Genomic DNA, 71,695 nt, shown 5'->3' with positions numbered 1-71,695 from the left:
AAGCAGAGCCTATGGCTTAGTCACTTTGGTCTCCCCAGCGCCCAGAGCAGATATTTGCACAGAAGAGGAGCTCAATAAATGTTTGTTTAATGAATGAATATATAATTCTAACCCAACGCCCTGCTTTCTTACGGTGACATTCAAGTCATCCTAGGCCAAAAAAAAAAATCCTATTTACCTTCCAAAATTACCTCTCATATTGGTCAAAATCAAAATAAACACTTGGCGGATTAAGACCTGGCCTGTCATACTGTTTCTGACACCATTAAGAACCAAGGTTGGGGTGCCTCACAGTTGACTTCCACTGATCTAAGATGTCAACAACAATGTCACCTGCCTGATAGGGTGACATCTGAGCTCCAAGGCATGCACTCCTGTCCTTTGGGTGCTCACCCCGGCTTCATATACCCTGTGCCCTGGGTCAGTGCCTGCCTCTCTGATTCAAGCCTTCTTCTGGACGACTGGGCCTTTGATTTTGGGTTATTTCCTGTTTTGCTTTCACTTTCCAGCTCTTATCTGCTAGGGTGCTTTGGGTGTAAGCAACAGGAAGTCCTGTGGCTAATGTAGGCATTAAGGAGTTTATTGGAAGCATGTAGCAGAGCCCATGGAACTGAATGGAAGGCAGAGAACTCACAGCAATTAGAATTGGGTTCACAAACAGGGTGGGGTGTGGGTCTCAGAAATAGGAGCTACTGATAAAAGAACTGTTTTTTTTTTTTTTTTTTTTTTTTTTTTTGAGACAGTCTCACTCTGTCACTCAGGCTGAAATGCAGTGGCATGATCTCAGCTCACTGCAACCTCCACTTCCCGGGTTCAAGCAATTCTCATGCCTCAGCCTCCTGAGTAGCTGGGATTACAGGTGTATGCCACCACACCTGGCTAATTTTTGTATTTTTAGTAGAGATGGGGAGCTTTGCCATGTTGGCCAGGCTGGTCTCAATCTCTTGGCCTCAAGTGATCCGCTTGCCTTGGCCTCCCAAAGTGCTCGGGAGGCTGAGGCAGGAGAATGGCGTGAACCCGGGAAGCGGAGCTTGCAGTGAGCCGAGATCGCTCCACTGCGCTCCAGCCTGGGCGACAGAGCAAGACTCCATCTCAAAAAAAAAAAAAAAAAATTGCTGGGATTACAGGTGTGAGGCACCACGCCTGGCCTGAAAAGACAGGTTCTTAAGGGGTTACCATTGATGCTCTTACTGCCAGTGCTGTGTCGACCATTTTGTCTTTTTGCCACTCTGCTCCAGGTTCAAACTCCAGGGAGAATCCAAGTGGGCCTAGCATGTGCTTCTGTTTCACCATCTGCTGCTCTATCCCTGTTATTCTTTCCTGGTTTTTGCCCATCCCTCACAGTCCCATCCATCACCCGATACCCACCCAGACATGCATAGAGCACCCCACAAGGGGTTTCCAGGGTTGCCCCCACGAGGGTGCTGGATTTCTGCCTAGCCCAGGTAACACATCCTTCCGAACGGTGATACAAGCAGCAGCAGGACAATTAGCTACCAAGGGAATTGTCCTCTGCTTACCCATCATTGTAGAAAGTAAGCGGTTCCCTTGCTTAGCTGAGATTACAGGTCTTTAGTGACCAATACATAAAGCAAATTTGGGTTGGGATTCAATAAGTGACTTTAAATCACAAACCTTATGTTTTCTTTCCCATGGCATGAAATGCATAGGTCAATTCTGAAAGCTCAGTGACTCGTTCTTATACTAGAAATGCAAACTTGAGGACGATTTACTCATAAGCTAATTACTTGTCCTTCCCAGGCATTAGCAATGGGATCTGCAGGCACAATAGACATATTCACATTGTTGATCCCGGTTGTTCCAAGACCCACATAAGCTTCCTGGGAAACGGATCTAAGCAGAAGTCAAAAACACAGTATTCTTCATTTCTACCCGTTGGACTTGTGGGTTCACTTAATGCTAGCTTTCTCCCTAATGAAAGGCAAGGGAAATATCAGCTAGAAATTTCATAATCAGAGTGTTTGCCTCATTTGCTATTTTTAAGCACCACAGACTTTGGAACTAAGGATATGCATTAGTCTGGCAAATGCTGCTGGTGGATGTGGACTGAAGCTCCTGTCTGCAAAGGTACAATTGAGAGGACAAAGAGCGGGCATAAATAATGGATTAAGAGTGGCTCCGATGAGAGCCTATTCGTCCAGCAGCCTCAAAATGAAAGCACGCAGCCGATGACTCATTGGATAATAGTAAATATGATGGGCTCATAAAACCACTGGTTCCCACGGGGGCCGTTCGGCAGCCTTTGTCTGGTCTTGAGCTTGTTATGTGCGGAAGCTACCAATTTAAGCTGCCCTTCCCCCAGCAAAGACGTGGCTCCTGGGCAGAGAGTTATTTGGGTGATTTGCAAAGTGTGAGTGGCACAGGGAGAGGCGGATTTTCCCCCAAGGGATGTTCCTCTGCTCCCCTGCATGTGCCCTGGCCTGATGCCAGTTCCAGGCAGGTCCCCATCTGGGGAGATCTGGATGCTATATGGACTTCATTAAGGGGAAGGCAGAGACCTCGGCCCCAGGGAGCCAGAAATGGAAAGGAGACATGGCCTTAACATAAAGTAAGGGTTCTGACTCCAACCTGGGAGACGAATAAAGAACATAAACATGTCTTTCCTCCACCACGCTAAGCAGTTCAAGCCAGAGTAGGACTGATAATAACAACAGAAAGAACCTACATTCTGTAGGGATATTGTTGCAGTGAAAGTGTTTGTCTTCAAATAGGGGGAGGCCATGTGGGCAGAGGCATTGAACTGGCTCTCTGAGGTCTCTCGACACCTCACTAGGACCCACGAGGAGAAGGCAGAAGCAGAATGAGCTGGGAACATTTTCTCAACGTTAATGTTATCTGAAAATGTCACAGTTTCCTAGCTCTGGAGGTGTGTGGGTATATACTTGTTCATTCACTGTGTAAGTTTCCAGCCACCTAACATCCCTTGATGCCCCAGGCATAGATTCGACATCAACCTGTGATAAGAAATAGAGGCACTGGGTGCTCACTTCTCCTTGCAATTGGGTCGGATGCCGTAAGAGGTAGGTTCTTAACCCAAATACCTCAGGTGCAGGAATAACTGATAAAGAGGGAATCAGCCTCAGCTCTGCCCGCAGACTGCACAGGCAAAGGGATGGAGGTGTGAAGATTAGAATGCATTGAGTTTATGAGGTATTGCAGGTATTGGGCTCGACACTCATTATAAGAACTCTGGACCAGGAGTTAGGGATTCAGTGAGTGTGTTACCTTGGGTGAGTCACTTACCCTCTCTGGTCTTCAGTTTCCTTAGCAGTCAAAGTGCTACTGGTGGAGGGTGTCCAGGTTCTTGGTGTCTTGAACAAAGAACTGGACAAAACTCATGAACAAAGCAAGGAAAGAATGAAGTAACAAAAGCAGAGATTTATTGAAAATGAAAGCACACTCCACAGTGTGGGAGTGGGCCTGAGCACAGGGGCTCAAGGGCCCCATGACAGATTTTTTTGGGGGTTTAAATAGCCTCTAGAGGTTTCCATTGGTTGTTTGGCGTACACCCTATGTAAATGGAGAGGATGAAGTAAAGTAACAAAGTCATTTACTCGGTGAATGCCCTATGTAAATGGAGAGGATATTTCCTGTCATAGCTGAAGTGTGAATCAGTCTTATGTTCCCTGCCTCCAGACCCTATTTTCTTGCCTCAAAATAGCAATAACACCTACCTTTACTCCCTCCAAAGGGCTGTGATGAAATGATGAATCAATGAATTAACCAAGTAACTAATTCATGTATCCATCCAACAAACACTTTTCCGTGGCACCTTGGTGGCAGGCATTGTGCTCAGTGCTGACAAAAAAAAGACAACTGGGACCAGGCTCACCTTCGAGTGGCCTGCAGCTTCACGTGGGAGGAATGTGCAAATAGGACATCCTATTTGTGGCAGGTGACATCCACTAAAGTGGAATGAGCGAGGACTCAGAGGACTCAGACCACGCAGGGCATGCTTCTGATGGAAGGTGGGAGAGGGTAGGAGACGCATTGCAGCTTTCTATGTCTGGGGGAGGTTGAAGAGAAGAGTAACTTTTAACATTATTGCCGTAAGAACAGACTTCAGAATGCAGAAGACCCCTGTAAATAGGAGACATATGTCCTGAATCTGTGCAAAGCCCCAGAGTCATGAATATCACCACAGCACTGACAAGGGCCTTTTTTCCTGGGTCATTTTCCAAAAGGAAGCAAACTCTGGATCACTTTCCGATGGTCATTGCCACTGATGAGGAGAGAACAAGAAATGGGAACCGAGAGGCACCTGAACCAGGCTCTTGCTATGCCTGCTCAATGGTCTTTTCCCCGACACCAGCTTTTCAGGGCCTGGGATTTAAATGCAGAACTGCAACTGATTACAGACCTTGGGATCTGGGGGTTGCTAGCAAACAGTCGAAACCAAAAATAGTAAATCTGCAAATAACAAGGGTCAATTATCCTCTAAGGATGCATCTGCCTATGCGACACACAATATTTACGTTGTAAATTCCTAGGGGGCCGGGTGGAGAGTTTTTTTCCCCCCATCTGGCTCCTGCTCATTGAACCTTACGCACTGTGGATACTTCGGAAATGCAGATGGTGTGATAAAACAATGGTTTTTCCTTTGCAGACAGACACCTAACTGGATAATTTGGTGGTCAATGACACTGGGGATTCTGGAGGTCAGCAAACCTGGGTAAAAATCCCAGTTCTGCACCTGACTAGCTGTGTGAACTTGGGCGAGAAATCTAATCTCTTTATGTCTCAGTTTGTTCATCTGCAAAATAAGTGTAACAACAACACTAACCTCATAGGTAAGGAATGAATGAGATAGTGCATGCACCCTGAGCCAACAGTGAGAGCTCAATAAATGGTTACCGGCAGCAGCATCTTATTGTCTCCATCTTCATCTTCACCACCATTATTCTTGACTCCTGAAGGCCAGGAGTAGAGGGGAGGCCAGGAGTAGAGGGGAGGATGGCTGAGGCCCCCATATGGTCTTCTGCATAGCTCCTCAGCTCCTGGACTCTCACCTTAGCACAGACACTGGCCACAGAACCAGTTTTCCTGTTAGTTCAGTGCCTCGCAAACTTGAGTGTGCAGCAGAATCAATGGAAGCACTTGTTAAAACACAGGTGCTGCGCCACTTGCCGGGTTTCTGATTTAGTAGTTCTGGGGTGGATCTGGTCTGATCATTTGCATTTCAAAGGACTCCTCAGGTGATGCTGCTGCTGCTCATCCAAGAATTACAGTTTGAGAACCGCTGTCCTAGTTTAGGCCCGGGGCCCTGCCCAAGTGTATCCAATCATCAGCTCCTCTGAATGCCATTTGCCCAACAGCTGAACTGGCTCTCAAAAGCTGGCTGTTCTTACCAATAGGGAAAAGCCAATTATCCCATGCATGTGGTCACTTCTGAAAATTTTCTTCTTTTTTACCTAAGATTATTAATCCAAATTCTTGAGCTCCCAAAACACTAAGTAATATGGTTTTGCTGTGTCTCCACCCAAATCTCATCTTGAATTGAAATCCCCATAATCCTCATATATCGAGGGAGGAACCTGGTAGGAGGTGATTGGATCATGGGGGCGGCCTCCTCCATGCTGTTCTCCTGATAGTGAGTGGGTTCTCACGAGGTTTTATAAACGGCAGTTTCCCCTGAGCTTTCCTCTCACTTTCCTGCCGCCTTGTGGAGAAGGTACTTGCTGCCTCTTCACCTTCCACCATGGTTGTGAGTTTCCTGAGGCCTCCCCAGCCATATGGAACTGTGAGTCAATTAAGCCTTTTTCTTTTATAAATTACCCAGTCTCGGGTAGTATCTTTATAGCAGTGTGAAAACAGACTAACACACTAAATAAGAGGTAGCTCAGGCTTCCTGGGTGACAAGGCCCATGAGGGCAGGGACTGGTGTGCCTGCTTCTCCACTGCCTCTCCAGGACGCGGGGCATTTTTTATCAAGTGAAATAAATTGTGGTGGCAGGTGCCTCAGCCAGAAGGGTTTGCTCGTGGTTGACGCCCATGTCTCTGATGCCAGAGGAGGCCTAAGGTACTTTATGGTGGAGTTGGTACACTTCCCTTTATTTGGTACCCTAGTGGATAGTCCAGCCCTGGAAGCTCTTCTAATATTTAATGCACTGGAAATTGCATGAGCAGCTTTTTATATCTGGAGCCTGTGCATGGTGCTGAGGGCCCCATGGTGGGTCCTACCATGAACATTACCCCATTGTCACAGCCTTCAGGAAGTCTTCCCTGAATGCCCCTCCCCTGTTGGGCATGGTGTTCTTTCTCAGTGCTTCAACGAGGGCCTGTGTGTCCTCCTTCACCATCTCACTTATCCCATTGTGTTACATGTTATCCTGTTTGCTTCACAGTCTCTCTTCTGAGAGTTTTTGAGGACAACAACTGTGTTTTATTGGCATTCAATGACTGTTTGTTGACTGACTGACTGACTGAATGAATATGGAATCAGCTGAAGTTACATGCCCAATAATCACATATTCAGCAAATGCTGCTGAAAGCTCACAAGCATCTCCTTATCCTCTCCCTGCCTGCAGCTCCCTCAGTCCCTCCTGGGATCCCCACAGGTGGCTCCTGTATGTAAGAGCTGTGAGCTCAGAGAGTGAAGGAGCCTTAAGAGGGTGGTGTTCTTATGACTCTAAAACCTGCCCCCATTCTGCAAGCGAAGCTTTGCCCCACTCACTCCCTCCAGGCTCCAGCCTCAAGGTCTGGCACCCTAGTGGCCCGTAGGGTGGGGTGAGGTCTTGAAGGAGCCCTCCATGGTAACTGGGGGCCGGCCCTGACCTTGTGCCTGAGACAGGGAGTGATGAAAAGAAGTGATCTGAAATATACCCCCTCCTCCTCAGACTGAGGGCTGCTTACCTACCTCTCTGAGACCCAGCTTCTCCTCTGTAAGATGGGAATAATAAAAGTACCAGCCCTGTAACATTGCTGTGAGGATTAAATGAGATATTTGTAAAGTCCTTGGAATACTGTCTGGCATATAGGAAGTGTTCAACAGGAAACGTTAGCTATTCTGTTGATGATGACCACGACGATGAAACATAGGACACTGTGTTACTCCCTTGTGTCCTGTCAACCTGTCTGGAACCTGAACTCAGAATCTGAGACCAGGGTTTGCCTGGCTCCCGAGACCTCCCCTGCAGGGATCACATCCTGCCTGGGGCCCACACCTGCTGTTTCACCTCCGCTATGCTGTCTTCTGGGATCTTAGCGTCCTACCTGCTCCCAGTACCCCTACCTGCTGGGACACTGCCCTGGCACCTACCTCCCTGACTCAACTGTGTATGTGTGACAAGCCGCTGCCACTTGCTGCCAGTCCGACCTGGGGTTCCACCTGCCTGGTTCACTGCGCCTTGTTACCAACATCTGATTTCATCCCCAAGCACTTACTCCTGGCTGACCTTGCCTCCACATCCCTCCCCAGACAAAAAACCTAACCAAATGTGGTATGCTGCTGCATTTTACTCCCCCAGACTTTATTTTGTCTTGGGAGGAGCTTCCAGGAGACCCTCCACACCCATACCCATCCTTACCTTCTCCTGGAAAGCGCCACGTGGAGTCCCTGACCTCCAGTGATGCTGGAGGGCCGATTGTTTGGTTCTTGTTCATTGCATGTACATTGCTATACAACAGTGAACACTGGAGAAGAGATGCAAATCCATCACTTTCTGGGTCCATCTAGGATCCCTTTCCACCAAATCCAGGGAAGAAGGGAGTCTGCAGAAAGTTTGATCTTAATCAATGGTTTTACAAAGCTCACCCCCAACCCCCACAGGGCTGGTTCAAAGACCATATGCCATGAGGCTGTTTAGGGAGCAGAGAAATACATTGTTGCTATTATGGATGAAGCAATTATTGCACAAATCTATTTTTAATCTCTTCTTCCTTTTAAAATAATCGAGGCTGTCTTTTCATAAGAGGAAGAATCCAGGCTTTGATATGAGGAAAGGTGCAAAAAGCTCCCCTTCTTTTAAGCTGAAAATGCTAATTGAGCAGCCACTTATTTTTTTTAACCTTCATTAACTGCATTAGCCTGCATTAACACCTTTTAAAACTTCTTTTAAATTGTGTTCAATTCACTTTCTTTAATCTCTGCTTTTCCAAGAGTGTGGAATCATTTTGATCCTCATCTTCATCTTTTCTTTGATGACAACTTTGGGTTTAATTTGTATCTGGGAATTGAAATGCCGATTTGCAATTACCCACCATCCCCTTCTCCTCATGCTCTGCTGGAGTGCTGGGAGGCACATTAATGCAGATGCTGTGTGTCCCTGGCCAGAGCACCCTTTCGGGCCTTCCCAGGTCCCATGGGTGGTTGGAGGAACAGTTTACTCTGCTCCTGTAGGTTCTGGGCACTTGAAACAAGTTGTATAAAGTGTTCAGTGCTCTATCTATACATTATAAGCCTTCACTTAGGGGTAGAAACTGTTTGCTTTTCAAACATTTTTAAGGAGATTCTCTCTTGTCTCCTGAACATCGTATTTCTTTGTCCTTTGCCAGACGGTCTCACAATAGTGGGGGAATGTTGTGGACATTTTCAAGAGAAGAAATATATAAAACCATATTGCTTGCTCATTAAGTTAAACATAGAGCTACCATATGATCCAGGAATCCACTCCTGGTGTATACTCAAAAGAACTGAAAGCAGGTGTTCAAAAATACCCTGTGCATGATGTGCATAGTAGCGCTATTCCCAACAGCCAAAAGGTGGAAACAGCCCAAATGTCTATCAACTGATGAATGGATAAACACATGTGGAATCTTCATGCAGTAGAATATTATTCAGCCTTCAAAAGGCAGGAAGTACTAGTACACACCATAACACGAACAAACCTCGAAAATGTTATTCTAAGTGAAAGAAGCCAGGCATGAAAGTCCACATGTTATGTGACTCCATTTGTATGAAACGCCCAGAGTGAGCAAATCCATAGAGACAGAAGGCAGATTCTGCTCCACCTCCAGCTGGTGAGACTTCACTCTGCCCCTGCTAGCACCTGATAACCTTGTTTTCCTTTTTAATCTACTAGGGAAGAGAATCTGAGTGGCCCAGATTGGGATATGTGTGTGTGTGTGTGTGTGTGTGTGTGTGTGGTGTGGTGTGTGTGTGATCCTTACCCAGGGCAGGGCTTAGGGCATCATCACGATTCTTGGCCCCAGCCCAGTATCCATCAAGGGCTGTTCCCAGAGAATGGGAGTCCCGGGGTAGTCACTCCACTGGTGCCCATGACACTGTCCCTCAGTGGCTGGTGCCAGGCAGGGATGAAATGAGCCAGGACATGCAGAGGACTGAAGGAGCAGCCCTGGGACCAAGCCTGACCATCCCCTGGCCAGCATCACCTTCTCTTCCTCTCCTCTGACTGGAAGCTGCAGCTTCAAGCATCTTGAGAGTGCAGCACTTTGGCCCACCTTGTTCTCCTTTCACTTTTCATCTCAATCTAAGACTGACAAAACTTCTCATGCTCAATTCTAATCTCACCTCATCCTTGAAGCCTTCCTTGGTTAGCCCCAATCTGAATTAAGTTTTACGTCCCTCCTCTGTGTTTCTCTTTCCCTGTATCATGCACATGGCTCTGAGCACAGATTCCCAATTGACACCTCTAGAGTGCAACTTCTCACTGTGTGTGTGTGTGTGTGTGATATGTGTGTTCTCTGCAATCGTGCTGTGTGGGCCACTCATTTGTAGCCTCTCTAGCACTAGCACAGTGCTTAGTGGTGTGGAAGGGTGATTAGGAGTCCATGGTGGCAACTCCCTAAAGGTCACAGGCAAGATCTGGATGGAAAGTGGATGGAAAAGAACCCTGCTGCCCAGTGAGTCCCCATCTGTCCTGGCCAAGGCCACAGAAAGTGGGTTGCCCTGCAGAGCTGTGGGCTCAGGCCACTGGGGGTCTATGTGCATGAAGACTAGAAGGACCTCATGGGAAGATCTCATTCTGAGCAGAAAAAGGCAGGGGGTGGGGGGGTGCACAAGCTTGACCCTTCTCAGAGCACAGGGGCAATTTTAAGTGTACTGCACGTTGTTCACTGCTCAGACTCAAAAGGAAAAGCCACTTCTTGACTCCACTGAGTTTAGGGTCCCCACTGGAGAGATAAGACTTCCATGAGGCAGCTTAACTGTGTTTGAATCTCAGATGTTCCATTGACTGGCTGAGAGCAAGCCTTTTAACCTCAGTTTTCTATTCAGCAAAATGGGCATGAAAGCGCCTATTTTGCGGGGTAGTTGAGATGATGAAAGAGAATGGATTCAAAGCACTTCACTGCACAGCAGATAATGACTGCTCAGCGAACAGAAGTGACTGATACAACTTAGGGCTAGAGGGCATGGTCGGGAACTCCTAGGGTTTAGAGGAGTCTGGAGGACCCCATGAGTAACTGGGAAGGCCTTCGGGCTCCGGGGCCCTGCCTGGCAGCTGACTTCTGTTGGCTCCTTTGGGTGTGGTGAACATCTCCCAGGAGGCAGGGGGAGCCCAAAAACCCTGTTTGCTCTGAGGTGATGGCACAGAGACGCATTTGCAGAAGGCAGCCTCCCCTGTGTCCCGCCTGGCTGGTCTGTCCAGGCATGAACAGAGGCTGGCAAGCGAGGAAAGGCAAACCTTCTCAGCAAGGGGACCTCTCCCGCTTGTGCCCACAAGCTGTCTGCTCCTATTCTGACCTGAGAAATGACAAAGACTCAGCCAGGCACGGTGGCTCACACCTATAATCCCGGCACTTTGGGAAGCCAAGGCAGACGGATCATTTGAGGTCAGGAGTTTGAGACCAGCCTGGCCAACACAGTGAAACCCTGTCTCTACTAAAAAACTACAAAAATTAGCTGGACATGGTGGCGGGCGCCTGTCATCCCAGCTACTCGGGAAGCTGTGGTAGGAGAATTGCTTGAACCTGGGAGACAGAGGTTGCAGTGAGCCAAGATCATGCCACTGCATTCCAGCCTGGGCAACAGAGACAGATTCTGTCTCAAAAAAAAAAAAAAAAAAAAAAAAGAAAAATAAATGATAAAGACTCGTGGTTGTTAAGATGCTTGTGGCTGGAGGCACGTCATCCTTGGGTGACTCCCCTGACCCTCAGTGCTCTTGAACCTCAGCAGTGGAGGGACAGGTAGGGTGTTTTTTCCTAGAAACTTTGAGGGGTGCAGGAGGGTTGGAAGTCAAGTGCACCGATTACAACTCTTGCAGACCTTTTAGCAGGAATGAGCGAACTGCAGGGGCCTAGTGTAAGGAACTCACATTCAGTGAAAGACACTAGGCTTAGAAAGGACCGGTTTAAGGTGCTAATTGGGGGCCTGGGGGTAGGGGGAGAAAGACAGACTGGAGTAAAAGTCCCTGGGAAGCTGTGAGGGAGGAGAGAAGTCTGTGTTGGAGAAAGGCTTGCGAGGGGGTGCCTAACCAGGAATGGAGGACGCATTCTCATTTTCACGCTTGCTCTGTTTCTGTCTCCTCTTCTCTGCCTCTTTTCGTCATGTCCTAGAGAAACTCCTCTATGAACCTGAAGTCATCAACTCCACCATGTGTGCCCCTGCCTGGGGCAGACTCCCCGGGCAGGGCTGGGGGAAGGGGGTTTGCTGGTAAAGCTGGTTCCCAGTTAGGGCAGTGCTGCAGACCAGACTTTCCAGGAAGCCTCTCCTCTCTGGCGTGTGTACACAGGCAAGTGCATGCTATGTGCCTGTGGGCATGCAGGGTGGGGTGGCAGGAGTGGGCACAGGTGGAAGCGTCTGGGTGGGAATCTGGGTGTGCTCCTGTGCTCATGCATTTGTGGGTGTGTGTGTGCATGCATGACTGTCCCCGAGTGCGTCTTTGTGAGTATGGGCGTGTGCACAGGTACACACCACAGGACACCTGGAATTCGATATGTTTTTCACGGATATGGCTAGGGACTTGGCCTTATTGCTCCAAGTCACACAGACTCAATGATTTTGCTGCTTCAGTTGTGTATGGCATCTCCTCTTTTTCAACTTACAGATGGAGAAGTTGCTGTCAGAGAGAAGACTAGATAGAGCAGGGAGTCCTCCGAGCATTCCACAGATCCCTTGGTGCAGGCCACCTGCTGGCAATGGAGCCTCTGCAGCTCTTGGCCTTTGGTGGCTTCCCTTGTCCTCCTGCTCCCACTTCCAGCCTGAGCTCACTCTAGGTGCTCTGAGGGTGGCCAAGATAGTCCGGCCTTGGAAAGGACTGTGAGGGGCCGGGGGTAAACAGAGTTGGAACCAAGAGAACTGCATGGAGTTTATCCAGTGTGGAAATTCAAGCTGTTTCACTCAAACAGAGGGCAGCTGTTAAAGGACACAGCATATTATTTTCCAGGTGAGGCTCACCAAAACCTCAACAAATGTGCAAACTGCATGACCAGCATCAGCACATTGCTTTACTGAGCATTTACCACTGAGTTGCAAATATGTGACTGGGGGTTGGATGAGTCCCACATTTTTTGGAGGGGTCAGCACATTTTAAAATTGTTGAATTCATTGCCCACTTTTGAAAATTCCATGTAAAACCCATATTTCTGGCTTCTCTTGAAAATTGAAAGATTTAGCAACATTGGTCCTGCACCCTTCTCATAAGGCAATAATTGGTCAAAACTGGGTGGAGAACCCTCTTTATTTATATTTATTTATTTTTGGAGACAGAATCTCGCTTTGTCACCCAGGCTGGAGTGCAGTGGCATGATCTCAGCTCACTGCAACCTCCGCCTCTCAGGCTTAAGTGATCCTCCCACCTCAGCCTCCGGAGTAGCTGAGACTACAGGCATGCACCACCATGCCCAGCTAAGTTTTGTGTGTATGTATATATATGTATATGTATATGTGTGTATATATATATATATATATTTTTTTTTTTTTTTGTAGTGATGGGGTTTTGCCATGTTGCCCAAGCTGGTCTTGAACTCCTGGGCTCAAGTGATCCACCTGCTTTGGCCTCCCAAAGTGCTGGGATTATAGGTGTGAGTCACCATGCCCAGCCTGTTTAAGTTCTTTATAATGAACTTATATTTTTAAAATAATATTTATACAGTGATTTTTTTTCTGTTTGTTTGTTTTAAAGTTGAAAACCCTGAAAACAACTACACCAAGGAGTTAACAGTGTTTAATTCTGGGTCTTGGGAATAGGATTCTTTCCTTTTTAAAAAATTTTTGTATTGCTGTTAAACTAGATATTTTTCAAGGCAGTATTTTTTCTGCATTTTTCAAATTTTTAGAAATGAAAACTTATAAATTTAATAAGATGACATAAATAAAGAGGAAGCAGCAGGCATTTTGCAGGAGGCACACTTAGAAGGGAAACAAGCTATCTTAATTCTTGGTGCTGACGGAGTCTTTGGAAGTGCTAGGTACAGAGCGGGACAGTGATGTAGAATCCACTGGGTGAGACTCGGAATTGAAAGTCCAACCTGTGAGCAGTCACAGACAGAGCCTGAGAATGCTTTGATGCAGAAAGGTGACCATTTCAGCAAAGATTAGCATGGGATTGTATATAAATAGTGTACTAGTCTGTTTTCACACTGCTGATAAAGACATACCCAAGACTGGGTAATTTACAAAGAAAAAGAGGCTTAATGGGCTCACAGTTCCACGTGGCTGGGGAGGCCTCAAAATCATGGTGGAAGGCAAAAGGCACATCTTACATGACGGCAGGCAAGACAGAATGAGAATCAAGCGAACGGAGAACTCCCTTATAAAATCATCAGATCTTGTGAGACTTACTCACTACCACAAGAAACCGCCCCCATGATTCAATTATCTCCCACTGGGTCCCTCCCACACCGCGTCGGAATTATGGAAGCTACAGTTCAAGATGGAATTTGAGTGGGGACATAGCCAAACCATATCAGATATAGATGATAGGTAGATACAGATGATAGGTAGACAGATATACATAGAGATAATAGGTAGATATAGATGACAGGTAGATACATAGATAAAGATAAGGAAGCTAGATGGATAGACAGAATGGGATCCAGAGGCAGATCCTGGATGAAAAGGAGACAGATGAAGAATAAGAGTGTGGACTGCAGCTGTTCTTCCCCTGGATACATTTGACAAAGGGATTCTCAATTTTCCATGTATTTAATGGAGTATCTGATAAGACACTGGATTATAAAATCAAGTTGGAGCTGGAAAACTGCCCTGGGGACCTGCAAACATTTGCAGCAATCTAGGATGGAGATTGGCATTCATCATTTTGGCAGTCCCACTTGGTGAGGTCTTTAAATCGAGGCAGTAGATACCTGTCCATTTTTTCTTGAGGAATCTCTGAAACGTCAATGAAGCGCGCCCTGGAAGCAGAGGCTGCAGCCTGCGGTGTTCAGTGTCTGTTTAGAATGTACCTAGTGTGTTAGCAGAGCCTGATCTTGTGGCATCAGAGTCCTGCTTACCTCCAACATCTAGATTCACAATAGTCCATGTTGGAAAATTACTGTTTGTCTGCTAGGCTGTTTTCATCCTCCTTTCTTGAATTTTCTCTGGGGAGATCTGAAGCCAAGACTGAACTAGGCCAAAAGGGGTGAGCGAGCTGCATTCTCTCTTCCTCTCAGTTGACTGTGCATGGGACCGGGCTTGGGCGGCCCCTGTACTTCCCTTATTCAATAGGGTGACCCCTAAAACCAGGAGTCATTTTGATCGTTGGGACTGGGTCCAGGTGGTCAGACCATACCTTGTGGAGGCCTAGGATTTCTCCTGAAGGAAAGGGATGTCCTGGGGCATGGAAGGAGGCAGGCCTTGCACTGGGGAGGGGAGGCTTTTCTTCTCCCTCTGGGGCCAAAAGAATGGATGGTGGAGTGTGGTGGCTCCTGGAGACAGAGCTGCTCCCCTCCATATGGAGCCTGCTGGGAGCTGGGCAAACATTCTGAGGTCAGGTTTTTCGACAGTGAGCTCTAAGACTAATAACTTCTAGCAGCAGTTGTAAATTAACCTCCATGTTGTACATAAATCACGCCTAAACCTTCAGTAAAATTGTGTTAATATACTGGTTCGGTCTTAGCTGGGTTTGAGGGTGGAGATACTGGCTCGCATCCAGGCCTGAGATGAAACAGTCAGGGAGTGATGCATGCAGTGGCCTGGAGAATCGAATTATGAGATGGCAGGAGGTGACCCCCATGCAGCGCAGGTGCAGCCTGGGACCAAATAGCCGGGGGTGGAGGTAATAAGGAACAATCAGTGTCCTGTTGGTCCTGTTGAACGTGTTCGGAGCTCACAAGGAGGCCCAGAAATCCCAGGGAACACTGGCCTCCCTGCTGCCATGTGAGATGGCTAATTAGAGGAAAGGTGACCCTTGAAATCCAGAGGGCTGGAGGCATTTGGGTTACTTGTATGAGCACTAAGGTAGAGAATGTATCCGTCAGTTCTCATTTCACAGGCAGTGCTCAGCCCTTCATACTTGATCATTTGGGGGGGCACTCTAAAACTCTGCATTTAAAGGCACTTTCTGTCATTGCTAGAGGGAGGGCCCTGTGCCAACTGCAGCCAATGACAAAGGCAGTCAAGGTTCCTGAGCAGGGGCTGGGTAATGAGGATCCCTTAGAGCGTAGGGCTGGGTGAAGTGTGCGCCCCCTTGCTCGCACAGGACCCGGCCAGGCTGCTGTCCCACCGCGGTTGCACTTCTCTGCCCCAACTAGACTTTCCTGGGTCAACCTTCTTTTTTGGACAAAGTAGACAGGAGTCGTACTGGAAGCTAATTTTCCCATTCTCCACTTTGTGCCCTGGAATGTAGTTTGTGGAAAATCGATTTTTTTCCCCTCATTCTTCGCCCCACCTGTCCCCACTCTGCACCTCTGTCATTTTGTTTTTCTGTTAAAAAAAAAAAAATGTTGTTTCTTTTTCTAGCATAACTAATATATGCCACTGATCCCTTTTAATTTGGGGGAGTACAAGCTTGCATTAGCCTGCCAGGTATCGCAATTGAGCTGCTTTGTCTTTGTGTGGCCCAACAAAGGCTCCCCGAACTGCTGTGTCCAAGAAAAATCTTCACAGTGGTGGAGCCACTATGCTGTGTGTGCCATTTACTTGGGGCCAGCAGAGCAGAGGTGTGGCCACTGCAGGGGGCGCTCAAGTCTCTGGGCTGCACTGACAGTGGTAGTGGCCTGACTTGGCAGGAAGAGGGTGCTGTAGAGCCAAGCATGGAGTACATAATTTTGGGTAGGGCCAGCCCTACCTTCAGGGATTCACCTGGGGCGACCCCCTGGTTTGCTGCCAACTCCCAAGGGCGCCCCACCAGCAAGTTCTTTTTAAAAATTTCAGCTATTATTTTGAATTCAGGGGTTACATGTGCAGATTTGTTACCCAAGTATATTGCATGTTGCCAAGGTTTGGGATATGAATGACCCTGTCACCCAGGTAATAAGCATAGTATCCAATAGGTAGTTTTTCAGGCCCTGCCCCTCTCCCTCTCTCCCAACTCTGGTGGTCCCCAGTGTCTGTTGTTCTCATCTTTATGTCCATGCGTTTATGGACATGTGTTTATGTGTCCATGTTTAGCTCTCACTTATAAGTGAGAACATGCAGTATTTGGTTTTCTATTTCTGCATTAATTTGCTTAAGATGATGGCCTTTGGCTGCATCTATGTTGCTGCAAAGGACATAATTTCATTCTTTTTTATGGCTTCATAGTGTTCCATGGTATATATGTACCACATTTTCTTTATCCAATCCACTGCTGATGGGCACCTGGGTTGATTTAATATCTTTGCTATTGTGAACAGTGCTGTGAGGCATACACGAGTACATGTGTCTTTTTGGCAGAACGATTTATATTCCTTTGGGTATATACCCACTAATGAGCTTGCTGGGTTGAATGGTAGTTCTATTTTCAGTTCTTTGAGAAATCTCCAAACTGCTTTTCACAGTGGCTGAACTAATTTACATTCCCACCAACAGTGTCTAAGTGTTCCTTTCTCTCCACAGCTTTGCCAGCATCTGTTATTTTTTGACTTTTAAATAATAGCCATTCTGACTGGTGTGAGATGGTGTCTCATTGTGGTTTTGATTTGCATTTCTTGGATGATTAGTGATATTGAACTTTTTTCATACGTTTGTCAGACACTTGTATGTCTTCTTTTGAGAAGTGTCCGTTCATGTCCTTTGCCCACTTTTTAACGCGGTTATTTGTTTTATTGCTTGTTTAATTGTTTAAGTTTCTTACAGATTCTGGATATTAGACCTTTGTTGGATGCATAGTTTGTGAATATTTTCTCCCATTCTGTAGGTTGTCTGTTTACCCAGTTGATAGTTTCTTTTGCTGTGCAGAAGCTTCTTAATTATGTCCCAGTTTTCAATTTTTGTTTTTGTTGTAATTGCTTTTGAGGACTTATTCATAAATTCTTTGCCAAGGCTGATGTCCAGAATGGTATTTCCCAGGTTTTCTTCTAGGATTTTTATAGTTTTAGGTCTTACATTTAAGTCTTTAATCCATCTTGAGTTAAGTTTTGTATATGGTGAAAAGTTGGGGTCCAGTTTAATTCTTCTGCATATAGCTAGCCAGTTATCCCAGCACCAAATATTTATTGAATAGGGATTTCTTTTCCTATTGCTTATTTTTGTTGACTTTGTCAAAGATCAAATGGTTGTAAGTGTTCCATATGAATTTTTTTCTAATTCTGTGAAAAATGATGTTGGTAGTTTGATAGGAATAGCATTAAATCTGTAGATTGCTTTGGGCAGTATGACCATTATAACAGTATTGATTCTTCCAATCCACGAGCATGGAACATTTTTCCATTTGTTTGTGTTATCTATGATTTCTTTCAGTATTTCAGTAGTGTTTTGTAGCATTCTGTTTAGAGATCTTTCACTTCCTTGATTGGATGTATTCCTAGGTATTTTTTTTTTTTTTTAGTGTGGCTACTGTAAATGGGATTGAGTTCTTGATGTGGCTCTCAGCTTGAATATTATTGGTTTATAAAAATGCTGCTGGTTTTTGTATATTGACTTTGTATCCTGAAACTTTACTGAAGTTGTTTATCAGTTCTAGGAGCCTTTTGGCAGAGTCTTTAGGGCTTTCTAGGTATAGAATCATATCGTCAGTGAAGAGAGATAATTTGACTTCTTTTCCTACTTGGAAGTTTTTGTTTCTTTGTCTTGCCTAATTGCTCTGGCTAGGACTTCCAGTACTATGTTGAATAGGAGTGGTGGGAGTGGGCATCCTTGTCTTATTCCTGTTCTTAAGGGGAATGCTTCCAGCTTTTGCCCATTATGTATGATATTGGCTGTGGGTTTGTTGTAGATGGCTCTTATTCTTTTGTAGTATGTTCTTTTGATGCCTAGTTTGTTGAGGGTTTTTTTTTTTTATCATAAAGGGATGTTGGATCTTATTGAAAGCTTTTTCTGCGTCTATTTCATGATCATATGATTTTTGCTTTTAAGTTTGTTTATGAGGGGTGAATAACATTTATTGATTTGTGTATGTTAAACCAACCTTGCATTCCAGGAATAAAGTCTACCTGATGGTGGTGAATTGACTTTTTGTGTGCTGTTGGATTTGGTTTGCTAGTATTTTGTTGAAGATTTTTGCATCTATGTTCATCAAGGATATTGGCCTATAGTTTTCTTTTTCCACTGTGTCTTTGCTAGATTTTGGTATCAGGATGGTGCCGACTTCATAGAATGAGTTAAGGAAGGGTCCTCCTTGATTTTTTTCTACCAGGAAATTCTACCATCTTTTGGACTGTCATTATGAGCAGGTCACTGAGCAGGACACTGGGTAGGGTGCCTTAAAAGCAGGATCACATTATATCTTCACATTAACCCTACAAGAGGGATGTTGTTATTTCTATTTTACAGGTGAGAGCAAACTGAGGCTTAGGAGGGATAAGGAACTTGTTCAAGATCAAGATTATCTAGCAAGCAAGGAGTGGAGTTGAGAATCTCAGCTCACACAACTAACCCCAAGGCTCAAGCCAGAGACCGCTCCTCTGTGCTGCTCCCAGAGCTGGGCTGGGGAAGCACCACACTTCCCATGGGGGAGGAGAGGGGGAAGGTTTAGTCACAGAACCTGGAAGCTCCCCAGCCCTGCCCACCTGTAGGTTGCTCAGGGACCTGTTATTTCGCAGTGTCACTCTGGTTCTGTCTGAGAGGCATGTGACTGGCTAGGATGTGGAGACTTATCTTCAGGTCACACCTGGCTGGGGATGTTGGTGTGCAGGGCATAGTGTGCAGCCTGTGGGGTACAACTGCTCACCCTGGATGTTCCTGGGCCTAAGCCAGTGACACCAGGGCTGTGAGTGCTGCTTGCTTACTCAGGGCTGCTCTAGGCATGGGTGCTCCTGGCTTGTGTGCCGGGTGGGGTGGGAGCTGTGCTGAGTCTTCACTGTAGAGGAAGGTGAAGCCTCACGTCCAGGAAGGCTCACTCACATGTACTTGGAGGATCCTCTGTCCAAAGCACAGCAACAAGAGACTGATTTGAAATGAAGATGTAGGGTTGGGGGTGCCCTATGAGGAAGCCCTGAGCAGGTCTTGTCAACCTGAGCTTCTTGGGATACCCCCATGGCCAACAGAACAACTTCTTAGAACTAGAAGTACAGACCAAATGAGCCAAAAGAGGAACTTGCAGATCACTTGGTCTGATGTCCTCATTTTATGGATGAGGAAACTGAGGCTTGAGGGAAGCTGTGACTCATCTAAAGTGACAAAACCAATGAGAGGTGGAGGCGAGCAATCTCCTGATTCCTTGCCACACCTGCAGGCCACTCAAGGCCTTCCCCGTAGTGATGAAATCTTTTTCATCTTATTATCAGCTAAGTCCATCCTCCTGTTGGACTTCCTACACCAGCTCCTCCTGGGCCAAACCAGACAGTCCCTTTCACTGCCCAAGCTGTTCATTCCTCTATCTAGGTGTTTGCCCACATTGTCACTCTGCCTGGACCTGCAGTGGCTGCTCATTTGTCACAGTGGCTTGCCTGCTGAACTCCTCCTTTCCTTTACAACTGGGATCAAAAACCTCTTCCAGGAAGCAGCCCCCTCTACTGTCCCCACTGGAAATGGTCCCTTCCTCCTCTTTTTTCCTGAACCCATTGTTTGGGCTTCTCTGTAGGATGAGTTATCTCCTTTCTTTTTATCACAACAGTTTACAACACGTGCACATGTTCCTCAGGACGCCGGAAGAAGAGAGGGGTGGGTATTGTAACCTCTGGCTTGGATGTGAGAAATCTGAGACTCAAGAATGTTAGATGACTAATGAGTGGTGGAGCAGACTCAGACACCCAGGCCTCCTGACTCCCACGCCATTTGGACAGGAGCCAGAATGCATCTCTGGGAATGGTTCCCCCAAAGTTGTGCAGTGCACAGCCTGTGAGGCTGTATTTGGCGGTTGCACCTCTGTGCCTGGTACAGTGCCCTAAATAAGGCAGATGCTCAATAAGTGTTGGTGGATTCAGTGGAACCACAATGCAGAGGCAGCTCCCTTTTCTCTTCTTCTTTCCCTGTTTCCTTCTCGAATCTGTTTTTTTCTCCCCTCTTTAACTCCCTGCATTTTCCACTGAATTTTTCATTGGGAAGAAGCACATTTAGAGATGTGAAGCACACACTTTGCTGGGCTTCAGCTTTGATGAATCTTTGATGCTGACACTGGGGAGGCAGATGCTGCAGCAGATTGGGGGTGGGGAGGGAGGGCTTGGGGAGGGGCCTCTAAGGGCATGATTTCCCCCTCCCCTGCCCCTTCCAGAGGGAGCTCAAATCTGCCACTTGCCTTGCCCAACTGTGCTCTGCAGCATGAATTGTGTGTGAGTGCTGGGGCATGAGGTGGGTGAGAGAGTGCATGCTGGAAGTGGGAGGGGCCAGATGAGGGGGAGGGCAGTTGCAAGTCAGCAGTATCTCTGACACCACCCACTCTAACCTTAGCTCCCTCCACTTCCCCTCACTTCTGCATGAATGTGGAGGTCATATCAATTTCTAGCTGTGTGACTTGGTGAGTCACTTAATCTTTTTGAGTCTTAGTTACTCAATAGTCCATTGGAGATGCTAATACCTTCCTCCTAAGGCCACTGTGAGTAAACAAGACACCCTATTTGCTGTGCCTGACTCATACTACATGGTAAATATTTATTTATTCATTCCATTCACCTGTCCCTCTGTTGAAATTCACTTTTAAGAGCCTGGTGAGGCAAGGTTTGTTCAATGCAAGTGGTTATCTGTGAGGCCCTGGGTGAGCCCTTCCTTGGAGAGCTGTTACTCGTCTTTTCCTTTTCTTTTCTTCTCTCTTTTTTTTTTTTTTGAGACAGGGTCTCATCTTGACACCTAGGCTGGAGTGCAGTGGCACAATCACAGCTCACTGCAACCTCAACCTCCCAGGCTCAGTAGACCCTCCCACCTCAGCCTCCCGAGTTGCTGGGACTACAGGTGTGTGCCACCACACCCTGCTAATTTTTTGTGTGTGCCTGTATTTTTTGTAGAGTGGGGTTTCTCCTTGTTGCCCAGGCTGGACTTGAACTCCTGGGCTCAAGTGATTCACCCACCTTGGCCTCCCAAAGTGTTGGGATTGCAGGCGTGAGCCACTGAACCCGGCCTGATACTTGTCTTTGCACAGTCTACACAACAGTAGTGGATAACGGACAGATGGAGACCCATCCCGGCATGGAGGTTCTGAGCTTCAGTTCTCACCTGACCTCGTGGTTGGACATGTGGCTCCACTGACCCCTTCTGGGGGAGAGACTCTGCTGGAGTCACACTGGGTGCCCCTCGGTGCCGAGCACAAGTATCTGGCCCAGAGCACTGCTGGGCAACAGATCAAGGAGGATGGTGCTGGAGGACATTTGGGTGTGGTGAGAGGCTATCCCTTCCACCCAATTTGCTGCTCTATACCGCCTCCATCAGGGTTGTAGGACCCTTACCAGGCAGGCAGAGATGGTCGTTGTTTTGTGGTCGTTCCCTTGTAATTTGCTTCATATCATCTTTGCATGATTTGTAACTGTCCATCAAGTTCATCTTGCCTGCTGTCCAGACAGAGCCAATTTATCAAGATGGGGAACTGCAATAGAGAAAGAGTTCAATTCATGTAGAGCCGGCTGTACGGGAGACTGGAGTTTTATTATTACTTAAATCAGTCTCCCTGAAAATTCGGGGATCAGTGTTTTTAAGAATAATTTAGTGGGTAGGAGGCCAGTGAGTCGGGAGTGCTGATTGGTTGGCTTGGGGATGAAATCATAAGGAGTCAAAGCTGTCCTCGTACGCTGAGGCAGTTCCTGGGTGGGGGCAACAGAAGTGGTTGGCAGGTCCAGGTGGGGCCATCAGGTTGCCAGACATGCAAAAAACTGAAAAGTTATCTCAAAAGGCCAATGTTAGGTTCTACAACAGTGATGTTATCTTCAAGAGTAATTGGAGAAGTTGTAAATCTTATGACCTCCAGAACAATAGCTGATAATATTTAGAATTCAAGCCCCTCTCATCCTAACTTGGTGGCCTTTTATTTGTTTTACGAGAACGGGTCAGCTTTGGGAAAAGCTGTTATTTAAACTTTAAATGTCTCCCAAAGTTAGCTTGGCCCAAGCCCAGGAATGAGCAAAGAGAGCCAACCCGTGAGGCTTGAGACAAGATGGAGTCAGCCCTGTCAGGTTTCTCTCACTGTCATAATTTCCTTAGTTATGATTTTTGCAAAGGTGGTTTCAGATTTGCCTTTTACTAAAACACACAGGCTTGCACTTCATCTTGAGTGAGTGTGTGTGCGTCTCTGGCTGGTCCTCCAGAGCTGGGTCCAGCAGGCCAATCCCTGTGCCCCTCTGGAGTTTCTCCAAGGCCACCCTGGGCATTTCCAGTAGGATATTGTTGCTCCACATCAGGGCTCCTGCCAGCAGCATAGCTGTGCTCCACACAGAAGTCCCTCAGCTGGTGACCACAGAATAATGAATGCCAATCTGGATGTTAGTTTGCACACATTTGCATACCCCAGGGGTCTGCCTGGCCTGTGAGGTCTTTCTGACTCTGAGCAGCTATGATGCTGTGATTAACCTCACAAATGCATAATGGATCTTGAGGTCTTTTCCCGGCAGAGATGTTGGGGAACTAATGCAACCCCCTGCCTTTTCTCTTTAGCTGCCTTCAGGGCTGATATCATGGGTTGGTCAACTGCCTGAGATTTCTTCCTCTATCTGGGGTTAGCAAGACACCTAAAAGGCAATCCTCCCCACCTCTCCCCACCCCCATAGTGCTATTAGTCAGCTACACCTGAGTGTGAATTACTTTAGTCAGATTTCTTTCCCATTAATATCCTCAAGGGAAGGGGATTTTAATAGAAGTAGAGTGAGTGCCTAAATTACTCATGGAGCCCTGGGCAGGTTCTGCCTTTCAGCATGATTCATCTTTGTGTGGTCTGCACAAACAGCCAAGTATAAAGGATAAGAAGAGAGCTGCCCCTGGCACCAGAAGCCTTTGTCTGGGCAGATGGAAGGGTTATGGGGAGGGAAGGCCCCAGAAGAATGGGGGAAGGGGTATCCCTCATGGACTTTGCTCTCACATGGGGTGTAGTTGGCCATTCAATCACCTCTGGTCTGCCGCCCACTGCCCGTCTTGCTGTCTGGATGTCTAAGACAGCCCTAAGATGCCTAGATGTCAGAGCCTGCGGTGCAAACATCTGGCTGCCAGCAAGGGTCACTGTTCTGGTTTTCAAGGCCAAATCAGAGTGGGTTTTTCTGGGGTTTGGGAGCAGCTGGAGCTAGAAGGTGAAGGCTGACACCTTGTTAGGGGTGGGTGGTATTCACTCCCACCAGGAATTCTTTTGCAGCCAAATAACAGACAAGCTTCAGGCTTGAATTTGGCCCACAAATCTGAGCCCTCATAATGGAGGTGTGGGAGTCCCTAAGCCCCCGTGTTGGGGTGCCTGTGGGGGTGCCCCTCAGATGCCCCCATGCTGCAGGTGGGCAGATGGACCCAGCAGGCTGCTTCCCTCTGCAGTCTCAGCTCCTCCCCTTGGGCACCTGCGGGGCACCACGTGCAGCTGAAATGTCGGGGCCTGGGACTGCCTCGCCAGGGGGCGCTGGGCAGCTCATGCTCCCTCGTCTGTGCAGTGAGAGGTTCCCTGAGGAACATTCTGGAGCTGGCGTCTTAGCTCCGCCCCTCCTACCCCGAGGTTCAGGTGCTGGCTTTGGGGGAGGAGCTCCTGCAGGTCACACGGGACGTTGGGTTCTGCTGAGCCCAGAGCCTCTCAGGAGCTGGCCGAGTGTGCAGCTGGTGGAGGAAGCTCAGTGCTTCCTGTCCCCAGGCGCTCCCTTGATGACTGCCAGGAACCTTGAGGTTAGAGGGTGCTGATCTGGCTTTCAGGAGATTCCCCCACCCCCACATTGACACAGCCCTGGGAAGAAGCAGCACTTCAGCTGCCGTCAGTGACACTGGGATTACAAAGAAGAAAGGCCTCAGGACACAACGTGGCATTCATGGGAACCAGACGGGGTGGAGAGGGGAGGCCACGTCAAAGACACTTTCCTCCCTGGTCCTGATGTCCTCCCTCTACATGCAGAGCTTCACTGATTCCACCTGGAGCTCACAGTCACTTTGGAGAGGGGTGTTGCTGGCATAAGGCTCGTCTCCTGTCTCACAGATGGGAACACTGAGGCTCATGGTGACTTGCCCAAGACCACAGAGCTGAGATTCAGCAGAGCCAGGCCTTGTGGCTGTGAGTAAGGCACAGCTGGGCCCGGGGCCCCAAGTAGACCCGGGGCAATTTAGGGGAAGTCTTGCAAGTTTTGGGAACCACATGGCCACTTCAGGGTCAGCCCCTATCCCAGCTGTCTTGGAGGCAGTGTTCCCTGCTGGGGTTCAAGGCTTTAGGGGATGGGCTTTTGGTGCTGAGGGAAGAAACCCTGAGAGCTGCAGGCTGGGCCCAGCTGTGAGGTTTCAGAAATAGAAGTGTGTTTTCAAAGGTCGACAAGGACAACTCCACCCTCTGTTTACAGCAGAAGCAACTGAGGCCCAGAGGAGCAAAGGCCCCCAAGCAAGTTCTCCAGCAGGCTGGGAGCACGGTGGAAACGGAGCCCGCTCCCCTGTCTTCCCCTGCCTGTTTAAGAGAAGAGCGGCCGCGAGGCCCTGGGCTGGGCTCTGGGATGAGCTCCGCTGTGGATACCTGCCATGGCTTGTCTTCCCCACCCACAGATAAATCAACCTTTCTCTTCTATGCTGTCCCCGGGCGGCTGCGTTTGTACCCCTCTCTTTATTCTCTGCCCTCCCACTTCACTGACTGCTTCAACATTTGTTCCTTCATGCATTCATTCATTCAGCTGTTTATGGGTGTCTCCTTGTGCCAGGCTCTGTGCTGGGCAGAGGAGACCGGGTCCCTGCACACTCTAGAAAAGGGACAGAAGCTTCACCTGGTTAACCCCTCCTGTGTAGAATGACAGGCTGTGATTTGTGGCGTGAAGAAAAGGGACAGGGTGTGAGGAAAGGGTGTGACCAAGTCCTGGCCCCAGGCCAGGGAGCCAGGGGACTCCTGGAGGAAGCTTCTTGCAGGAAGCGACATTATTCTAACCCCCTCCTTCACACCATCACCTCCCCTGAGACAGGAGCCTCAGCATCCAGCACTCTGCTGTCTGCAGAGAGCACAGAGGGCGCACAGTGAGCACTCTGCATAGCTTGGGGGGCGGTTTGGGGAGTGGAAGCGGCTTACTTTCTGGCCTGTGGTGGTCTTGCTGCATGAAACATGGAGTGACTTCAGTTCTTTAACCTCCTTGGGCCTCAGTTTCTCCATTTGAATACTGAGGATGTAAAGGCCCACTCTGAAAGTGGTGACAAATAGAAGGCCCCTTCTCTCCTTCCATGTGACACTGTGAGAATCGGTGTCTCAAGTTTTCTCGCCTATTACTTTTGACTAGTTTCTTTTTCACCTTGTGATGTAAATATGTAAATGAATGTCAGAAAGACTGACACGAGTATGGCTGATATGCAGTGGTTGTTATTGTTGGCAAGGGGGCTGGCTTTGGACTCAGAAGACCAGGGTTCAAGTGCTGCTTCTACACAAGTAGCTGTGTGGACCTGGACAAGTTGTTTTCCGGACCTTATTTTCCTCATCTGTTAAATGGACCTACCTATCTCTCAGATGCTAGAGGTGGCAGGTGCCAGTGCCTGTCATTATTGAGCATTGAGACCTCTCTAGAAGGTTCTTCTGCCCAGAAAAAAATGCTAAGTGGAGGAGGCAGTAGGTGGAGGGACAGGACTGGTGTGGGCACGGGTGGGATGGGGGTATGACCAGCTTGCCATGAGAACCTGGCCGGGCACCCCAGCCCTGGCCATTAGCCGTCAGTGAGGCCCATGGCTCTTACACTGTGAACTTCAGTTGAAACAAACAAGCATGGTATGGATGGAGGGGGTGGCAGCAGGGAGGGAGGGCCCAGCTGGTTGCCAGATGCAGCATAGCTACTGCAGGAGGGGACCCAGGGGGTCTCATTACCGGCTCTGCCTCCACTGCTCTGGGAAGCACCGTCCTTCCTGTGGGGCCATCAGACATTCAGGGCAGAAGATGGCAGAGCTGCCGGGAAAGAGAGAGCAGCCCCTCTTGGCATCCAGGTTGGCCAGCCCCTCGTAAGGTTGGTGTGGGTGCTGGTGCATGGGGACCCTGGAAGCCCCCTCCACTTCAATCCCTTTCCCTTTCTAGACACTCTTTTGCTTGCTTACTGGTTTTTCTTCTTTTTCCTTTTTCCATGCACTTCCATCAAGACTTGCTCTTCCCACGTCAGTGGCCTGCTCTTCCCATCACTCATTCAGCAACTGAACTGACCACCTCCTCCTGACTCGGTCCAGGGTCTAGGCAGATGTCCAGGGCAGTTGGTGGAGTGGTGGTTTTGCAAGAGCTGATTTTGTCTCAAGGGAGAACATCCATGGGGCCCCAATACCATATCAAACAGACCAGAGAGAGCTGTGCCATCTCAGCCTTGCCCTCCTGGGCCCGTGGGTGTGGAGGTGTCACCAAGTAGCACAATTTGAAATCTACAGCTCTGGTCCAACCTTCTTGTTTTATTCAAAGAGGAGCTGGACCCAAAGCGGAGATGTGGCTCAGACGGGGCTGGCGCCCACGGGCCCTGACTCCTGGTCTGGGGCCTCCTCTTCCCCGACTACCCAGGTCCTTTCTGGTGTGCATTGTCACTTCTCATACAAGCCCATCTTCGTTTCTGCACAGAGAGCTGAACCTTTCCTGCAGCCAGGAGGCTTGTGCTGGGACATTTCATGGGCTTTCTGCAGGTGAATTGAGGCCAAGAGATGACCCAAGATGCAGGTGACATTGAGGTAAAATGGACATTGAAGACAGGGCAGCCATGAAAGGGGAAGCAGCCCCTGGAGGGTAGCAACTGTGGGCACTGGGGGAGGAAGTAGACGGGCAGCCCAACCCCTCCCCCTTGATCAGAAGTGTTACTATAATAATAGATTCCAGATGATCTCAAACAATACCTCAGGCACATTCATTATTATTTAATCCATGTTGACAACACGGCAGGTAGTTTTATTGTCCCTATTTTTCCGAAGAGGAAACTAAGGCTCAGAGAGGTTAAGTGACTTGCTTGAGGTCACACAGCCCGTGGCAGAGCTGGGATCTGAAACCAATCTGGCTCCAGAGCCAGGTTTGGGTGACTCTGGGCTATTTATATGTGGGAGCCTCGTGCTTTTGAAGCACCAACAAGTGATGAGGCTCCTTCTCCTCCTTCTGCCCAATCCCCACCCTACCACCCCTAGACACCATACACCACCAGACCTGAGGAGTCTGTGGGAGCGCGACTACTCTGACTGGCCAGTCCAGGTGAGGGGGTGGGTTCTAGGCATAGAAGGCAGGCATGTGGGTGCCTGGGCATCCTCTCAGCGGGAGACGATGGGTGCCTCTATTCGCCTGCTTCCCCCACACACTGCAACCCTGCTACCCACCCCACCACCCCCACAAGGAACTGTGCCTTACAAGTTTTTATAAAGGGCTGTTTGTCTAATCATGGAAGCCACATCTACGTGGGCAGATTCAGGCTTTTTTTTTTTTTTAAATTTCAATAGAGATAGTGTCTGGCTGTGTTGCCCAGGCTGGTCTCGAACTCCTAGGCTCAAGCGATCCTCCCACCTTAGCCTCCCAAAGTGCTAGGATTACAGGGGGTGAGCCACTGTGCCCGGGAAGATTCAGGCTTTTTGATGCACATTGTCAAGACATTTGGCCTGAGGAACGGTCGCAGGGCCAGTCAGAGGAGGCTGCTGGTACCTCTGACGTCTGGGGACTCCAAGTCTTTATACACATGTCCGTGTCCTTTTCCTTGAAATGGGGATGGTGTCTACCCATTTCCTGATAGAATTCCTCTGTACATTTGGCTTTTCATATCCTGGATATTCCTAAAGCCTATAAGTGCATTTCGGTGTGAGCTCTACTGTAGGATAATTCAAGATATGCCCACCTCCATGCCTGGCATCAGTGAAGACAAAGGACTCATGTTTTGCTTCGGTGGGCCTGGGGGTGGTGGGACCAGGGAATATCTGCTTTTTCCACCCACACACCCACCAGAGAGTAGCAGCGAATGTTTTCCTCCGGGGCTGGATTCATTAAGCCCAGGAACTTGGAGGTGAGAGAGAGAATTTCCTCGTTTCATAAAAATTTAAGTAATGTGCGAAGGCAGCTGGGCCTACCTAGTTATTTCCTGCCTCCTACCCAGAAATATTTAGTTATCTCCTTTCTTGGTGAGGGAGAGGGGTACCAAAAAAAAAATCGGAAGCAGCTGATGGAATGATTTGCTCTGTCTGGTGGTGGGGGGCGGTGTTAGCTTCCAGTGAACTCATGTGAGGAACTAGCATTAGCCGAGCACCAGCTACATGCCAGACTCTTCGTGTATTCTTTATCTTATTTCGTTTATACGAATCTAAAATAAAGATTCTTGTCCAAATATCACAGGTGGAAAGCTGACATTCAGAGAATTGAAGTTGTTTTCCTTCAGTTACAGAGCTGGGGGCTGTTGGAGCTGGGACACAGGCCTGGGTCCCGGTGGCACTAAGGCTTGGTCTGTGAGCACAGTGCTGTGTGGCTCCTGCAGGAGCAGCAGGCGCTGATGGCCTCTGGGTGACAGGGCCAGGTTTAGAACATGCTGGCTCCTGGCTTCCTGGCTTGGGGATTTTAATTTCCTCCCTTGGATATGGATGGGAACCTATTCGAGGGTGGATGAAATGGAGCTTGTCTAGGGAGGAGCTGAAAAACAAGATTCCAGCCCACAAGAACCAGCTCCTTGAATTTGCACTTTGGGGGATGAAAGCATTAGGGCTCTGGAATCAGGCCTGGGGGCTTTGGATCGTGAGGGTTCGCTAACTTGTGGTGGGCCATGTAACTTACATTCTGTACAGCTCAGTGTCCTCGTTTGCAAAATGGAGCAAGTGGCAGCTCCTCCCTGTAAGGATCGGCGTGAGGGTCAGCCAGAAAATAATGTCTGCAAACAGCCTTAGCCCAGGGCCTGGCATGCAGGAGGCTCTCGTGACACACACATCTTTATCCCCTCTTTATGTTTCCTATCCAGAGGGCACTCCCCTGAATTCTCCGCCTCTCGATTTGCTGTAATGATCTTCTGTGCCCACTGCAGTTCTGTGGAAGGGAAGGGGCCTGTCTGCCATTGTTGGGGCAGGGACAGGGTCTTCCTTGGCCACCATGAGGCCTCTGCTGTGCCCAGGAAGAGCCCACACCACTTTATCAGATGTGTGCATGTCAGCGATGGAAGGGGCCTCCACACCCCAGGGTGCTAATGATTCTGGGGGCTCCCTGGCTCAAAGTCTCCGGCGGCTTCAGCTTCCCCTACAAATACTAAAAGGAAGATACCCTTCTGAGGCCTGTCTGAGGAAGAGACATCACTAAGAATTTGACCAGGTTGCAGAGGTGTCACTGAGCCCAGTGCAGGTGTATGGAGCTCAGGACCTCTTGGGATCATGCCCTGTGCTCTCCTCCACTTAGGAAAGACATGTTTCAGCCTTGGAAGAGTTGATGCATTATCCAAGGGGTGTGCAGAGATAACCTCTGCTCTAACCAGAGCTTTGCAACAAGAGGTTGCCCACATCATGGAGGACTGGACCAAAGACCAGTGGAAGACCCCACTGGGAGAGGACATTCAGGCAGATGGATGATCAGTATTGGGAAAGTCCTCAAACAAGAGGTGGGACACAGTCATAGCAGGGTGGGGAAGAATTTCCAGGCCCTCTAGAATTGATTTATCATCTATTTTTCACCCCAACTTTGAGTCAAAGATTATTTCCATCTTACAAGTGGGGAAATAGAGGCCCAGAGAGGGCACATTATGACCCAAAGTCACACAGCTAGGAGCCAAACTGTGGAGGAGAACCGAGATCTATTTGGTTTTGAGGCCTGCATTATTTTCCCTGCTCCATGGAGTCCTGGGCATGTGGCTCTCCTGGTTGTGCTTGCTAATGGAGTTGCCAGTTACTGTTATCTCTCCATCATGAGCATAGAAAAGCCAAGTGACAATTCAATAAACCCCAGGCAGACAAAGGCAACTACCACGTGGAGCTCACGGGGAAAAGACCACCATGAGGGCTGGCTTCCCTGAGGTCCCTTTTGGCCTTAGCTGTTCAGGATTCTCTGGGGCAGAATTTGGGGCTGCATTTCAGACCAGAGCATGTCGCTGTGCATGTTCACCTGATCTGCCTGGAGCTCCGCCGGGCTTCCCTGTCAACTCCCCCTTGGGAGCTGGTGCCAGCACCACTGAGTCCCTCCTCTTCTCTGATTCCACCCCCACCCTGACTGCCCTCTGGAACCCAGATGGATGGGTGGTTCCTATGTTTTCAAGCCAGGCTGTATCGGGCAGGTTAAAATGTTTTATTTATTTGGACAAACAAGCAACGTGGGCCAGACACCGTGCATTAGTGAATCAGAGCCCTCCAGGAGCTCACCGTCCAGCACAGGCATGAGGCAAACGACCAGGCCATTGCAGTGGGGCCTATGAATGGACAAGGAAGGGTGCATGGAACCTGGCCTGAGAAATCAGAGCTTCCTGGGGGAAGGGACGTTTGAAGTGAGCCAGTTGGAGATAGGAGGCCCTAGTTCCCCATGGGCAGCAAGGGGGCCAGATGCCCAAAGCCCCCTTCCCCATACAGTCAGACCTTCAGTGAATCACCGAACTGCCATGTCGCTGATGGCTTAGATGCCAGCTTGGGGATTTCGATGGCTCAGCAGCTGTTGATGGCTTCACATCAGAAATGGCTTGTTAAAGCCAGGCAGGGCAGGGCTTCAGCCTGGCCCTGCAGAATTGGAATCTGGAGGGTTGGTGGCAAGTCAAGGACTCTGTTTTAAACCAGTGGATTGTCCACAGAGTGCACTTGGTGTAACGCCACTTTAGCGGGGAAGCATGCTCCCCTAGGACTTAGCCCGTGCCTCATACAATGCAAGCATTCAGTAAATAAGCAGCAAGAGCAAGGAAGAAAAGAAAAAGAAAAGGGAAGATGTGTATTTTGCCTTCTGCTGTGAGTTTGTAATCTTTCTAGGTAGATAAATTACCCACACAGAAAAGGTTCCTGCCCTTGCCCATCCTGAGATAACCCACAAACACTCCGCCCCATTAGGCACCAGCAAGCTTTCACTACCCAGATTAGACAGGCAGGGCTGAGGGGATTCCTGGGAGGAGGACTGGGTTGGCATGTGAGGCAGGGGACAGGACAAGAAAGCTCTCTGCACTCAGTCAAATCCAGTTCAGCCAGCATTTATTGAGTGCCTACTGTATGCCGGGCTCTGGGCTAGCTGCGGAGGCTATGGGATAAAGTAAAGGCCCTTGCCATCTAGGAAACAACTATGTATAAAGGAAGACAGATATGTACACAATAAATTACAGCTTGGGCCAATAGAGTGAGAGAAGACAGCTGCCACGTCACAGCACAATGATTAAAATCTGGGCTCTGGAATTAGACAAGCCAGGTTCAGATCTTGGTCCCATCATGGCCCAGCTAGGGGACCCGGAGCAAGTTCTCAAGGCCATTTAGTGTCACATCCTTATCTGTAAAATGGGTATCAATTTAGAAGGTAATGCAGGGTTATAAGGATGATGCATGTAATGAACTTGGTGCTAGGCCGGGCCTGGGAACTGCTCAGCAATGTTGACTCTGTTGATCATAATGTACAGAAGAGAAAGTGATGAGCTCTGTCAAGGTAGGGGTTGAGGGCAGTGATGCCAGGACAGCGTTTTGAAGGATGAAATGAGTTCACCAGGCAGGTAAGGGTGGAAGGGCTTTGAAGACAGCAGGAACAAAGGCCACTCCAAAGCATGTCCATATTGCCTTTAGGGCTATTACCAGAAAACAACAAACAGCTGGATGTGGCTGGAGCTTAAAGGGCTAGAGGTGAGAGGGATGGAGAGGAGGGGGAGATGAAGCTGTGGTGCTGTTGGGGCGGGTCTGAAGTGTCATACTATGGCGCTAACAGGGATGGCTAATAAGCTGCAGTCGTGCCACCACCTTGATGCTGCAACCGAGGAGACATTGCTAATCAATGATAGAATATGTCTTTGCTGAGCCAGGATGTGACTTTGGCATCATTCTCAGCAGCCACTACCAACTGATTGGCATTGACATGTAAGTTGAAGGCTGTTTGCCTCCTCTGGGTGAGAACTAGACGTTGGTCCTTCTTGAAACCAGACATACATCCTTGCACCCAGCTGGGAGTCCTATCGAACCCTTCCTGTCTTTGCCACAGTGTGGTCTGGCTTCAGTTGGCTGACAAGACATAGTGTTTTGTTTTTCTTATGCTGGCCTTCTCTGGATCTGTCCTAACCATGGTCGGGGAGGCAGCCGGAGCAGCCTGCCATTTGAGGTTTGGCTGAGCCTGGGCTGTTCCACCCTGCCTTCCCCACAGCAAGGGCAGTGGCACACCCATTCCTGGCCAGCACTGGACTGCTTGGGTGGGCAGATCCCTCTACAGGAGCAGGTTTGGCGTGGCCCAGCATGGTTTACTCTCCACCTGTAGAAGCTGCAGCTGGGGCCACCACATTAGGCCCAGTGACCACTTTCAAAGCTCTCCCTAAGAAGCTTCCAGTTTGGGCAGAGCCTATGGGCAGGGTGGGGACCATCCCAAGACAGGCCACTACAATAGCCCAGAGAAATACCACGTAGTACAAGCATGCTCCATTTTAAGCAAACCCTGTATTTGGAGCGGCATAAACTTGAAGTGAAGAGCACAGATTTGGTTTCCAGATGGCCTGGGCTCAAATCCTGGCTCTGCCACTTACCAGCTCTACTACTTATCTTTTTCTGTGTGCCAGTTTTCTCATCTGTAAAGTGGAAATAATAATGGTTATTCCTCTTGGTTTTGTTACAAGAGTGAACCGAATGATTCTAAGGGAAGCGTTGGCACTTAGTAAACGCTAGATAAAGACTGTTACAAGGAAGGGCAGAATGGGCACACAAGGGCTTGTGAGTAGGAAGGAATGGGTCTGAGCATACCTTCACGTGAAGGCAAAGCTATGTAGGGGGGCTGTGATGTAGTACGCTGGGTTGTTGAAAGCTCAGAGCTTCCCTTCCAGCTATCAGGGCAGACAGGAGGGGCCTGGACCCAGCAACCCATTCAGCCCCGTCATGATACCCTGGGGATTCTTGCTTCTCCCCCATTGAAACTGGTCTCCCTGCTCTCCAGAGGCAGAGAACTCCAGTGAACTCCCTGCAGGCGACTCCCTCCAACCTGGTGAGGTGGGAAATTAATCTCCCTTGAATCCTATACTTAACATACAGGACTCCGTTCCCCAGCGAGACAATGAAATTAATCTGCCACTAATTTTCTGTTTGCCAACCCTGGGTTGCAGCATTTCTAACTCTGCTTTTCCAACTGTCTTGAGTCGGGGGAAACAAAGACCTAATCTCTTCTCTGGACTTGTTTATTCTGTCTTCAGAAAATGAATCATGCTGGCATTTTGCTTTACTGGTTTGGGGAAGGAGGGTGGAATGAGGTTTCCCTATCTCCCCCGGAGGCCATGGATTCCAGGCCTGTCTCTCTAGCCTCTCCCCAGCTTTCTGGGTGTGAGGGGATTAGGGGCCCCTGTGATCTGTTTGCTTACTCTGAATCTGAATGTATCAGTCACAGGGTGACTAACAGGCCGCCTCCTTGGGAACTGGGCGGGAAGGGGAGGCCCCTAAGTTTGAATGCCAAGTTCTTGAGCGAGGCTAGGACCTGGGTCCCTTCCTCCCAGGGGATGTTGTGGGGGAAGGTGGGAGAATCATGACCTGGCCCCACCTGCCTGCCTTTCTAACCTCTATTCCCAGCACCTAAGCCTCCAGCCACACCAACTGCCTGTCATTTCCTGAGCATGGTACCTTCTAAGCCATTCCCTCTGCTTGGCCTCCTTGTCCCCTGCACAGGGTAGGGCTTGACCTCTCTGTGCCTCAGTAAAACAGGAATAATAATAGTACCTGCCACAGGGGTGGAAGTGAGGACTAAATGAGAATCTCCCCTAAAGACTTAGAAGTGCGTGACATTAGCAAGTTCTCAATAAATGAGAACCAGGATTGGTTCTCAATCACCTGACTCGCGTGTCCCCACCTCTGGGACACCTTCCCAATCCCCCAGCAGAAAGAAATATCCTTTCCTCTAGAGGCCCCAAGGCTCCCCCTGAGCCTCTGTGGAATCCTCATTCTGCTGCTTACAGTGGAGCCAGGGAGCATAACCTCTCTGCATTTCATTTTCCTGCCACTGCGGAATAGAAATAATGATAGTGATGACCTCATCCCGGGTTGTCAGGAGGATTAAATGAGATAATGCTCATTAAGGGCTTAACATAGGGCATGACCTCAAGCAGTAAATCAATGTTCTGATGTGTGGTTATGATGGTTAATAATTCATGAGCATAAGCATGCATTGTGAAGTCTGTCTTCCCCCAGCAGAAACTCCCTGAAGGTAGGAGAGGTCCTCAGTCTTCCGTGGGACTCTTGGTGCCCACCTGTTGGGTGGGAACAAGGACCTGATTCCTGAGCGTGGTGTGGGAGGCTGGCTGGTGGAGGGTGCCCACCTGTCCTGAGCGCAGGCCACTCTCACTGTTCAGCATCGTGTCCTTGGAGATACCTCCTGGGCCCTGCCTGAGCGAGCTGGGGCCCCAGCGCGGGCCACCACTGGCTTTGCTGTCTTCACTGCTGCCGATGAGCTGCATCATGCACCTGGTAATGGTCATGACCACATCCCTCTCACTGTTCCCATCACCCTGAGCAGTGTCACTATCCTATCAGCACCAAGCCCCTGTCCTAGCGTGTCACCGCTGAGGGAGACCTTGGAAACCATCTGCTCCCATATCCCAGACTTATGCTTGAAAACCAAAGATGAGAGTGGTGCTCCAACTGGCCTAACAGCACACAGCAAGTTGGAGGCAGTGCCAGGTTTGGATCCAAAGCCTCTTGACTCCCACTGCAGGGCTCTTCCCAACACTTTGCTGCCTGTCACTGCTTCACCAGAACCCTTGTCATCGTGCTGCAGAAGAAGGACACTCATATTTATTGAGCATCTACTATGTGCTAGATACTGTGTAGGTTTGTGTATTGGCTCAGTTACTCCTCCCAACACAGCTGGATGGGGGGATGTTATGCTCCCCATTTTACAGATGAAGAAACTGAAATCACTTGATCAGGATCACAGTAAGGCAATGAGGTAGCTGGAGTTGAAACCCAGATCTATCTAACTCTATATCCAGTGCTCTTTCCATTCTCCTTGAAGCTTCCTTTGGAAAGACTGGCACGGCTGGGCCCCAGCCCTGGGTGGATGGGTGGGAGCTGCCAGCCCAGCATCTTCATTCCTTGCTCCGCTGTGGACAGACGCGGAGGACCTGCGGACAACCAAATTACAGACAGTGACGGGACTGATGAACAGCCAGGCCTGCTTTTCCTGCTGGGGGGTTTCCACTGCCTGGGTGACCCAGCCTGTGGCCTGTCCACCTGGACAGACAGAGTCCTGCCCTGCCCCGCCTGTGGGTGGGTGGGGTGGTAGTGGACTGGGGGTGGGCTGGGGCCAGTGGAGTAGCAGAGACTAGGGCCATGCAGCTGCCACAAGCCTCAGGCCAGTGGTGCCAGGAAAGAGGCAGGAAGTGGTTTGTGGGGAGTGGTGGCAGGGCTCGGGCTGTGCGATGTGGCTCTGCCTGAGGTTTCTGCTCTGGAAACCTGACTCATGTGGACAAAGACCAGGCTGCCCCACTTCCCTAGGGGGCAGTTAGAGCAATTACAGGCCCTGGCACAGTGAGGCCAGGGGGGTGTGCTCTCAGGGGGAGGCTGAATTGGGACCCGGGAACCCAAGGCTGCCCCAGGGGTCAGTGATTTCACCACTGGCCGGGTGGGTGGAGGGTGTGTGGGAGGACGCGTCCACGCAGGCAGGCACTGGGCTGAGCAGCAGGGAGGAAGCCGGTGGCCATGTGCTTGGCCTGTGGGGAGGGTCTCGTGGAGTCTGGAGTTTGGGCCCCAAGCCCCAGCTTGGTTCTGACTTGGGGTTCTTGAGCCCCAGCTTGTGAACTTGGGCAAGGACGTTTCTTTCTCTGAGCCTCACTTTCTTTATCTCTAAAATGAGGTTTCCACCAGCTCTAAGAATTAGATGACTCTGCCCTGCCCCCACCCAATCAAAGGAGCCTACAGACCACAAGGGAGCAAAATAACAACACGGAAAACCACAGCCAAGAAGTCATAACTGCTGGAGACGGGCTAGGCCCTGCTCTGAGCCTCTGCATGTTTCCCACAGCCTTCCAGCAGCCCCGGTATGCCCCTCTCACAGAATAGGAAACAGACCAGAGTATTTCTGGGGATCCATGATGGGAGCCCTGGCCTACGTATTACAGATCGGGGACCTCTTCCAGGTGTAAACCGAGGATGCTGGCAGGCCCCACCTCCTCCCAGGGGTCCCCCAGGGGCCCCCTCCCCTTACCTGGGGGCACTGGGGGCCTTGTCACCTCCTTCCCGTCCTGCCCCTGCAGCCTTTAGAGTCACGCCAAATGAGTATGGAATTTCTTCTCCTGATTGTTTTGGAAAACAGGAACTCTGGACTCTGCCCTACAGCAGATATTCTTTTTTTTTTTCCTAAGTTGTCCCTTACCTTACCAGAACCCCTATGTTCCCCACTGCCCTCCTCCGAACCCCTGTCTCCGGTCATACACCAGGAGGACATGACGGAATCAAGGGAGACTTCATAGACCAAACCAGGAGGCTTTGGAGAGTTCTAGGGAGCGTCTTCAGAGAGCAAGTGGCTGGCAGGGGCCAAGCGCCCAACTCTGGAACCCTGGCTGCTCCTCTACCACTCCCATGGGGGCCTGTGTGTTCCACTTGCAGCTTTATGCGAAGAAATTGTTGTCCCACAAAACACATTGCAATATCCCTGATTGAGTTCAACGTTCCCATTTATGGAATGGTGGAACTTAGGCCCAGGGAAGGAAATGATCTGCCCAAGACCCTACAGCTGCTCCATGGCACAGCTGGGACTGGAACTCAGGGGTCCTGATGGCCGGCTCTGTGCCTTCCTGAGCCCTGCCCAGGCAGATGGTGGGGCTCGGAGTCAGACCGGATGCTGCCTGCCTTGAGCGGGAACTGCGGCTCCTCTTGGCTGTCAGAATGTCCAAGAGAGACCTTTTGGATTGTGCTAACCAGGGCAAGGCTACTAAGTCGGGTGAAGCCAGCTCGTGTTTTTCTCTTGGTGAAAGTGGAGCAGTTCTGGCCGGAAACAGCAGATCTTCTAGATGAGATAATGCTAGCAAAGCATTTAGCAAGAGTTTCTGCATGAAGTAGGTGCTTAGAACGGTGAACTGAGGCAGAGAAACAGCTGTGGTTGCCTACACAGAATCACCTTCTCACTGTGTGACTCATGGAGCAGTATCTGAGAGGGAGGACTTGGGTTGAGGACAGGAGGGAAGGCCAGAATTTCCTTCAGACGCTGGGTCCACGGTGGCCATTCTCCCCTCCCCTCCTCTCTGCACCTTTCACAACCCACGGCTGAATGAATACGTGGGAACATTGGTTTGTGGGTGCAAAGATTCCTGAATCCAGACCAGTGGTCCTGAGCCCTATCTAAATGTGTCACCAGGTCTTCCCTCTGGGTCTCACTTTCCTCCTCTGTGACACAGACACTTTGGACCAGATGGTCGTTCTCAACCCTGGCTGCCCGGAGAATCACGGGGGTGACTTTTAAACAATTCTGAGGCCCGAGCCTCACCTTAGGTCAAGGGAACCTCTGTGGGTGCTTCTGAGCCTCTGTGGTTTTGATTCTGATACCCAGTGAAGGGCAAGAAGCACTGAACTGGATGGCTCTGGGCTCCCTGATGGTTGGCACAGGACAGCAACATGGGAGCTCACCAGATTGCGGTGAGCTGGGCTGTGCTTCTCTCGGCATGTGTGTGGGTGAGCGACAGAGCTGATGGAGCGTCCTCCTCAGCTGGAAGCTGTCTCCCAGCATGGTGGACATTTCTTTCCCATCAGGTCATAGGCGAGGGCCAGCGGCGGGTCCCTGGGTGCTGTAGGAAGGAGGGCACACCAGGGATCGGTCTCTAGGGCTGAGACCACAGAAATCTTGTTCTTCTCCCTGCTGGGGAGTCTGGCCCCCACTGATGACGGCATGGCCCCCAGGGAATGCCCAGCTCTGAGGCTGACTCCTCCAGAAGGGGTCAGGCCATCCTCAGCCTTGGGACTTCTGAGCCCTGGGTCCATATCCTGGTGGGCAGCTGGGGCTGGGGATGCAGCAGGAGCCCATGTGGGGCCAGCATCCAAAGCCAGACCCTCAGGATCCAGTTCAGGTTCTGCAACCTCTGGGCCTCAGTGATCTCATCTGTAAAATGGGGCAATAATCCACACCTAATGTGGTGTTAGGGATTCTGATAGATCTTCAGAGAGAGGGTCAGTGAGCCCAAGCCTCAGGGACGGTGACAGGAGGGGGCATAGAGGCTCAGGGAGGAGGGGTCAGATGACATGGAGCTGGGAAAGCTGAAATCAAGGAGTCTTTATGTAGAGAGCAGAGCATCCCTCACACATCTATCTGCGGTTTTCACATGTACATGGGTGGATATTTTCACCAGTGGATCCCTTTAAAAAAGATAATTTGACAAGGGGCCCCAGTTTATTAAGTATGGATAAGTGAAACTTGGATGGTTGGAGTGGGACCTGTCCCTCAGCTCCCCACCCCTACAGTGGCCTAACTGGGGAACAAATCTGAAACCACTGGCCTAGAGCAGGAGGACGTGCATTCTCCATCTCCTTCTGAGGTTCGGCCCCGAGGAGATGGGTATAAAGTGCAGCAGAAACAGGGGTTGGATAGCAGGGAGCACTTCCCAGCAGTGGGATTGGTAAGTGCTGAGCGTCTGGGGCCGCTGGTATCTTAGTGCTCCCCAGGCAGGAAGGGGTGAGCCATAGCCCCTTGAGGGCCTCAGCCTCCTGCTTCCAGGGATGGCAGACAGGACCCCATTCCTGCTCTGGCACCGGGTTCTGGGGAGAAGTGGAGAGAGCTTCTCCCAGGAAAGTGGGACCTGGGCCATGTGGCTGGATCCTCTGAGGGGCATGGAGGCCTTGAGCTGGGGAAAGAAAGAACAAAGTGACTCTTTCTCCTTCCCTTTGCTAACTCAGAGTGCAATGAGGTGAGGAGAACACAGGGGAGATGAAAGAGAGGGGAAGTCAGAGCTGGGGCTGGGAACCCAGCAGGTGTTTGAGGGGCAGAACTGGGAAGGACCAACACCAGAGATTCAAAAAGAGCTGCAAGGGAAGGCGGCATTCCGGCCAGCTCCACCTTCGGGTTGGATCCAGAATCCACTCCTTCCCCCCCACCTCCGCCAGGCAACCATGCACAAACCACTATCCCATAGGCACCCTGGCATCCCTCCCTAACCAGCTGAACCCCCCATGTCCCCACTTCCCCCCTCAGCTTATTCCTCACATGTTTGTCAGAATAATCCTCAAGAAAACACTCATCCCACTCAAGGCCTGCAGTGACTCCCACCTTCCCATATGGGTCTCTTGCTTCATCTCCCACCTCTCTCCCCACGTGGCAGGCCTTCAGGCCCTTCCTGCACCCCTCTGGCCTGGCTGCCCCTCTCTCCCATTCCCCAGTGGCATCTGGTCTAGGGTTGGCTGATAAAATAGAGGATCCTCAGTTCAACTTGAACTTCAAGGTAAAGCGCACTTAAGCATAAGTGGATCCCAAGTGGTGCAGGTGTTACTCACCTGCGATTCACATGTGGCTGAGCATCCTGTATGGTCATTTGCTAACCTGGCAGCCCTAGTCTAGTCCATTCCCTCTGGACCTAGAATCTCTAAGGTCAAGGATCTTGTGCTTCTGGGCTATTGATTGAGAGAAGGGGGAAAACTGTCTTCCATGTATTTTATTTTAAATAAGTTTATCTATTTTAAGTAAATTTATTTTTTTTGGAAAAATCCACTTGTTTTAAGTGGGGTGTCCTGGGAACCATGTTCCCTCATCTCTTTCTTGCCCCTTAGTGACCAGAGGGTGGGGATGTTAGGAAAATTGGAAGGGATGGTATTTTAAGTCAGAAAATTCTAGGTTTGAGTGTAGCATCTGTCACTGATTCTGTGACATCTCACAGCGTTGCTTTCACTGCTCTGGCTTCAGTTTGCTTCTCTCTAGATGGGGGCTAGGACTTCATCTGCCTCCCAGGTGGCTATGGGATTCATGATGCATGAGTTATGCTCATCATGGACATATGTGCTAGCCATGTGAGGGGTTAGGTTAATAAGGCCCCATTGCCTGTGGTTCCAGAGTCACCTGGGCTGAAGGGCAGGTAGATGTGGCCTAATCCATAAGCTCCATGCTGGTCAGAAGTTTGCTGGGCAAGTGAGTGAGTGCCAGGTCTCTTAACTTCTTGGGCCTGCCTGGTTGGCCATGCAGTTCAAGGTTCTGGTCACCAGGGGTCAGGCTTGCACGTGGATGGCTAAGTTCTGTCTTTCATGGTGCTCCAGGGAGCCTCCAGTCTGTGAGCCAAAGGGACGGTGAGGATGGGGGGTGGCACATTTTAAAAAATGTGGATCTTGGAGCTGTAGGTCTGTGACCTGCAGATCTGGGAGGTCAAACATTATTCTCTCTCATATGTACATCTTGCTTGGTACCTTCTGGAGAGATCTTCATCTCTTTGGCCCTTCACCAGGAGACTCCATGAAGGAATTGGGTTAGGTGGCCGGGGTTTGGAGAGAACGCTGGGCAGGGGTTTTGAAGAGCATTTGGGTCTTAGCTCCAAGTCTGCCCCTTACTAGTGTCCTTGTTGGGCTCCATTACCTCCTGGGCCTAAGTGTCTTCTTCAGTGGAATAGGGTAAAAATACCTCCTCTGCAGAGATGTGTCAAGATCAGTGAGTAGAGGTGGGGCAGGGATAACTTCTTGAGGCTAGCCCAGCCCCTGTCTAGAATGGCTTATGATGAAAGTGGAGAAATAAGATAGAAACACAGGGAAAGAGCAAGTGTTGTCACGGAGCATCATATAATCCTTTGCTAAGTTGCAGAAGTGAGCACCAGGGTTCGGAAGAGGGAGAGGGCAGTCCAAAGAGGGGAATTTGCTGGCTTGAGCTCACATAGCCAGAGGGACAAGCGCAGGGTCCACTGGGCAGGTGGCTGAGCTGGGCGTTGGAAATAAACAGTAGATCAGGCACCCAAGGCAGGTGTGCCCAGCTGATCCAGGCCACAGCATGCAGGCTGCTGGGCCCCTGGAATTTCAGATTCAGTTCTGTGTGTCTCCTGGGCACCTGCTCTGGCAGTGGGAATGCATTCTCTCCAGGCAGCTGCGTGTGCTTCCCATGTAGTGCAGTGAGCAGCAATGTTGCTTCAATCTTTGGTCCAGGCACGGACCCAGCACCCAGAGAAAGTGATTTTTCTGCTTGTGGTTTCCTGGCCTCCTCCAAGAACCTCACACGTCCATGTTGCTCACAGAGAAAGATCGATCACTCTGGGGGTTCCTGGAAGAGTTGCTGCCTTTGAACAGGCCCTCTCTTGCCAAGACCCCTGCCTTCCTCCCGGCCCCCAGGCTACTGCCTCTCCGCGGGAGGACAGCATGTCCTGGGCCTCTGCTCTCTGGCCTCAGTCATGGTGTGGCTGGGTTGCTCTGGGGACCCTGAGGGTTCTCGGTCGCGGCCTGTCTCAGGGTAGGTCCCCATGGATTGCCCTCCCACTCCTGGCCGGGTTGCTGTGGTTTCCCCATCAGTAGAAATGACTCCTCACCCACAATTGCATCAGTCCCTCCACAGACGCAGTGAATCATGTTGCAAGATGTGGTTATGGACTTCGCCCTGTGCTCTGGTTAGGGGCTGGTTGGGCCAGGCCAGGGGTGAGGGAAGTGTGGGGGGTTGACCATGTTTTGACTTGAACTTGGGAGAGGAAAGAAAAACCCAGGAGAGGGCCTCTAGGGGTGGGGTGGGGTGGGGTAGGTGTGAGTTGACACTGAACTCATCACCCATGGGACTGAAGCAAGTATCCAGCAACCTAAACCGAGACCACACTGGGGAACCTTCTGGCTTACTCACCCCCTGTCCCTACCGCTACCACCAAGAGAAAAAGAAGTGAAGAGAACGAGCTGGTTCATCCTCTAGTGCATTGCAGTGGCGTGGGGGAAACCAGGGAGGTGGGTTGGTTTGCTTTCTTCCTCTTTCTGTGTCTGAACTCCCTGGCTTGCTTCCCTTCAGCTGACACATGGTGGCCATGGGCTGAGAATGTCCAACCTCAAGACGAATTTCTTCCCTCTGTCCACTTCACAGGCCAGGCTCATAGCTGCCCCTGGGTAGGAACTATCTGCAGGGAGGTAAAGACTCCAGCTGCTTGGAGTTCTATGACCCTTCCCAGAGGCAGATCTACCCATTTTTCAGCGGAGAAGATGAGGCCCAAAGGGAAGTTGCCGGACACTTTGCTTCCGCCTCTCTCTCCCACGCCCTCCTGTGCAGCTGAGCTCATGGCATCAGAATCTCAGGATCCTTCAACACTTTCCAGCTGGGCAAGGTGGGAGTGAGTGGGCTGTGTCTTCTTGTTAATTGTCCATGCCTTTATTTACTTATTTAATTTTAATTTTTAAATTGACACATAATAATTGTACATATTTATGGAGTACAGTGTGATGTTTTTATACACGTATACATTCTGTAATGATCAAATCAGAGTATTTGGTACATCTATCACCTCATACATTATCATTTCTTTGTGGTGAGAACATTCACAATCCTCTCTTCTAGCTACTCTAAAATATACAATACAATATTGTTAACCATAGTCACCCTCCTGTGTAATAGAACAGCAGAACTTATTCCTGATACCTGATTGTAGCTTTGTACCTATTGACCAACCTCTCACCGTGCCCCGTCGCCTTCTCCTCTCCAGTCTTGAGTAACCACCATTCTGCTCTCTACTTCTATGCGATCAATTTTTTTAGATTCCGCATATGAGTGAGGTCATGTGGTATGTATCTTTCTGGGCCTGACTTATTTCACTTAACTTAATGTCCTCCAGGTTCATCCACATTGCTTCAAATGATAGGATTCCATTTTTTTTATGGCTAAATGGAATTCCATTGTGTGTGTGTATATAGATAGATAGATAGATAGATAGATAGATAGATAGATAGATAAAGATGTCATGGTATCTTTATCTAATTATCCATTGTGAGACACTTGGGTTGATTCCGTACCTCTTCTCTACAGGGGGCAAGGCTGTGCAATGGCTCAGAGATAGCCCAGCAAACGCTCTGTAATGAGCGTAATGAGGCTTGGAGTTTCAACCTCACTGTCTTGAGCAGAAGAGAAATGGGCAACATGACATCTGGAGGTGCCACTGAGACAAAACACCCCCAAATCTTGAGTCAACACAGTGGGGGCTAGCACTCTGGAGTCCCCACTGGAACTGCAGTGGGTTTGTCTGAATGACGAATACACCTGTGTAAGTCACTGAAATGTGGAGGGCTGTTTGTTACTGCAGCATAGTCTACCTACCCTGACTTTGCAATGCCGAGCTAAGGAGATTGGCCTTGATTCTGAAGGTCATGGGAAGAGATTCAAGTCTTGGGAAAGGATGGCGGGGTCTAGATCCAACACTTGGGTTAAAAAGGTGGTTTTTCTTCCTTTTAGACTGTGAGCTTCCTAGGTGCAGCAATGTATCTGGGGTTGTTTTTCACCACTGAGTATACCTGGGGCCTAGAACAGTGCATGATACATGATAGGTGCTTGTTCAGAATTTGTCTTCTCTCCTTCTGCCTTTAGTTTCCTCCTTTTCCAATTTATTCTTCCTCTCTTCATCTTTCATTATTTAATCCTTCCTTCATGCCTTAATTTCCTCCACAAATATTTAGGAAGTGCCTCCCATGCCCCGGGCACTGTGTTTTACATATGTTATCTCTCTTTTATGCCGGTCTTGACAGAGAGGTCCTCACTCTCACTTTACAGAGGAGGAGTGTGGGCCCTGTAGTCTTTGCCCGCTCCCTGGCATTTTCATAATTTCTTTACTCTCTTCATCTTTGTTTGGGACCCACTGGGAGGACTCCCTAGCAGTGCTAGGGACAGGTAGAGGGATGCATCTAAACATGAAAAGGCATGGTTCTGCCCTCAGGGGACCTCAGGCTGTTGGGGGTCACTGTCACAGCAGTGCACAGCTGCCATCCAGCGTGGCACCCCACCAGAAATACACATAGGGTGCAATGAGCATGTGGAGAACCCTTGAGCTGACACTTATGCAGGGTCTCCAGGAGTCTGAGGTTGGTCTCAGGGTGGGGAGTGGAATGGGATGGAGAGGGCAACATGAGCAAGGGCAAAGAGGGGTCAGAGAACCTGGTTTAATTAGGGAATGACAGCTAATTCAATGTGACTGGAAGATAAAATAAGTGAGGAATACCTCTGGGAGTTAAGGTGGGGAGAGCAGATGGGACCTAAATTACAACATTTATAGACACTTAGAAGGCTAAAGATGGCAAAAACATTTTACCTTAAAAGCCAACTGTGTTGGACTGGTGGTGACTGCTTGAAGCACTGTGTTAAGAAAGATTCTGAGGCTGCATCTGGTCTTAGGAAAAAGTGTTGTGATCCATGGGTGATATCTTCCACGGGACTGGGAGTTGGGAGCGACAACCTGCATGTCACGCATTTTCCAGTTTTGCTTTGCTTCGAGAGCTGCAGAGCCACGGGAAGAATTGAAGCAGGAAAATGATGGGGCCTGGACTACTGATCAGAGAGATCATTCATTCCTTGACCAACATAAAGGAACTAAGTGGAAGAAACATGATTGGAACCCAGGTCAGCCCAGTAACAAAGCCTGCATTCTTAAAACTCCCCTGCCTTCTGAGACAAGTTTTTTCCTTGGCCAGGGAAAGCGTATTTCAGTGTGGAAGCTTCCAGTTAGGCTTGTCAATGATCTTTCTTTTTGCTGCTTCTTCCTTTCTCTTCTTATCAGCCGCTCCTCCCTGGTGCACCTCCTCCTTTTGTTATATCCCTAGGCCATCTGCTCAAGCAGGGATTTCCAGCCAGAGGGCTGTGGCTCACTCATGTGCCACGGACCCTTCTCAGCTGTGAGAAATCAAACCTCAATCAATGGGTAAAGCTTATTTACTTGTTCATTTTTGTGCAGCTATGAGGGAGATGTCTGCAGGAAGAACACTGAGCTGGATGTGGGCTACTATAGAAGAATAGCAAGGCAGTCCCAAAGCATGAGGCCAGCAGGCTCTGCTCATCACAGTCACTGAGGCTCAGGCTGAGAGAGTAGTCATCGCCTTGACCCTCACCAGTCTCCACACCAGAGGGAAAACAGAGTCTGGAGGGTCTCGCACCTGCAATTAAATGCTGTGTCTGCAAGTGACTTCCGTGAGTTCTGCTCTGCTCACAACTCACAGGCCAGAACTAGTCACACGGCCCCACCAGCTAGAGGGGACTAGAAGGTGTGAGTTCACCATGTACCTGGAACATGGAGAGCCAGAGGATCTGGTGAGCAGCTCTGTCAGGCACCAGCATATACCTTGTGCCCGGCAGAGTAGGGGAGGAGCAAATTTTTGATGAAGATGGTGTCAGCCTGAGCATTCTTCCAGAACAGCTCTTGCTCAGGCCCCAGTGATCTGCATGTTACTCCATCTGGTAGACACTTTTTAGTCCTCATTTTCCTTAACCTTGCTTCTCACACTGCACTGTCCTTCTTAATACGTGTTTCTTGGCTCAAGCACCCATCATTTAACTGACTTCCTTTCTACCTCTTGCTTTACTGCTTCCCTGGCTCCTTTGCAACTTTTCCCCTCTTCTACCTGCCCTTGCATTTTGGAGATTCTCAGGGCATGGACCTCTTTCCTCAGCAGATCTCATCCACTGCCTTGCCTTGAACGATCCCCTTCACCTAGATGACTTGACTTGCTTTGGAGCTCCACGTTCATGTGTTTTGCTGTCTACTTGACATCTTCTCAAGAATACTTCAATGTTATCTCCAATTTATTATGCTTAAAACCAAAGTCATGACCTTTTCCCCTCCACCCCTGGTCCCTTTCAGGGTTCCGCATCTCACTGAATAGCAACACCATCCATCTGGTCATAGGATCCAGAAACCCAAGAGTCACGCTTGACCCTTTCTTCTCTCTGCCACACCCTTCCATTTTAAGTCCCTTACCAACCCCTATTAATTTAGTCTCCAATCCATCCACCCTTCTCCAGCTCCATTGCCATCTCCATCACTGGTCCACGTGGCTACTGTGTCCCACCTGATTGCTGTGAGGCACCCCATGCCCTCCCTCCTTGTTCAGTTCCACCCATTTGTTCTTTATGCTACAGCCAAGGAAATAATGCACACTTGATCACACAGCCTTCCTTCCCACGATGCTTTAAAGGCTGCCAGTCCGGGCGCGGTGGCTCACTCCTGTAATCCCAGCACTTTGGGAGGCTGAGGCGGGCGGATCACCTGAGGTCAGGAGTTCGAGACCAGCTTGGCTAACATGGCAAAACCCTGTCTCTACTAAAAATACAAAAATTAGCTGGGCATGGTGGCAGGCACCTGTAATCCTAGCTACTCAGGAGGCTGAGGGGGGAGAATCGGTTGAACCTGGGAGGCAGAGATTGCAGTGAGCCGAGATTGCGCCATTGCACTCCAGACTGGGCGACAAGAGTGCAACTCTGTCTCAAAAAAAAAAAGAAAAGAAAAAAGAAGACTGGACACGGTGGCTCATGCTTGTAATCCCAGCACTTTGGGAGGCTGAGGCGGGCAAATCACCTGAGGCCAGGAGTTCGAGACCAGCCTGGCTAACATGGTGAAACCCTGTCTCTACTAAAAATACAAAAATTAGCTGGGCGTAGTGGCGGGTGCCTGTAATCCCAGCTACTCGGGAGGCTGAGGCGGAAGAATCGCTTGAACCTGGGAGGCGGAGGTTGCAGTGAGTCGAGATTGCACTATTGCACTCCAGCCTGGGCAACAGGAGCAAAACTGTCAAAAAAAAAAAAAAAAAAAAAAAAGGCTGCCACTGCTCTTGACAAACAGAAAACTTGTGCAAGATGTACAAGGCTTGCATGGTCAGGCCTCTGCTTGCTTCTTTGTCTTATATTCATTGCAGTGCCTGGTAAATACTTTTTGAATGAATGAACATATGGTATAAGAGAAATGGCCAGTTGGTCAGATTATTGTGACTATTAAAAACTAGTGGGGCCGGGCACGGTGGCTCACTCCTGTAATCCCAGCACTTTGGGAGGCCGAGGTGGGCAGATCACCTGAGGCCAGGAGTTCGAGACCAGCCTGGCCAACATGGTGAAACCCTGTCTCTACTAAAAATACAAAAATTAGCTGGACATGGTGGCATGCGCCTGTAGTCCCAGCTACTTGGGAGGCTGAGGCAGGAGAATCGCTTGAACCAGGGAGGCTGAGGTTGCAGTGAGTCGAGATTGCACCACTGCACTCCAGCCTGGTGATAGAGCAAGACTCCATCTCAACAAAAAGTAGCAGACCACCGGGAGTGGTGGTTTATGCCTATAATCCCAGCACTTTGGGAGGCTGAAGCAGGCAGATTGCTTGAAGTCAGGAGTTTGAGACCAGCCTGGCCAACATGGTGAAACCCCGTCTCTACTAAGAATACAAAAATGTGCTGGGCATGGTGTTGCATGCCTGTAATCCTAGCTTCCTGGGAGGCTGAGGCACAAGAATTGCTTGAACCTAGGAGGTGGAGTTTGCAGTGAGCTGAGATAGTACCACTGCACTCCAGCCTGGGGGACGCAGCAAGACTCTGTCTCCAAAAAAAAAAAAAAAAAGTAACAAAGCAGCAGGGGTGGCTTTCCTGGATGCTGAGGCTGGTTCAGGGCCCCTTGGGAGCTGACATGTGACTGTTGCTGTGTTCTGAGCAGCATTGCAGGCTCATCAAAGCAGGATGACCCTTTGATAAGCCTCTCTCTGGGACTGGAACCCAGGCAGGCTGAGCTGAGAACCAATCTCTTCATCTCTGTGCCGTTCTGCCCACTCACCCACTCACTGCATTTGTGCACCACATGTGGCACAGAGGTGGCATCTACATAGAGGCTATTTTTATTACTCTTAGCCTGGGGATGGGACACAGCAAAAACAGGGAGAAAGGCCACTCACTGGGGCAGGCAGACAGACTCTTTTCGTAGTCACCTTCCTCTCATCCTGGGAGCTCCCTGGGCTGGGGGAAGGTGGGGTGCCCAGAGTTGGCTCAGGGTGGCCTCATTTCTGGGGATCAGGGTGAGTCAGTTGTCTCCCTGTGGTCTGAGGGCAACATCAGGAACTGCGATAGTCATCTCTTTCTTTGTGGCTTTGAGGTCTGGGGGTGGGGGGTGAGGGTTCCTGAGACCCTTGGGGCCCATAGGGGAAAGTGTTCAGCCTGCTGGGCCTAGGAGATGCAGGGGGACTCTGCAGGACCCACAAGGGTAGCTGGGGAGCCCTGGCCTTTGGGCCTCTCTGCAGTGTTGCCCACTCCCCACTGGCCACGAGCTGAGCAGAGGAGTGAAGGATCCAAGTGAACAGGGGTCTTAGTTCTTCTTTTCAACTTGAGAGGAAGCTGCTCTCATGATCTCTGTTTTACAGATGAGGAAACCGAGACTCAGAAATTAAGGGATTGGCCCAAGTTCTCATGGCTATTGAATGACACAGCCAGGACTCAATGCTAGACCTGCCTGATCCCCACAGCTGGCCCTCTTTCCCACCTGAACTTGCCCTCTCTACCTCCTCTCTTAGGGCCTAGAGGAAGAGGAAGTGAGAGGTAGAGGAGAAGCAAGCCCCTGTCAGGGTCCTGGCAGGGAACGGATCCACTCGGATGGCTCAAATGAGGAGAGTGAATGCAGGGACTTCTTACCGAGGGGTGGGCAGGGTGGAAGGGGTGAAGGAGAGATGCTGCAGCTTCCAGAGCCTGGCGACAGTAGGAAGCTGCTACTAGCCCTGGCCTGTTATGGAAACCTGGTGACAGAGGGACCCTGGAGGAGGAGGCGTGGGCACGGAGGATGCAGGGATGCCAGAGACACCCCCTAACCTCTCTCCTCCCTCCTCATCTCCTGCTGGGGCCTCCCTATGGCTGAACCCCAGCTGAAGCCAGCAGGCAAAGGAGCTGGGAAGCTGCACTCCAGACAGCTCGGTCCGCAGGGTCTGGAGAATGGGAGGGAGAGGCAGAGACTGGCCACACAGAGACCCGAGGCAGTTGGGTGGGTACGCCATCCACCATTGCGGAAACAATAGAGGTGTTGGCTAGACCCATGGGACAAGGAGTGAATCAGTGAGGCCCATATCTCTTTTGTTCCTGCCTGTCCTAAACAGGACAGGACCATCAGCGGGCCTGCCATTCTTCCCCAAGTCCCCAAGGCTTCCAGGGAAGATGAATCTTTCCTCACCCGGGAGAGCGCCCCGGCCTGAAGGCCAGTCTTCCTGCTCAAGGGCTGGCTTCTTCTTTCCCTCATCTCGCTTCCTCCCTCTCTCTCTCTCTTTCTGTTTCTCTTATCTCTGTTTCTGCCGCTCTTTCTCGTTTCCTTCTGTTTCTCTCTCTGTGTGTGTGTGTCTCTGTTTCTCTCTCTGTTTCTGTCTCCGTCTCCCCCTCTCCAGTGCAGTCAGCTGAGACAGGCCCTCTGTGCAGGGTGACAGCCGTGGATTCCCTCCTGGTTTCTGTCTGACCCTCCTCTGTCCCCTTCTCCAGGCCCCTCTCCCTGAGCCTGGGTGTCTGTGGAGGACCGGCTGACTGAGCAGGCCTGGAGGCCATCTTGAGTGCCACCTCCTTGCCCCAAGACACCACCCAGGGCTCAGCCAGAAGCATCCTCGGGCCAGATAAAATAAAAACCACCAGGAAGTGAAACCACCTGCTCAGCACTTGGGCGGGCGCCTGGCTGAGGAGCCAGTGGGAAGGCCACCAGGCCAGGCAGGGCGAGTGGGAGGAGAGTGGCCTGGGGAGAATCAGCCTCCTCTTTCCTGGAGGCGATAAGCCCTGGCTGCTCCACTGTAGGGGGCATTAAACATTTATGAATTAGTGGCGTTGTGCTGTTTTCTGAGCAATAAGTTTTCATGATGTGTGTTTGGTGAGTGAGGCGGCCGCTCGCTGGTGCATTAATCCGGCTCGCTGTCCCTCCTGCCACACTCCTGTAAATCATCTTGTCCTAGCCATCGGGAGGTGGAGAGGGCAGGGCGGGCGCCCGGAGGGAGAGGGGCCTGCCTTGAGCAGGTGGTTGGCAGGGGCTGGGGCACTGGGGTAGGAGGGACACTGAGGGAGGCTTAAGGGGCGGTGAGTGGGAAGGGCCGGGTGCTCCTGTCTGGAGCCACAGGAAAGGGTGGGAAAAGCCTGCGGCAGGGTCAGAGTAATCAAATCCCAGTCGCTGCACCTCATCAAGCTGATGCCCTCAGTGGTATTTTGGCTGGGGAGCCTGAACAGGGTGCAGCAGCCCTCCTGGGACTGGTTGATGCTCTGTGGGGTCTCAGGGGCTCGCCCTCCAGTCTCCAGGCCCTGCCCCCCAATGTGGGCTCTTAGGAGTGGGGTGCTGGGCGGGGAGGCTCGTTTCCATGTCCCAGTTCTCTGCAGGGCCCATGTGCTCTGAGGGGCACAGCCCTACCCCGGGCACCAGATGGCTGATAGAGACAGAGTCTTGTGTCCTTCTTCTCTTCTCCCTCCTCCTCCCCCAACTCCTCCTCCCCCAACTCCTCCTCCCCAATCTCCTCCTCCCCAATCTCCTCCTCCCCCATCTCCTCCTCCCCCATCTCCTCCTCCCCCATCTCCTCCTCCCCCATCTCCTCCTCCCCCATCTCCTCCTCCCCCATCTCCTCCTCCCCCATCTCCTCCTCCCCATCTCCTCCTCCCCCATCTCCTCCTCCCCATCTCCTCCTCCCCCATCTCCTCCTCCCCATCTCCTCCTCCCCCATCTCCTCCTCCCCCATCTCCTCCTCCCCCATCTCCTCCTCCCCCATCTCCTCCTCCCCCATCTCCTCCTCCCCCATCTCCTCCTCCCCCATCTCCTCCTCCCCCATCTCCTCCTCCCCCATCTCCTCCTCCCCCATCTCCTCCTCCATGATCTGGGAAGCAATAGAACAGGCTCAGCTTCACCTGCTCATTCCCACTTAGCAGGAAGAGAGTTCCTTAGCCCCTCTGAGCCTCCTGCAAAATGGGGATTAGAAATTGCAGCAAGATTGGGATGCCCTGAGCATGGTGTTAGGTCAAAAGCTCCAGGGACCCCGGATGCTGCCCTTCCCCAGGAGTTCCCTGAGGGCTCCTCATAGCAATGGTACAGAACAGCCAAAGTGACATGTTAGAGAGGTAGAAGCTTGGCACCCAGCAGTGAACAGCTCTGGGAGGCCCTTCCCCCTAACCCACATGGGGACGAAATCTCAGTCTGGCTCTGGCCTCTAAGGGAGTGGGAGCAGCAGAGGGAGGACAAGACAGAGGGCAGGAGAGGGCATTTGCCCCAAGCCTACTGCCTTGGCCAGCCTGAGGCCTCCTAGTCCTGAAAAGAGGGTCTTGGGCCCAGCTGCTATGGGGAGGGAGTGGGGAGGGGGGAAGAGAGGACAGGAGAGGGATGAGAAAAAGAGAGGGGAGGGAATGGGAAGGGAGGGGAGAGCATGCCAATCAGACGTTGACTGATCCAAAGACAGTCTTGCCAGGGAGGAAAAAGAAAAGAGACCCATTTATAGCCCTGTGACCTCTGTTCTCCTTGAAACCTGCACCCTACAAAATGTGAAATTTGGCCCTTGTGACTGACTCATCCTGGGCAAGAGTAAAGGGTGAGGTAGAGTGGGGTTGGGGTGGGAGTTGGGGGAAGGATCCCTGAGCGCTCATTGGACCCTGGATCTCCACTTCACACTAAGTCACCAGATGGATAAGACAGTAAAAACTCTGCTTGGGGAAGAAACTGCAGGTGCAAAGTCAGGAAGATGTGAAAGGAGTCACTTTTCAACTCTGAGGAAATCTGGCTAAGCCATTTCAAAAGCCAACTTGAAGGGTCCACAAGGGACTGCCTAGAAGAATGGCTTTCAACAGTGTGAAGCCAGGAGGGAGGAGAGAAAGGGGACATGGCTTCTGCAGCCGCCACAACCCTGGCCTCAGTGGGAGCTGGGTGCATGTACTGGAGCCCTTCCTGGCACAGGAGAGGTGCTGGTGAGTGGCTGGGGCATAGGACTGAGAGCTGCAAGGAGTAGGGGTCCTTCACTGGCTGTGAGGCCACAGCCTAGTCACTTTGCTCTTTGGGCGTTGTTTCTGCATTTGTAAGATTATTCCCCAATCATGAGATGACCTTGGTTAGCGGGTGGACCCTTGGGAGCACCTTTGAGGGGAGATGAGGTGGATGGGGAGAGAAGGCCTGGCTGTGCCCAGCAGCGTGTGTCTTGAACTAGACCCTAGACCATGAGTCACTAGTATCACTAGTCTCTCAGTGACCCTCCCCGCACCCACTCCTGTCACTCTAGTCTATTGTTCATAAAAGCAACCAAGGGGGTCCTTTTACAAACGCAGATCTGATCATGCCACTGCTTAGACCCCATTAATGGCTGCCCCTTGCTGTTGGGATGAACCCCTGCAGTCATTTCCTTGGCCTTCAGGGCCCAGGCCAGGTTCTCCACCCACATGGCTCCCTCACCCTGGGCACTCCAGGCTCCCTGACCTCTTGTCAGCTCCCCCACAACACCACACCCTTCTTCTTACCCAGGGGTCTTTGCACCAGTGGTTCCCACTTCAGGAATGCTTTATGCACTGAATTCCTATCATCCCTCAAATTTCTTAGGCCTGTGAGGCCAGGCCAAGTTCCCCGCCCTGTGCTGTAACCACTCTGTCCTTTTCCTTGAGGGCAAGAACCACAATTGCAATGAAGGATCAATTGTCTACTTCATCCTTGACTCTGCCTTCCCAGCTTAAATGTCAGCCTTGGAGGGGCAAGGACCATGTCAGTCTGAATCACCCCTGTAAGCTCAAGGGACTCGCTGCACTGAAAACATTGGATATTTATGGAAAAGTGAGCCTTGGAATGAGATGAATATTGGTAGGATGAATATTGGAATCAGACAGATCTGGGTTCCAACCCCAACTTTGCCACCTACTAAGTGTGTGACCTGACTATGAATCTTAGCCTCAGAAGCCTTCATTTCCTCATCTATACATTGAGGCTAAAGCTGTTGCCCTTATTAAGCTCTCAATAGGCTAAAGCAAGCCACACCTGGGTGAGTGCCCTGGGCCATGTCATGTGTTCAATTAATATCAGCTCAATGAACATCACCTCCCTCCACAGAGGCCCTCTGAAAGCTGGGCGTACTAGACACCTCACTCAAGCCTGGTTGACGGGAATGTAAATTTGCCGAGAGATGGTGTGGCTGGGAGACCTCATCACCCACTCTTCTCCTCTGGCTGCCCATGGGAACAGAACAGCTTGAGGGGGGAGGTGTGCAGTTTCGCTTTCATAGTTTTCAAACAAAAAGACAAAAAGAGGAAAAATGAAACCACCCAGAAAGCAGCAGGGGCCCATTTCGTCGGCAGCCTGATGTGTTTTGCTTAGCGGGCACCGATGGCCTCCCTTATTTATTTATTTTTTAAGTCCCTGACTCATGAGTCAGTCGGTTGGCTTGGTGGTAAAACGCAACCCACTATCAAGGAAATAGCTGATGAACTACATGGAGGCTGTGCCAGCACACCACTCACGACTTCTGAAAATCTCTTGTTTTCTGGCCAGCACGAGCCAACTGGAGCTGTGGTTCCTCGAATTGCTCTCCAAGACCAAATGCCAAGCGCATTTGAGATCCTTCAACAATTGCCTCACAATCGCTGTGCACCGCCAATACATGTTTGCTGTAATTATACAGCGTCCAAAGGAGAGGCACAAAAGACTTGTTGATTTTGGACGGGCTCCGGCCCCGGCGAGGCGAGGGCTGACCTGGGCTCCTGGCAGAGCGTGGGCAGGCAGGCCGCCGGCCGCCCCGGTGAGGACGTGACCAGCTGGAGCAAGTGTTGAACCGGGGCCATTGCGGCCAGCACCAGCGCATTCGCCTCGCTCTCCTGCCAGCTGACTCAAGAGCCGGCTTTCTTTGGAGAATAACCCGAAGAGAACAAAACGAGGAACTAGAGTTCCTATAAAAAGAAGCTCGCTCCTTCCTCCAGCCAACAAGTCCCTGAATGATAATCATCTCTGAAGTTGGCCACCCTTCCCTCCCTCCCTCCCTCCCTCTCAAGTCACTAAACATGCTCATTCTCTCTCTCTCTCTCTCTCTCTCTCTCTCTCTCTCTCTCTCTCTCTCTCTCTCTCTCGTCTTTGCAAAGAAACATCTTGGCTTCAGAGAGGACTTTCCACTGTGGCTGGGGAGCCGTGGCCCATCTGAGCCTCATTTCCTGCCTTCCCCAAACAGGCAGAGCCCAAGAGGTCACCCAGAGTGTGCTGGAGAGGGGGAGAGAGCGCTCACTTGCAGTTAAGGATCCTGGTTGCAGCTCAGGTGCCCCTGCTAGTGTTTCCTGTGAGGTGGGCTTACCAGTTACCATCATGGGGGCTGAGTTTCTCCCTTTGTTGTTCGAGCCAGGAGGGGTGGGTTAGAGCTGTGGTTTCCATGCTCATGCCTTTCAAATTGTTTTAAGTTGGGGCAACACTTATTTGCAGGGAAATTTTGCAGGGAACCTCAATGCACCAAACATAACTGCTTGGTGCAAGTGGGAGTTGGGTCCAGCAGCCCCATGCATGCAGCATGTCCAGCCCAAATCTCTCCCAGTGATCCCCGCGGGCCCCAAGGAGGAAGACTTGGGTGCCGTGGAACACAATTTGAAAACCATGGTCTCCTTTCACAAAAGCCCCTGCTAGCCTTTGGGTTGGGAGAGGAATCTGTGCCTGCTGAGGGAAATCACCGTGGTTGCCTTCAGCTGTCTCGAGTGCACCTGATTCTCCACCAGGGGATGAGGGGATAAATTCAGCAAGGAGAAGACGGCCGTCCATAGTAACAACAACAACAAAAATGATTTTGCTCCTGCTGAAGTTTCTTGAGCAACTGGCAGGCCGCCATGAACGTACTTAGGCGGAAAATCACCAGAAAAAAATGATATAATCTGACAGATTTTTCACAGGCTTAAATATTCATGAATTAAAGGAATTGGCAGAATTTTCTACATTATTAGCTTTCATCATGGCTGCAGGAGCAGTTGGTATACTGGCTGCTCTTCAAGATCCATTAATCTCGTCCATCATAAGAGCAGCCATTTTAAAATTAGCTATTTTTACTGAGTGATGGTGTACAGGGGAGATGGGGAAATTGAAATGCTATTTCAGCGTAAAGGTCCTCCCTCTTCTCACTTTAAAAGCAGCAGGGAAAGCCAAGCAGCATCTCAATGGGGAGGGGTCAGCATAACTCCAGAAGAGAGGTCTGTGAAATGCAGGCACGTGGTGCGTTGTAGGGCCCTTTTAGTCCTTCAGATAGGAGCGCGCGTTTGCCTGCCGAGCCCTGAACTCCGGACTGGGGACCAGGAAGGGATTAACATGGCTTTTGGTGAGGCAGAGACCAAGAGCCCCAAATAGGGGCTTCTGGGTGAGGAAGACATTTAGACCGAATAGCACAGTCTTTCTACCAGATGGCACTTGGGGTGTGGGACTGCAGAATAGCCGAATAATAATACTCATTATGAATGTCGGGGAGTGTGTACTCTGTGCTGGAAACCATGCTATGCCTGCATCTTCTGGTTCTAGCATCAGGGAACTCGGAAGGTAGACATATACGTGTGTGTCTCGCACACAGATTAAGTAAGTTGGCCGTGGTCTCATGGCCAGTGAATGGCAGGGCCAGGATTCAGATCCAGGTCTTTCGGTCTCCAAAGGGAGGGAGAAGATGCTGTGTTGATTGCTGGCCTGTGGCACTGCGAAGGTACATTCTCCCAAACACAGCCAAAACTTGGTAGGAGAGAGCTGCTTCTTTTAAACCGTGGAGCAAAGTTGTAGTCAGATCATTCCTGTAGAAACTTGAGGCCCAGGTTGATTTCATCCTCCTTTGCTTTCTTCCTTTTATCCATCCATCTAATCCTCTTCCTTCCTTCCTCCCTCCTTTCCATCCACCTTTCCCCTCCCTCCCTCCCTTCCTCCTTCCCTCTACACTGAAGATGTAGGCTTTATTATCATTCAGGTATGGCACGGCCAATAAATCAGGAGCTGATGCCGTGGAAAATCTGTTACTCACATTTCCAGGAGAAGGGAGCATGCCACACCATGTGGGGCCACATGTGGAAGCACCAGGGGCAGTCAGGAGGCAGGGGTCGAGGGGAAAACATGGGCAGGAGCCTTGATGGTGGTTTCTGTGGGAATGGATGGGCAGGGCAGGGCAAGCACGTTTAGGATCAGCTAGTTTGAATAATGTCAAGGTTCTGGGACACAGTCCCTGGTTGTTTGGTACCTGGCCCTGGGGTGACTGGGGAAGGGGAATAGGGGCCCTGAGTGTGACAGCCCAGTAGAGGAGGTTGGGGGTGGGAGTAGTCTCAGGACTGTTTGCATATTGCTATGGTTAGAACGTTTGCATCCTCTCCAAAATTATGTTGAAACTTAATCTCCAATGCAATCATATTAGGAGGTGGGGCCTTTAGGGGGGCTCCACCCCATGGATGGGATCAGTGCCCTACAAAAGGGCCGGAGGGAACTAGCTAGGTTCTTTTGTCCTTTTTCTCTTCTGCCCTTCTGCTGTGTGAGGACACAGTATCATCCCCTCTGGAGCACAGTGTTCAAGGCACCCTCTTAGAAGCAGAGACTAGTCCTCACCTGCCAGACATGGAACCTGCCAGCATCTTCATCTTGGACTTCCAGCTTCCAGAACTGTGAGAAATAAATTTCTGTTCTTTATCTATTACCCAGTCTGTGGTATTTTGTTATAGCAGCATGACTGTACTCAGACACATAAGCAAGGCACACTTGTAGGCGAGTCCTTCACGATCTGTAGGACTGGCTGGACTATCTATAGAGACTGGGGCAGTCTCTCCAGGGTCAGCAAGGCCCCAGATGTCAAAGCACAAGGGCTACAGAAAAAGAGGCATGGTTAATATACTTCATCCTCCCACCCACCCATCCATTCACCCACTTCCCCATCCACCCATCCATGTACGTATTGAGCTCCTACACTGCTGGGTGCTGAGCTAGGCCCTGGGTACATCTGTGGGTCTTGCCTTGATTCATTTTTCAGGATGGTGGTAAAATTTGCATGCTCAGCAAAGCCCACTCCTTATCTATCTGACTTCATCTAAGAAGCAGAGTTCTGGGAGCTTGACCAGGATTTCCCCAGGTCACTTTCTGCACTCAAGTCAGCCTTGCTGCTCATGAGCCAGGACTCAAGAAATCACAAAGACATTTCTTGTTTAGGTGATATCCAAAATATTTAACAACCTAGACACAGAGGAGCCAAGCTGAAAAGACGCAGGCCATAAGCAGACTGAACAGACAGATGGGATGCATTTGGGTGAATGTCACCTGCCTGGGTGAGACCAGCCTGCGCAGTGCTGCACGGGGACTGGAGGTAGGACAGTGCTCCCTGTTGGGGTGCTTGGGACCAGCTCTTCTTCTGGGTCCCAGACTTTTTCTGCATGGTTGAGGAGTGATGTCTGTCTGCAAACAGATTGAGTGGGGGAGCTGGTGTTTGGGTAGCATTTCTCACGTTTATCATCAATAATAATGATGATTAGTCATCATAATAATTAATAATTATTTACACTTGTATGATGCTTGTTTATGGAGTATCTACTCCATTGCCAAGTGCCTTATAACAGCTTATAATTACAGCCGAAGTTTACTGAGCTCCACTGGGGGCCAGCTACTGCTGTGCTCAGGACTGTCTGGACATCACCTTGTTCAGCCCACACATCATCCCTGAAAGGGAACAATGGAATCTCCCTTTTACAGGTGAGGGAACTGAGGCCAAGAGAGGTTGTGAAACCCACCCAGGGCAACGCAGTGAGTAAGTGGAAGAGGTGAGTCTCACAGTGCAGTTCTGTCTGACTTCCACCTCAGGTTTCTCCCATGCCCTCTGGCCTGATCCTGGATCCTGTAGATCCCAGTCCCAAAGGAATCCAAGAGTAGGGTCACCGCCTAGGTCGGGAGACACAGACGCTCAGGCAATGGAGGATTCCCTGACCAGTTTCAGGGACCCCAAAGAAGGAGCAGAGGTGATGGCCTGAGCCTGGCACCGGCTGCATCTGTGTCCTGGCCAGGGGGAAGCATTGGAAGGACAGGATTTCTGACGCAGACTCCTGTGAAATCTTGCCTGAAGCCCTTGGGGCATAGCCTGACTGATGGCCCCAACAAACAAAGCCACCACAGTAAAAACCGCTCTCTCTAGGCTACTGAGTATTGGGACTTCTATGGGATTCACAGCTGGCATCAAGAATCTCAGCCACTCCCGTCCACCCCGACTCTGCACACTGCTGGTGCTTGCCACCCTGCGAGGAGACACATGCAGGAACACACAGAGGAAACCCTGGGGTTTGCTATAGCAATGCTAGGAAAACCCACTGGGCCAGTTCTTATTGCACATTTTAATACCGCCGAGGAATCAGCTGGTGGACTTAGAAGCTTTTAACATAGGAGATAGGAATGCTGATGGTTTTCCTGCAGCTGCAGGCTTGCCTCCTATAGAAAGACCTCCCTAAAAAGATTCCCCTTCAACACGATCTCTTGACTACGAAGGGTGGCAGGTGGTGTGGGCTGCTGTGCAGGGAGCCAAGGCTGGGTGCCCCCTGCATCAGTGATCCTCAGCAGGGGGTGAGGATGCAGAGGCTGAGGGAGGATGGGGGATGCGGAAGGCAGTGTGTCGCGCAACAGGGGCTGGCTGAGCACCGGGCCCTGGACACAGCCCTGAGTTCATGCTGTGGGAAAGTGTTGGCCGCTCTGCTGCCCGTGCACCCTCTACATCTGCCTGTTGCCTCTAGGAATGAGCCTTGACTCCATGGCAGTGGGGAACAGAGAGAAGGGGACCAGATGCTTCATAAGTGGGCCCCAGGCCATCTCTCTGACCCTGCCTGCAGGACTCCTGCCCCCGGGGCCTTCCATTCCACCCTAGCATGCAGCCTGCATTCCAGCCACCCTAGACCACCTGTTCCCTCTCCTTTGTGCCTTTGCACACACTGAGCCCCCAGCCCTTGCCAGCTTTGCTGGCCCCTGCTGCTTCCTGTCCTCCCCAGCACTCTGTTCTGTACTCTCTCCTTGTGCCAGGTGAGTTATGATGTGTGTTTGTCTCTTGCTACTTGGTGAGCTCTGTAAGGGCAGGGCCATTGAGGAGTTTTTTTGTGAGTGGATGATGCTGGGACCACGTGGGGTTAAAGGTGACGCAGTGAAGCGCTCAGTCCCCTCTCAACCTGCAGAGTGAGCAGGGTTTGGGGCACTGGAGGGATTGGTGGGCAGGTATGCTCGTGGGTCCCTGACTGTGTGAGTGAGCAGGCGGCAAGGACCAAGTGGGCTGCTGGGAAGACCATGGGAGGGTATGGTGAGAGATGGAGACGATGCAAACACCTCGGCTTCTGTGTCTTATTCAGCTGGGATTTTTGGCTGGAGTGGGATAGGGAGGTAGGAGAGACTTCTGCACCCTCGCCCTCATCCTAGGCACTCTGTCCCTTGACTCACCTCCAAGATTCAGCAGGCCCCTGGTCCTGCAGGATGGTGAACTCCTTGGCTGGGGCTCCAATCTCTGCAGGAAACTAACTTGCTGGGTGACCCTAAACATGTTGCCTCTGCTTCTAAGCTTCAATTTCCAATCTCTAACCTCCTCCCGTAGGAGGTTGCGTGGCACACATGAGCGTGCTCGGGAGGCCATGCGCGCTGCAGGTGGTGTGGTGAGGCTGATCTAGAGTACAGTCACCGTGATGGAGCCTCATCCTGCAAGTTCCTGGACTAGAAGCAGCCTTTCTGCTCTGTTCTTTGGAAGGTGGTAGAACTCTAGGAGCAGTAGAGGCCAAGAGTCACATGCCCTGGGCAGACACAGGCCAGCCCAGCCTTCTAGTAGCAGCATCAATGGGGAGAGTTTCGGCCCTGGTGTTCTTTCTCTCTCCCTATCTCTCTGCCTTGGTCTCTGTCTCTTTGTTTCTATGTCTCCATCTCTGTCTTTCTTTCTTTCTGTCTGTCTCCCTCTCTTACCCTTCTTATCCCCAGTCCTTCGTCTCCTATTCATTCTCCCACTTGCTTACCCATTCCAGATAGGCTGCTAAGCCAGTTCTCCCTCCCCACCCTCACCCTGCCTCCACCCCCAGGATTTTCCCCAGCAGTACTTGCACCTCTGAAACCCCCTACTCCGGTTTTATGGGAACACAGAATAAATAAAACAAAATGAATCTGCACCAGCTCCTGGGCTTTCAATTCACCGGCAGAGGTTAAACACCCTTTGCTGCCTCCACAGCTCTGGGCAGATGAGGCGGTGATCTGCTGCCCTTCCCTGTGGTCTGGGAATGCAATCTGTCGTGGGCCTGGAGCCATCAAAGGTGCAGTCCTGTACTCCTGAAAGTCGTGGTGCTTACGGGTGCTGTAAGAGGCCAGCTATGGAAACATCCCTTCCAGAGCACGGCTCACTCTGGGAAGGAAGCAAAGGAAAGCCCAGGGGCCACTTTCTTTTGGGGAATATGCAATGTTTTCTGCTCCCCGATGCCATTGGTCCTCATGACAATTCTGTGACATGAAGAGGAAAGATGTGAGGGCGGCTGGCACTGAGTGGGATTTACAGATCTCGATATTCATTTTCCTCATCTGTAAAATGGGGATAATAATGCCGACCTGATGGATTTTTGGTGAGGTTTCAAGGAATCAATATATTGTCCAGAACACAGCTTGTTCTACGTACATTTCAACTGTTGTCAGATTGGTGTTACTATTATTGCTATTGTTATTGCTTTGCATTCCATACATATTACTAAGTCGCTGTGTGATGTTGGGGTTTATCTTTCTGAGCCCAGTTCCTCCTTTTTAAAGTGAGAATCTGCTACTTGCCCCCTAGGGGATTGGGAGGTAGTTTATGTAAAGCAACTCCCATAGTGCTTACCTCTTACAGGGTGCAAAGTTAACCACCACTCTTTTTTCCCTCCACCCACTTTCTTCCTCGATGTAAATTATCTACGGAGGGCAAGGGAGGCGGCCACCGAGGCTGGCACACCTTCCTCCTTGCCCAGTGGCAAATCTAGAAATAAAACCAGAGCTATGTAGACTTATTCTTTCTCTCCTACTGGATTGGGTCCCTTGGCAGACAATGCCCAGCTTTGCGGTGCAGTCTGAATTTCAGCCGCAGATTCTAAATCTGTTTGTCACCATGAGGTTGTGGCTGTCTTGATCCCTCACTGGTCAGTGTTGATTGTATCTGTTACGTGGAGGAAAAGAGCCCATCCTCATCGCAATCACGGGGACATCTCTAGCTTCATACATTCCTCCAGCTGCATTATGGTCCAGTGAGTAAAGACCTTCGTGAACTAGAAAAGAAAGGTAGTATAGAAACACACACAGAATATTCCTTCTGAGAGCATTTAGGCAGGACTACAGCAGGAGACTGACTCATCTCAGATGTAAGATCTCCCTTGGAGCTCATCTCAATGCCTCCCACCGCTTACGTGCACTTGACTTTAGTGCACCCCCATTTTTTCCTGTGGGATCCAGATTGTCATTGCAGAATAGTCCAGATGCAAATCTCTCCAGGAGACTAAAACTCCCGGGCCTCTGCCCTCACTTGGCCACCATGGCAGGGCACACATAGCAGGGATTCGGTCCCCAGCCCTCCTGCTCTGTCATCCTGTATTAGAGCTCAAGCGTCTTTGCACATGGGGCCTGCAGGTGGCAGCAGCTCCAGAACCCAGGAAGAAGAGCAGAGGCAGAACAGAAGCAGGGAGAGCAGTTGTAGAGGAGGAGGCTGAGCCCAGGCGCAGGCCAGGCCTGGAAGTACTTGGAGGTTAAAGATGGGGCCAAGGAATCAGGCATCAGATGAGCATCTAGAGGGTGCTCCGAGTCCGTGTGTCAGCATTAGGGAGCTCCGGGCAAGGAGGAAAGTGTGTGAGCTTGACTCTAAAGCCGATCTAACTATTGTCAGATTCAAGGATTTGAACTGGATTCAAGGATTTGAACCCAGATTGGTAACAATGGTAATAATAATTGGTAATAATACCAATCTGGGTTCAAATCCTTGCTCTGTCACTTCCTAGCTGTGTGACCAAGGACAAATTCCTTCACAGTTTCCCTATCTCTAAAATGGGAATCATAATAGTACCTGTATCAAAGGAGTATTGAAAATTAAATAAGAAATTACTTGGCAAGGTTAAGTCCTCCCTAGAGGTGCATTCTAATTCTAAGCTAGAAGTCTCCTTGGCCAAACAATGAATAACTTTGTGCACTTGACCCATCCGTGGAAAACCATCTGTGGCTGCATTGTCTTCTCCAAGCCGTGGTTGCCATGGTCACCACCTGGCTGGGGAAGTGGCGGATGGAGCTTCGGCAGGAACAACAGGTCTAGAACCCAGGGCCACAGGCTGGGTAACAGGACAGTCTCCAGGCTTCAAGGAGGCCTGTGCATTTGAGGGCTGTGGCTCCTTCTTGTCCAAACCAGCAGGGATTAATCCTCAGGCACTGAGGTCTGGGGGTCTGCAGGGCCAAGCAGGAGCTCCTGACTAAGCGAGAAGGGAGGCAACAGGGAAAGAGCAGCCAGCTGAGGACAAGCTGCCTTCTAGGCACCTAGCTCTTGACAGCACCTTTTCATTAAACCATCTCTTTTCAAAGGCTCCAGTCCCCAGAGTCATTGAGGATTTGGTTCCCTTCGCTGCTGTCTGCTTGTCTTCCAAAGAGCGGCCTTGGTGCCTTTCTGAGCCTCCAACAGATTTTCAGAGCAACCATTGTGGAATCTTAAGATGTTTCTGGAGGTGAGTGTGAGTTCATCTCCCTCCTGGATACCTGGTGTGCCTCAGGCCTTGGGAGAGGGTAGATTTTATCACAGCTCAGCCTTCTGGGGCTGTAGAGGTGGAGTCTCAGGAATTTCAAGAAGTGAGCAAGCCTTTTTCGCAGAAAGGTCTGCTGGGCCATGGAGGCACCATACTCCCACCCTGTCTCCTCATTCTTCTCTAATTCTTGCATGCCAATATTGTACTGGCTTTGAACTCGTATGCCCATAAATACCTTCAATAGACAGAAAGCCCTCTATCAAGAAGGCTTTGAGCTCTGCCTTCAAAGTAGTCATGAAGTCCAACCACAGGGCATCAGAGGCTCAGGACGACCCTTGTGGATTTTGAAGGCTTCTATTCCATGAATGAATCCCTTTTGCAATCTCTTCTCCAAGTGGTGCTGGCCTCTGCCTTTAACCTACTGATGATGGAAAATTCAGTATCTTTGGAGGAAGTCAGGGCTTTTATGTTTATTGGTCCCCAGAACATGGAGACAAAGCTATCAGCTACACCTTTCCGGTGATATTCAAGTTGCATTTTTATTCTCCATTAGGTGTGGGGTCACATTGAGAGAAGCTCAGAAGAAGCCCATCTTGAAGCCAGTTCTCTGAAGGAATGGGAACCAGGTTCGGGCGGGAGCATTAGGAGCACAGTGGTGAGCAGAGGGTCACAAGTACACCTTGCTAGCACCCTGCTATGCATGGAGGAAAGCTGATCACACTCTGTATCTCACCTGTGGTCAGGGGTCCTTTCACCACCCACTGACTTTGCCCTTCACCACCCACTGGCCTTGCTGAGCGGTCTCCCTGAGTATTTTTGGCATAATCATTGGCTGGTCTTCATGGATGGGCAACCTCTGGAAATGGCTTTCTTCCAGAGCCATTGCCCTGGGGCCACTGAGAAGTCCCAAGGCCCTTCTAGAGTGCCTTACCCCCATGACTTTTTCAAGAGGACTCTCTCCTTTCTTTGGGGACTGCCATAGTCTCTGGCAGCTGCCTTTGCAGTGGCCTTGCTCTGGGGCTCAAAGACTCCAGAGCTTCTCTTCTTAACTTGACCCTTAAGGACTAAAATCTTTGAATGGGGAGTAGTGGTATCAGATGGACCCGGATATGAATACCAGTGTTGCCATTTCTCTTTTGTTTGGCTGGTTTTTGCATAGGATCTCGCTCTGTCACTCAGGTTGGAGTGCAGTGGCAAGATCTTGGCTCACTGCAGCCTCCACCTCTCGGGCTCAAGGGATCCTCCCACCCCAGCCTCTGGAGTAGCTGGGACCACAGGCATGCACCACCATGCCTGGCTAATTGTGTTGCTGTTTTCTAGCCGTGTGACACTGTCAGACACTGTCTGATTTCCTCAGCTGTAAAAGAGGGTAATGATTAAAAAAAAAATCACAATTAACACTACTGTTTTATTCTCAATGTTTCAGGCATTATTCCAAGTACTTTATATAAATGACCTCATTCAATCATTGTAATTACCATATGAAATAATTATTATTGTTTAGTTCCTATGTGATAGATGTGTAAACTGAGACCACACAGATAGTTAGTAGCAGAGCAGGGATCTAGGAAGGGCTGTGTCTGCAGCTGCCTTTCACATTTATGTTACACTGTGTCTTAGTGATGCACACGCAGAGTCTAAAAAATCACGTATGCATCACTGCATAAGGAAAAAAAATGTGATGATGCTTGTGTGTGCCCAGCTTTGAGCTTGGCAAATAATAGATGCTCATGAAATCTTGTTTGCCTTATCCTCTCTTGGTCTTTTTCCTTCTACTCTCCTATTTGAGCACACACTGTGGTCACAGCAGAACAAAGTGGGGCTGTGACAAGGAGCTGGCAACTGTGTCTGAGGAAGGCTGGTGGGTAGCATGGACAGATGTCTCTCATTGTCTCCTCTCCCTCTGCATCCAGAAGAGCTACACCCCAGCTCATGAGTAGGTGTGGGTCCAGTCTCCCCTGGAGCTGACATGTAACTCTGACTGTTTCCCAAGGTGAGAGAGTAGGAGCATTTGCTCATTAGAGACTGTCAGTGAGCCTAGGGGGTCACAGGGTTCCTCCCACCTGCTCTGGGGAGGTTGTCTGCCTATATTTGTGTTCATTTCGTGATAGAAACACTGGGGTCAGAGGCTTATCTGGCCTGGCCTCTGGGCCAATGGGGAGCTGATAAGGAACAGACCCATCCATTGGGATCTGCTGGGTGGATTCCTATTGTCTTACACACCATACAGATAACCAAGGCCTCAGGTAGAAGTCATACTTTCCTGACCTCCTTCTTATGGTTTCTCAAGTCCTCAACCAGCTCAACCCCAAGGGGCAGCCAGTTACAGTTCCCCACAGACAGACTAAACCCTGCTGGACCTCTGGGGAAGTTTCAAGAACCAGTTTGACCGCAAAACCAAGAAGCAGGTCTGTTGGGGCCTCTCTGGATGAAGTGGTCATGGGTGGCTGTCAGATGAGGATCCGAATTAGTCACGAGAGGAACAGGAGCCAGGCTAGGGGTGGAAACAAGGCCAGCTCCCCTCTGCTCCAGGGCTTAGGATCAGCTGGGGTGGAAGCAGAGGCTGTGTTGCAATTTCACTGCAAATCAACTGGGTCATCTCTTGTGGGTGACACCGTGCAGGCCTTCCAACCCTTGTGTGTGTGTATTTTTTTTTTTTTGTAGATGGGGAGATGGTATCTCCCAACTGCCTTTAGCATCTGGCTGTGAGATGAGGCTGGGGGAAGATGGAACGATATGCATTCCTGGCAGAGCCAGTGCCTCCGGAGGCATGGGGTGGAGGGGACAGGGTGGAGTCCATGTTTGAACAAGTTGAGAGCAATTGCTGGAAGGACCCTGGGCAGAAGTCCCCTCTCCAGATCAGACTTGGCCTCTACATTTGTTCTCAGGGAAGTGAAACACTTACCATCTCCCCAGTTTGGACTGTTGCAGGCTGTGACACACAGTAGCCAATTCATTGACTTGGGGCTGTCGCCTCCCACCTGGGATACTCAGTGCCCTGAAAGGCAGTGAGGTGTGGTGGGAAGAACATTGACTTTGGAATCTGACCAACTTGAAATTAAATCTCAGTTCTGCCCTGAAGCACTGGGTAACCTTGAGTAAGTCACTTAACCTCTCCGGACCCCATTTTCCTCATCTATGAAATGGAGATAGTAACAGCTTCTTGGCAGGGTGGTTAGGAGAAGTGACAATGATAATGTGGGTGAAGGAAGAGCATAGGGCAGGAACTCAAGAGAGGTTAGGCACATTTCTCCCTCCTTTTAGAATACACCCTGTCCTTCAGCCACTGCTAGGCTTGTCTTTACCACCTTGATGGCTGCTGAAAGGCCTCATTGACTGGCTGTGCCCACCTACAGCAGTGGCCAGCAAGCATTTTCTGTAAAGGGCCAGAGGATAAATATTACAGGCTTTGCAGGCCATGTGGTCTTTGCCACAACTACTCATCTCTGCTCTTGTTGCTCAAAAACAGCCACAGATGATACCAAATGAATGAATGCGGCTCTGTTCCAATAAAACTTTATCTATAAAAATAGGCAATGGGCCAGATTTGGCCCTCAGGCTATAGTTGCCAATGCCTGGCCTCGAGTTTCAAGTCCAAAGCCTCTGCTTTTCTCTCAAGGGACTTCCCTAGCCTGATCTTACCTTCTTCATCCAATCCAGTTTATAATTACTCCCCTGAGTGTTCCCCAGTATGACCCAACAGGACTCCCTTTTGGCTCAGGAAGTGTTTAGCCTCCACACCTTTGCCCGTGCTTTCCTCCCTGCTTAGAGCACCATCCCATTTCCTCTTCACCCTTCTAAATTCCATCCCCAGGGAACCTCCTGGGGTGCCCTGTAAAATACAAGGCTCAGACCAAGGTCTCTTGATTCAGCACTGGACAAGCCCATCCTTCAAGGCTGTGCTCTGGCCAGCTGTCTGCAGTGATTTCTCACTTTGAGGACTCCTGCGGCCCCTGCTGTTGATGCCAGGGTGGCCCTCCCATGGATCCCTGGGTTGAATTTGTGCCTCAGTCTCAATGAGGAACCCTGGAGGCTCAGTCTTCAACTTTTCTTTTCTTTTCTTTTCTTTTTCTTTTTTTGAGATGGAGTCTCTGTCACCCAGGCTGGAGTACAATGGCACAATCTTGGCTCACTGCAGCCTCCACCTCCCAGGTCCAAGCAATTCTCCTGCCTTAGCCTCTGGAGCAGCTGGGATTACAGGCACATGCCACCATGAATGGATAATTTTTGTATTTTTAGTAGAGATGTGGTTTCACCGTGTTGGCCAGGCTGGTCTCGAACTCCTGACCTCAAGTGATCCACCTGTCTTGGCCTCCCAAAGTGCTGGGATTACAGGAGGGAGTCACCACACCGAAGCCGGTCCTCAACTTTTCTATTAATACATGCAACTCACAACAACCTGCACTTTCATCCTGCCTAGAATCTTTCAGTTTTCCTGCATATGTGGATCTGGAAAGTCTCAGGCATTATGTCTCCAAATATGGCCTCTTTCCCACTGTCTTTCTACTGTTTTGAGGAGCACAGATTAATCATAGCTTAACTATTCTCATATTTTCCTTGTCTTTTAACCTCTCTCTCAAATTTTCCATTCTTTGGCTTCCCTGATGCATTTATGGTAATTTCTTCACATCTCTCTTCTAATTCATTAATTCTTTCTTTATCTGTGTCAAGCACATCTATTTAATTTTTAATTTCAAAGATTTCTTCTTTTCTTTTCCAGAAGTTCTACTTGATCCTTTTATAAACATCTGTCTGTACATTTTGTAGTCCCTTATTCCTTGATCCTTTGTTTCTATTCCATCATTTACTTTTTTAATAATTTCATACCTCGTTATTTTATAACGTATCTGATTATTGTATTATTTGAAGTCTCTGACAATCTAAATCAGTGTTTTTCAACTGGGGGCAGTTTTTTCCTCTAGGGGACATTTGGCAATGTCTAGAGACAATTTTGGTTGTATTGACTGGGGGTAGCAGTGGGGACTGCTACTGGCATCTTGCGGGTGGAGACCAGGGCTTCTGCTAAACATCCCCACGGTAGAGGATTTTGGTCCGAAATGTTTACAGCACTTAGATTAAGATATCCTGGTTTCAATCTGTTGCTTGTTGGCTCTGCACTCTTGCTCATGGTGACTCATTGCTTGGTCTCGAACTCCTGACCTCGTGATCCGCCCGCCTCCGCCTCCCAAAGTGCTGGGATTACAAGCGTGAGCCACCGCACCGGCCTTTGAGTGTTTTGTTTGTTTGTTTTTTCTCTTTCATAAATCAGACAAATTCACTTCTCTCCAGAGGAGATTTGCATTTGCTCCTGCCAGCCACCAGGGGGCACCACCAACCCAGGCCGCCACCCACGTGGGTAGCGTCAACCCAAACCCCCCTCTCGTGAAATTTTGCAAAATTTTGCGCATTAGACCCTGATGCCCTAGAGCTGACATTCATATGCTGACTTTGAATTTCCCCACATCGACGCACAAATGAAGATCGGAGACTGCACATGGTCACTGGCCACGGCTGGTCGGCCGGGAGCCGGGGCTTCGCGGAGCTTGGGGTTGGTCCATCCTGCACCGCGTGTGTCCGCATGTGACCATGTCATAGTGTGCTTCCTGCATCAGTTCCTGGAAGTGAGACAAAAACAGAAAGAGGCCAAATGCTGGTGATCAGAACTTTCCTCAAATCCTCAAACCAGGTCCCCTGCGGAAATAGGCGGATTCCATCCACCTGGCTGGCAGGGAAGTGCAAATGACCTCTGACCTCCTCTTTCCTCCTGGTCTTCTACTTTGGAGTCCAGGAGCGTATGTCAAGCACCCACCTTTTCCCATGCTTCTTGTATGTGCAAAACAGACCTCAGGTACCAGGCACTCAGGTGTTTTTAATTCAGGGACTCATCAAGCCAGCCTGGTGGGGTTCCGTAAATCCAGTTAGAAGCAGCCAGAGCTGGCTGACAGCAGCGCGTGTACCCATCCCTACAAAAGGCACTTACTTGACTACCAAAAGCCACGTTTTGCACTCAGCACACACCGACCCTGGTGTGGTGTCCTTTCCCACGGCGCCATCTTACCCAGCCCATGCTCTCAATTAGCTTTCCTTTTCATAATACAGTTAGTCCAAAGATGGAAATCACTCCACATGACTAAGGCCAGGCCTCCGGGACAGCAACACTCTGCCCCCTTAACTTGGGTTCATCCACTGTGTGCTCAACTATGACGGGACAGACTGAAATGAAAGAGCATTATATAATCAGAAATGGCTTTTAAAAGGAAAGGCCTAGTGAGGGGTCTTGCCCTTATCCACAATTCCAAGATCCCAAGAGTTCTCAAAACCAAAAGTTTATTTTGTCAGTTTGGCACAAGCTCATGTGGCAGCAGAACTGGAGCTGAAGTGACCTGTGACTATTTGTAGTGTTTATATTCAATAGAAATATTAATTCATTTTGCTGTGGAAATGTTGTGCGTTGATTGCAAGGTGCTTCCCCAGAATGCTAGGAGTGTTGTGTAACATACAGGTTTTGCACAGTGGCACCTACTAACATCATATTTCTGATTTTCAGCACACATCGGTTTCCAGGGTTCTGGATAAGGGGTTAACCCACGTTATTTACTAACTTTCAGGAAAAGATTCCCTATCCCTGCCACACACATAAGAATACATTTGAATGGGCAGGGCATGGTGGCTCATGCCTGCAATCCCAGCATTTTGGGAGGCCAAGACAGGAGGATTGCTAGCATCCAGGAGGTCAAGGCTGCAGTGAGCCATGATTGCACCACTGCTCTCTAGCCTAGGTAACAGGGTAAGACCCTGTCCTCATGCACTTAAATGTTTGTCAAATGTTTTCAAGTGCATGTTGGATGACAGCAGTGATGGTATGTAGAATGATTCATATCTCATGATCATGGTGAGGTAAATGTACAGGGATTTGAATGGGACCCACTTCTTTAGGTTCCTTCACCCCCTCCCATGACGTTGGACATCTATTAAGCACTAAACATGTGTTAAATGATTCCTTAACAAATCCTTAGCATTAGAGACTGCTGAAAACCTTTTTTGTTTGTTTTTAAAATTACACCAAGAATGCAGGAACACTATTTTATTTTTTTGTTTTTTTTGAGGCTGGGTTCTCCCTCTGTCACCCAGGCAGGGTGCAGTGGTGCAGTCTTGGCTCAATGCAGCCTTGACCTCCTGGGCTCAAGCAGTCCTCCCACTTCAGCCTCCTGAGTAGTTGAGACTACAGTCGTGGCGCAGACCACCACTCCCAGCTAATTTTTCGGTTTTTTATAGATATGGGGTCTTGCCAACTTCCCCAGGCTGCTCTCGAACTCCTGGGCTCAACTGATCCACCTGCTTCAGCCTCCCAAAGTGCTGGGATTACAGGTGTAAACCACTGTGCCCAGTTGGAACACTCTTGTTGTATTAAACTGGTGCAAATGTAATTGCGATTTTTGCCATTAAAAGTAATACCGTGTGCTCAACTTTTGCCATGAAAAGTAATGGCAAAAACTGCAGTTACAGGTGCACCGACTTAATAAAAGCAATACTAAAAATATACAATACAATATGAGAAACTTCTGCTTTACCAAACACCCTCACATCTCCCCATCCCCAAAGTAACCGTATCAATACTTAAGGTACATTTTTCCTGCACTCCCTGAATACTTATATAGGTATGTATGTAGCTGCATACACTTAGGTTTTATAATAATATAAATGGGATTGTGCTATGCTATATATTATTCTGCATTTTGCTTTTGTTCACTTATAGGTCCTTTTATATTAGTGTATATAGATCCACTTCATTCTATGGTACAGAAATGCCATAGTTTAAATAACTCTTCTTTTGTATAGGTTTCTAGAAGTCAGATTGCAGTATCAAAGGGCATGCAGTTTTAAATTTTGATAGGCACTGCCAAATTGCCTTTCAATAACCTCCAATTGATAGTACATGAAAGTTATTATTTCTCTGATTTCTTGTCAGCATTTGATATTATTAATCTTTTCTAACTTTTGCCCACCTGATAGGTAAAAATAAAATCTTAATGTTTGAGCATGCATTTCCCAGCTTACTTGTGAAGCTGAACATCTTTCTTCATCTGTTTGTTAGAAATGCATGTTTCATCATTAATGAGTTGTTTGTTCATAGTCTTTGCACATTTTTCTAGGATACTTATTATCCTCTTCTTATTGATATTTTAGGAGCTCTTTATATATGTTCTTTTAATTTATTATCTTTTTAATTGAGATGTACTTTTCATACAGCAAAATATGCAGGTCTCAAGTGTGGAGTTTGAAGAATTCTGACAAAGGTATAACTTGTGTAATCATTGCCCACATCAAGACATAAAACATCTCCATTGCTCCTGAAAATTGCCTTGGCTCCTTTCCAGTTAATACCCAAGGGCAACCATTGTTCTGATTTCTATCACTAGTGGTTACATTTGTTTCTTCCTGTACTTCATATAATGGAGTCATACAGGTAAATTCTTTCATGTCTGGCTTCTTTGCTCCACATATATTTTCCTGAGATTCGTGTGTCTTCAGTTGGTGCTTTTTAATTGCTGA

The sequence above is a fragment of the Nomascus leucogenys genome, chromosome 6 (genome assembly GCF_006542625.1).
Source record: "Nomascus leucogenys isolate Asia chromosome 6, Asia_NLE_v1, whole genome shotgun sequence".
NCBI lineage: Eukaryota > Metazoa > Chordata > Mammalia > Primates > Hylobatidae > Nomascus > Nomascus leucogenys.
Note: the sequence above shows the minus strand (reverse complement) of the source record.